The sequence below is a fragment of the Pinus tabuliformis genome, chromosome 1_2 (assembly GCF_031772625.1).
Source record: "Pinus tabuliformis cultivar Carrire ecotype Pingquan chromosome 1_2, CPIR1, whole genome shotgun sequence".
NCBI classification, from domain to species: Eukaryota; Viridiplantae; Streptophyta; class Pinopsida; order Pinales; family Pinaceae; genus Pinus; species Pinus tabuliformis.
This window is the reverse complement of record NC_142298.1, coordinates 1,352,300,698-1,352,372,786: the sequence shown is the minus strand read 5'-3', so window position 1 is coordinate 1,352,372,786 and position 72,089 is coordinate 1,352,300,698. Positions and strand designations below refer to the sequence as shown.

The window sequence follows — 72,089 nt, the reverse complement described above, 5'->3', positions numbered from 1 at the left end:
TCATCTTAATTGATTTCCATTATTATGATAGCTGAATGATCTTTATTACCAGTTATTGTTTGAAATCTCTTTAGATCGCATAATAGAAGAAATACACCCCGGGTTAGCATAGATTAGATGTGCTGTTTTCATTAGATTACAATAGCATAGAATTAGATTAAAGTAGCTTAGGTTAGAACTCTTAGATTAACATAATCCAACTCTGCACACACACACCCTTAGATTGGGAAACTGGTCCCATTATCCCCAGTTGGACCTGCTATACCAAACGGATAAGGAGCTGCCAACCAAGGTCCGGACCAGGTGGCTATCCCCCTTGTTGTCGACCTGATTTTCAGGGCCTCAACATATTTGGCGCTAGAAGGAGGGCCCAAACTATGAATGGCACTTAAATCAAAATCTAAATACCATTCTGAGAGTAAATCGCCCTTAACATCTCCCCCGAATTCTCCAGTATATTTAAATCCAGAGTCGGAAGTCACTCGAGCATCAATCGCTGCTGCACACCTTGATATTTCAGACCAATTTACCATAAAACCTCCCTAAGTCGAATCTCTGATTCACAAACTTCAGGGATTTTCCATTTCTCCTCAGAGGTCTGATAATCTCAAAGCAGTGTGACTTCGTAGTACAATCCTGCTCATCCCCTAACTAGATTGAAAAGTGAAAAATTTGGCATCCAGCCAACTGAGTTGCCTCTTCCCACCAGGAAAAGAGCGAGGAAATCACCACAAGAGTCTGACAGTGAGACTCTTTCGTCTACATCACCCATTTCAACTACTCCACTGCGAAGTCAACCACCCACACCTCCATTCCCAACCAGCATTCATTCGTCTACCATAATCCCTCTTCAATCATCCACGATCATAGTATCCTCATCTTCCCAATCACAGAGATCATCTCCTGCACTTTTCTCTACTAGCAGCTCAACGATGGCCCAATCTCCATGGAACAACCCTGGGGCAGTCTTGATGCCTGCACCCTTGAGCCCAATACCGGCCCATCCTAAGAAATGGCTGCCTAAATTCAATCCAGAGACAGGCATGCTAGCAGAAGAACACATAAACAATTTCATGCTTTCTATCAATCTCAACAGAGTTACTAATGAAGATGCTGTCGCTCGGCTTTTCCCCTACACACTGCAAGGAACAACCAGGTCATGGTATTTTTCATTACCTTCCGGGTCTATCACAAGTTGGGATATCTTCCACAATCAATTCCTTATCAAGTTTGGTGATGACAGATCAACAGCAACATTAATCAATGACCTATCCAATCTCAAGGCCCAATCTAAAGAACCTATCAAAGATTTCGATTTACGGTTCAATAAAATTCTCAACAAAATTCCTACTGCTTCCTAACCCAGCGAAGAAGTACGATGTGAATGGTATATTAATGCTTTACCATCAAACATACCAATCTTCGTGGATAGAGAAAATAAAACAACTTTAGTTGAAAACATGACAGAGGCGATAGCAGTAGAGAAACGCGTAATAGCATTGGAAAAGAGATCCGCGATAGAGGAACGAAAGTCTAAAAAAGTCACCTTCAAGGAAGATCCCAAGAAGAAACAAACAAAAGACGCTTTCGATTTGGAAGGATTGCAGAAAGTATTAAAGACCATGTCTAATAAGATGATTGACATAAAAAAAAAGTAGCAGAAACTTCTTTAAAAAAGCCCTACAAAACTTTTAAAAGAGGTCCTTCAATGGATACAAAACCACCCAATGCCATCTCCAATGCTGAAACTGAGGAAGAGGAAGAAGAAGTGCCACTGAAGGGAAAACAGATGACGAAGAAGTTGTGGAATTACAAGGAATGTGGGATTTCATCCTCCCACAAGAAGAGGATCAAGAAATATTTCCGGTTAGCACACGAAGCAAAAATCAGCTTGATCCTCCCCAAACTACCCCTAAGCAGAAGGGCGCAAGCCCTACAACAAAAGATAAAGTCGCAACAAAGAAAGCAACAACTAAAGCGACTCAGCCTAGCCCAGTCCGAGTAGATCAAACAACTCCATCAAAAACACTGATAGTGTCGGATGAAATGGAGTACAATATTGTTGATGGCATGAAAAAGACTAGGGCTAATATTACCCTTTATGAATTGAGCAAATTGAAGCATCAACAGAAGATAATGATGAAAGAATTACACGCTGTGTCTATTGTACCTTTTCCTGCCACTGTACTCTCTCAAGCTTCCCATAACATGGGAAGACCTCCAACTAACACGATCAATAAGATTGATCCAAATGATATCGCCTTAATTGGAGGAAGATCAAGATCTCACACTCCCCTGTTTCTTCTCACTTACGAGATTTTCAACAAAAATGTGCACAATTGTTTGGTAGATTCCGGTGCTTCTTCGAATATTTTACCCAGATCAATATGTGCTAAGGTAAATGTTCAACCACAAAAATCCGCAGTGCGTATAGTTCAGCTTGATCGATCTCAAGTCGAAGTGATTGGTGAAATTAATCAAGTAACCATAAGATTGTCATCTAACCCGAAGGTATGTCAGGTTATTGACATTCTAGTGGCCAATATCCCAGAATTCTATGGATTAATTCTTAGCAGGGATTGGTCCGAGAAACTCCATGGATACTTTGAAATCGACTGGTCGTACATGTGGTTACCCTATAACAGTAAACCGAATCAGATAAAGGTTGAATGAGAATTACACCGGAAGTACATAGTAACGGAATTAGAGGGAGAAAATGAAGCAGTATCATATAACATCAGCATCATAGGCAATTACTTGGTAGATTCTTTTCTCGGTAATTTCAATGCTCACCCATCACCTTACTTAGAAAATTCAGTTTTGTCCCAAGTCGAAATTTTTTCCCAAACTGATAGTTCAAAGTGTGTAAATTTTGTAGATGAACCTGTAAATACATCTTTGTTTTGGAAATTATATTTTGATGGCTCTAAATCTAACGAAGGAGCAGGAGCAGGATGCGTTCTGATTAGTCCAGAAGGAAACAAGACCATGCTTACATGCAGGCTCGAATTCAATTGCACAAACAACACAACAGAATATGAGGCCTTGGTGCAAGGCCTATACAAAGCAATTGGGTTAAACGTCAAGTATATTCAGGTCTTTGAGGACTCTGAGATTATCGTCAAACAGGTACGTAACACTATACATTGCCTATCAGGTCATTTAAAACACTATAAATCTTTAGTACAAGATCTGACTGAGCATTTCATAGCATTTAATATCTCTTCAATCCCGAGACTCCAAAACGCAAGTGCAGACCTTTTGGCTAACGTAGCCTCTAGGCTTATTCCCTCCGAAGATTTTAGTCCAGATAGATTCTCAATAGAATTAATCTTTAGACCATCCATCCCTGACAACATTACAAATTGGAGAGTATTCAATGATGATCCTGATATTGTAAATTTCCTCACTTCTGAAGGATCCTATGCCAATTAGATAATTGATGAAGACCATCACGATCGACAAACACAACAAAATAGCACTGATAATGCTATACCTAAATCGGTGGTTAAGTTAGAAGACTTGTACGATTTGAAAAATCGGTTTAAATGGTCTACCAATTCAAAGCTCTACAGTTCAACTCTGAACTACGAATTAGTAAACCTAGGAACCGATGATAAACCACAAAACATTAATCTAGGCATAGGCCTGGCCCCTGAAGAAAAACTAGCGTATATTCGTCTTTTGAGACAATATAAAAATGTTTTTGCCTGGAATTACGATGAGCTGAAGACATACGACACTTTTATCATTCAACACACTATTCCTATGATTGACAAAGAAAAACCTATCCAACAAAAACTGAGGAAGATCCAGCCCAATTTAGAAAATCAGATAAAGACTGAGCTAAATAAGTTATTAAAAGCCAGAATAATTTTCCCCGTCAGACATTCCAAATGGGTCTCCAATATGGTACCTGTTAGAAAGAAAAACGGAGATATCAAAATCTGTATCGATTTTCGGAATCTTAACAAAGCCTATCAAAAAGACAATTTTCCTCTTCCACCTATGGAACAGATATTACAGGCAGTAGCAGGCTCAGAACTAATGTCTTTCTTGGATGGATTTTCAGGATATAATCAAGTGCTGGTGCATCCCAATGATCAGTTGAAAACCACATTCAGAACTAAATGGGGCACATACGCATATCGGAAAATGCCATTTGGTTTGATTAATGCCGACGCTACATTTCAAAGAGCCATGGACATCGCATTTAAGGGTTTAGTCAACAAATCTGTAGTGATTTATTTGGACGATATAACAGTGTATTCCAAGAAGCGAAGCGACCATCTCAGAGATTTAAAGCAAATTTTTCAACGATGTTTAAGGTATGGGATTTCACTTAACCCGAAGAAATCTTTTTTCGCATTAAGTGAAGGAAAACTTATAGGATTCATAGTGTCAAAGTCTGGTATTCACATTGATCCTGACAGAATCAAAGAAATCTCAGAAATATCCCTACCTCATAATAAAAAGCCATGCAATATTTCCTTGGTCAAATCAATTTTGTAAGAAGATTTGTCGTAGATTTTTCACGAATTGTGTCTCCTTTGCAAACCATGATTAAAAAGAATTCAACTTTCAAATGGGGTCAAGATGAACATGAAGCATTCAACCTGATCAAACAAGCTATTATTAATGCTCCATCTTTAGCAACCCCGAATTTTTCAGAATCTTTTGTTTTATACACATTTTCCTCAGAAAAATCATATGCTGTGATTCTCAACCAAGCCAATCAAGAAAAAACGGAAGCTCCAATTGCGTTTTTTAGCTCGAATCTACAAGGTGCTGAACTCAATTATTCAGACGTAGACTCACAGGTCTATGCTGTTTTCAAAGCGGTTAAATATTTCAGACCTTTCTTACTCAAAACCTATATTAAGATCATAGTACCATTTCCAGCGGAAAGAAATCTTCTAGTACAGAAGGATATGGGCGAGAAAAGAGCGAATTGGATCACTGCTTTACAGGAATATGATCTTGAGATCAAACCAGCAAACATTGTAAGAGGTCAAGGCTTCTGCAAGATGTTAGCTGGAGCATCGCAAATCCCTGAAATGCCATCCGAAGAGGTACAAATGTATGAGGTAAGCCTGAACGATGCAGACTCATTGTATGCTGATATAATTTATTATCTTAAGAACGGGTATGCTCCATCACACCTGGATCACACTAAGAAAAGATCTCTGAGATTGAAAGCTAAGCAATATCAGCTCATTTAGAAAGAATTATGATTCTGTTCTTCTTAGATGTCTTGAAAAAACTGAAGCCGAAATTTTTTTGCAGGAACTCCACGATGGACCAGCAGGTGGACACTATGCTGGAGATGCTATTGCACATAAAATTTTATGTGCAGGATATTATTGGCCTACGCTGTTCAAAGATTCACACAGTTACGTGAGGAAATGTCAAGTCTGCCAAACTACTGCTGGAAAACAAAAGAAGCCGTCCCTGCCACTACAACCGGTAAACATCGAGCAACCATTCAGCCAGTGGGGCTTGGACATAATAGGTGAGATCGTTCCTCACTCTTCTAAGCAGCATAGGTACATCCTCACGACAACAGAGTATTTTACTAAATGGGTAGAGACAGTTCCTCTCAAGACAACTAATTCTGAAAATATTATCGAATTCATAGATCAATTTATAATCACTAGTTTTGGATTGCCAACGGCTTTAATATTTGATAATGCATCATACTTTTCTGGAAATGCAATGACTGAGTTCGCACTTAAAAGGGGATTCAAACTAAAATATTCGGCCAATTACTATCCGCAAGGTAATGGGTTAGCTGAGTCAACAAATAAAAACCTAATCAGGATTATTAAAAGAACAGCTGACCAGAACCAAAAGAATTGGCATAAAGCTTTGATAAACGCTTTATGCGCAGATAGAATAACAAAAAAATCTTCGATCGGCACTTCCCCCTTTAATTTAGTTTATGGGAAAGAAGCGGTTCTTCCAACCCACTTAGTCATTCCCTCTTTGTCTTTAATACAGTACATTGATGAAGTACCTACTTCCTCCATATAGCTAAGACAAATGGAAATAATCAAATTAGAAGAACAGTGAGAACAAGCTAAAAGAACCCATGCTCATCATCAAGCGCTAATAAAATCCTCTTTTGACTCAAACAAAATGACCAGAATTTTTTTTCAGATGGGAGATTTAGTTTTAAAATGGGATAAAGCTCATGAAGAAAAGGGCAAACATAGAAAATTTCAAAAGATGTGGCTTGGTCCTTTTCAGATTGTTGAAGTCATAGGTCCATCAACGTTTGTCTTACAAGATCTAGCAGGTAGAAGGGATTCTCTGCCTGTGAATGGTCAAATCCTTAAAATATATTTTCCATAGAAGATTATTCTTCTATTTTGTAGAATAGTTTCGTTTTTCTTTCTTTCTTTCATAATAAAACCGACTGTTAATGGTTACTATCGGTATTCGGGAAAAAGGCACCAATTCTCTTTCAGATTTTGAGCTTTTCGCTTGTATAAACATAATTTTTTTTGAAAATCTGATCTTTATTATTGACAGACACAGTTAAAAACTTTAGCCTAGATATGATATTAGTTTCAACTTCAAAAAATTCGATGAAAGCAACCTTTAGCGAAGGAATTGTTTTATATCAGCACAATGAAAGGTATCAATAACAAAATAAAGATTCTCTGTAAAACTGCTATTTGCAAACTCTATTGTTGTCGTCCGGAGGTTTCTTAAGGAAAACAATGATATCCTCCCTGTTAAAGAAAATCTCAGCATTCAGAGGGACAATCCAAGAAACACTATATCTCAAAGAATAAGAGGTCTCATCACGAGCCGGCTTATCATGATCACAGATATTATAACTTTGCTGACTTTGCCAAACACTGTCCATCAAAACAGGGCAATGACTCAAGATTATTGAAAATCAAAAGACAAGGGGTCTCATCACGAGCCAGCTTGTTCAACAAAAGTGTAAATCAAGTGAATGACTGTGTCATAATTTGGCTACCAAACCAAGACATTGTTCTTTAAGAATAAAAAAGGAAAAAGTGTCAAAATGGATTTTCCTTTGAGGGTTGTAGGTAACCTTAAACAGGATAAAGGATCATTGTTGGGTAACAGGTAACCCTGTCGAGGCTATGGATGCCTGCTGGCAGCAGAGGCTCTACTTACGGCAAACAAGCATATTTTAAGGCTAGCACACAGAGAAAACTTTATTTTTTTTTCTTTACATGACCAAGTAATGGCTGATGTAGATACAAGGACAAGACTGAGGAAGCAAACAATTAGAAAAGAAAGAAGTTGAAACAAAATATCATTGATAGAATAAGGCATAATGTACTATGTCTGTCCATAAAAAAGTTTAGGTTTATAAAATTTTTTCTGTTTTGGAAGTTTAAAGAATTCAATAGAAAAGTAGAGATAACTGGTTCTTCCAAGTGAATCGCCATTGTTGTGGCCACCAACAACCCCCCTACTTCTTTTCAGTATTAGCAATAACGCTAAAGAAGTGGGGACCCTTAGTAATAAAAAATCCAAAAAAGATTTTATAATTTTTTTTTGTATTATACTCCTCAAAGATACATCGCACGGAGAAGAGTCAAGCATTCCTTGATGAGCACATTAAAGCAACTGCGAAGAAGCGGCGCGAAATTCATCACATCGCATACATTGAGAAGCGCCCATAAATGACTAATCTTAAGAAAATCTCCGATGGCCGATATGCGATATCGCATATCACAACATCGCATAAGCAGCACACGAATAACTTGACAAATTGCAGCAATCTGCGATCTGCGATGCCGCGACACTGCGATAACTGCGATAACTGCGATCTGCGATCAATGCGATCAATGCGATCTGCGATCTGCGAGTCGCAGAAATCACCCATCGCAAATTTCCTCGGCTCAGCACCCAAGAAAAGCTGTCCCTAAACCAAAAATTGAGCACACGGCTTAAAGAAAATTAATGAATGTACGCCAAGGTATTCATGGAGGACAGTTTTGTGTTTTTTAAAGAGTTAGTTCACTGTGGGTGTCATAATTTTATACATTCGTAGAACTTGAAGCTTTCATGTCAAAATTTATTATCATTACTTTTTCCTTTGCATGAACTGCAGGAAACATCTAAGGAAAAAGGGGAAAGCGCCAATGCTCGGAGAACAGAGAAGAGATGTTCTCATACACGGATGTCGCATACAACAGAAACACAGATTTCAGAGTGTTACTGAACAGATACTGATATCAATAGGCGATTTGACACTCAAGGTCAAGAAACTCACAAAAGCAGCATGTTTACAAAATTCTGAAGCTCATGCCCGGTAAAGGAAAAAGCGCTAAAGACGGAAAACGCACCAAAAAGGCTCGGATCAAAGAACGGAGGCAGTTTTTGATGTGCGATTAGCGCCTAGCGCTAATCGCGCATCGCTAAGAAAATTGTCTAGAAAGCAAAGTCCCTAACTTGCTTAGTCATCCACGAGTCCGGAAAGCCTAAATGGCAAAAGCAGAGGCAGCTAAGAGGAGTCTGGTTTGTTACCAAGCATACACACAGTAAATTTTCTCAGCCAGGAGATAATTCTCAAAAATATCTTCCAGTTTACTAAAAAGAAGTGCCAGCGCTTGTCATTTCTATTTTCGTAGCTCAAACAAAAGCAGAAGACGAACAACCGACTCTTCCCAGGGAAATGTTGCATACTCACAGCACTAAGGAGCGAATGCAGAAAGAGTTAGAAATTAGATTCAATTTTTAGAAATAAGTTTACTTAGATAAAGGGTGGTCATTTTGAACCGTATCCGAAATTCATGTAATTAAGTTATTTAGTTAGCAGTATTTAAACCCTTCTCATGCATTTGGAGAAGAGTCCGGAAATTTGTCAAAAACTTGTCCTCAGAACATGCACTTCTGCACCCTCAGAGGAGGTTTTGATGAATGAACGGATCAAGGTTTATTAATTTTTTGCATTTGATGTCTGCTACTGATGTTGAACTTCTATACTCTTAGTAGATATCAGAACAAGGAGAGATAAATCATTATTACTTGAAGCTTATGAGTAGAACTAGTCATAAATGGTACTTTTATCTCTTGACCATTTCTGCTTATATTCTTAAAGTGATATATAGTTTTTAGTTGTTTATATGTTATTGCATGAATGTGTGAGTTACCATTTGGCACTTTTGTATGGTGGAGTCATTTATTTATGTTTGATATATGAATAACTTATTATGCGATATGCTGTTCACAACTGTTTTGTCGAACTTTTTATGCAAAGTGGTTCATCTTAATTGATTTCCATTCTTATGATAGCTGAATGATCTTTATTACCAGTTATTGTTTGAAATCTCTTTAGATCGCATAATAGAAGAAATACACCCCGGGTTAGCATAGATTAAATGTGCTGTTTTCATTAGATTACAATAGCATAGAATTAGATTAAAGTAGCTTAGGTCAGAACTCTTAGATCAGCATAATCCAACTCTGCACACACACACCCTTAGATTGGGAAACTGGTCCCATTATCCCTAGTCGGACCCGCTATACCAAACGGATAAGGAGCTGCCAACCAAGGTCTGGACCGGGTGGGTATCCCCCTTGTTGTCGACCCGATTTTCGAGGCCTCAACAGAGTCTAAGGGGTCATAATATAATTAGAGCCTACATACCAATAATAATGTAAGGGCACAACAATAACAATAGTGGGCTTCTATGGGGCACAATAATAACAATATGGGGACTACATGGGCACAATACTATAATAAGGGGGTTGCACTAATAACAATAATGGGTTACACTAGTAGTATAGGGACCTAACATGCCCCTCTCCTTCAAAAAGTGTTGTCCTCAACGCTTGAGTAGTTCTGGATGCTTCTGTATAAACTTCTCGTCCTCCCATGTGGAATTTTTAGCGGGTAAGTTCTTCCACTTGATAAGATACTCTGAAATTGATCCATTTCCTAGCTGTTAGGTTCTTGCTTATGTGATTGCTTTAGTTTCTAATATGATTTTTCCTTCCTCGTCAAGTTCCAACAATATTGTTGGAACTGGGAGCTTGTCACTTATAACCTTCTTTAAGCATGAAACATGGAAAACCAGGGGCACTCAGAAGATGCAGGAAGCTCCAATTTGTATGCCATAGTACCAATCTTTTGCAGTGCCTTGTAAGGACCATAGTACTTTGGTGATAATTTATTATCCTTCTTAGCATGCTTGAGGGACATTTGTTTGTATGGTTGTATCCGTTAAAATACCGAGTCACCTATATCAAAACTTCTTTCGCTGCGATGTTGATTTACCTATTGTTTCATTCAATTCTGCGCGAAAGTGAGGTTATCCTTTTTCTTCTTGATATGCCTTTCTATCTTGAGATTTTGAGGAGTGGTGATTCCTGCTAATGCATTAAAAGATATGGTCAGATTCATTTCTTCTTTCTCTGGGGTTGGTTCCTGGTGTATATCCTCTTCTTTTGATGTTTCTTGATTCTTTTCTTCCTCCTCTTCACAATCAATATAAAAAAATTTCTTCATAGCACACTTATTACCTTTAGTGTATTTGCTATCACAATTGTAACAAAGGTCATTTTCTCATTTTTCTTCCAATTGTTGTGGTGTCAACCTTGTAGGTTGTGGAAGGCTAGCAGCAACAACATTTCCATCTTTATAATTGTGAGTGGTAGGATTTCTTATTGCAATAATTTTTCTTTCAATTTTTCTTTCCAGCCTGAATGCCTTCTCCAATGAATCAGGTTCCCAAAGACAAAACTCATGTTTAATGTTATCCTTTAAAGTCCCTATGAAGACATCAATACTCTACTTCTTTGGAATATCATTTACCTTTATATTCAATTTTTGGAAGTCCTCAACGTGCTTTGCCATTGAACCCTTTCGTTTGAGATTATCAATTGGCTAAAGAAGGTGTTGCTCTTTGTATCCTCATAATGTGCTATCATTTCCTCCGTAAAAATTGACCAAGTGGGAAGTGGTTTATGATAACAAAGACCTTTATACCATAAAAATTAATTCAGTTCTGAATATAAAGATGCAATACATACCTTTTGTAACAGTTGCACATCATGTAGATCAAAATATTTTTCCATCTGTAGTATCCATGTTATGGGATCCTTTCCATCAAAATTCTTCATATCGATCTTTGGAATATGGTGGGTCTTCAATCCAATGTGAGATTCTATGAAATCATGATTTTTTTTTTTTCCCTCATCATGAGTTTCCTCTACTACCTTTTCTTTATTAGGAGGCCTTTCTTGTACCAGCTTTGTCCCACCTCCCTTCAAACCTTCCATGTATTTCTTCAAATATCCCATGTCTTCTTCAAATCTTCTTCCATGGCACATATAAAACTATTTATCTTAGCTTCGATCACATTCTTCAAATCATCCATCCAATTTTGCTTACTAGGTGTTCTATTTTCTTGATTCAAGTCATTATTTTTCTTGCTTTTAGGAGCTCGATATTTAAATGGATATTGTTGGGTGATTTAATTGTCTGTTAAATCCCTGTCATTTAAATGGTCAACCCAGGAGTTTCGTAAACTTAGAAGAAAACCAAAATATATGGGACCTTAGATGAAACAGGTGTAGGAAGTTTGTTTAGAATGGAAATTCATATTACAAATCTAAAATATCAGATCTATTTTATAAAAGAATTAAAATGTTTGATCAATGGAATTATTTTATTTTAGAAGATAGAGAAGAGTCTTTTGTTCAAGAGTCCTGATTTTCCTTCTACAATGTTTCTATAATAACATTGCCAAACATCTAAGAAAGCAAGAGAGAAAGCATATAAATGCAAGCAAGTAAATATTGTTTTCAGTTCAGTTCTTAGCTCCTGGAGAAGAGTCTCCTAACTGAGGAGACCCTGGTTGTCCTTCTCACATAAAAACTAGCTACCGAAAAGAAATCAATCTTCACATAAATGTGTTAGAGGAAAGCATATAAGAAAATAAATATTGTTTCAGTTTAGTCTAGCTCATGGAAAAGAGGCTCCTAACTGAGGAGATCCTGGTTGTCCTTCTCACATAATCTAGCTCATGGAGAAGAGGCTCCTAACTGAGGAGATCCCGATTTTCCTTCTCACATAAAAACTAGCTACTGAAAAGAGATCAACCTTCACACAACAAAACATGGCCATAACATGAATTCATACTGAAATTATCTACAAGTATTTACAACAAAGAAATAAGATGAACATCAGAATTAAAATTAGTATATTCACAACATTACTCTACAACAAAGTGTACTTATCTCAGTATGGGGATCCTTCCATTCCTCAATGAGCACACATGAACAACTATCACACCTTAAGAATCAAACAACACTCATAACTCATGATTTGGAGAAAATGATATTATTCATGTTGAATGAACAATGATAAATCTGATGCTAATGAATAACTCATAACTGTTCTCTCTCCTTTGAAGGATGATCCTCTTATTTATACATGAATTAGGGATATCTACTCAATAAATGTAGATCCCTTAAATATCTACTAGATCCATACTTGTCTCAACTTATCCATAAATACTAGATACAAATCCCATGACACATGAAAATCTCCATGATCTTTCTCCTTCCACCTCTTGAGTTGAAATTCGAATTTGATCTTGGGAGGCCACATAAGGGTGCCTTGGAAGCTTCCAAATGATCTACACATGTCATCAAACTCAAGCGAGTTTTAGGTATAAGCAAATACATGTTATTTCTCTAACTTTTAATCATAAATTCACTCTAAATACATAAAATTAATAACTTTGGAAAATGAAGATATGAACCCATATGGTATTGGAAATATAGAGTTATGTAATGATAATGTGATGAATTGAGGTGACAAAATGAGGATAAAGGTGAAAATGGAGTGAAAATGTATGTTAATTTGGCGGCCCAACATACCCCTCAACTTAAGTTATTGCATGTCCTCATGCAATCTATCACATTGATTCACTTAATCATGACTTATTCTTTTTGTATTGTCTTTCTTTTATATCGACTTTGTTGATATTGATTTTTTTAACTTCGCATAATTTTCTTTTTGACAACTTTGTTCCTTTTGCAAAGTCTTCTTTCTTAAAAAAATTTGATTGCAACATATTATTTTGGTTGGTTCTTGTGTGACAACCAAAATTTGATATTTACTGGTTCTTGTGTAACAATACTTTCGTTGTTTTTGTGTTGCATCAAAAGACTTTGAAAATATTTAATCAACCATTCATTTTTTGATTATTATTTGCAAACCATGTAACATTTGAATCATAATGCAATAGTAGTTGTTTGGAAAAAGTATGTTGGTTAGGATGACGTGTGCATGAAGGACATATATGACATATGAAAGGTGATAATGGAGTATGTATGTGAATATGAGGTATGAAAATGAAGATGGTGTAACATTTTCCAAAAAATATAATTTTAGTATTAAAGGAATTGTATGATAAAAAGCTAGAAAAGAACATACCTTTACTTACCTGAGTGGAAAAACTATGTATATGTAGAAAAGTGTAGTTTCTGCTGCGGAATCATGGAATGGAGAATAAAAGAATGTGATCTATGTCTTGGTTGCATACATGATGGATGAAGTCATGAATGTGGATCCTTTATTACTTCTACTGAATTTGTTCCAAAGTATAAAATACTGTTGAATCTGCTACTGAATCATATAGTCTTCATGTCGTCCCATATCGTGGCACAATTCTTTCCATGTGAATAAATGTGTCAATGTCGAACATGGAAAGAAGTCATTGAATTACCAACCATTGATGAATGTCGTTAACCAATGCGAGGCAAACTCACCATTAATGTTAATGAGTGCCAAGGTACCCAAGTACATCTTGCGAAGTGTGAATAGATGAGCTGATGTCGAGCCACTTGCAAGATCCAACAAACAAGGGACATTAATGTATTCCCATTTTTCGTGGGCGAGAAGACTTGCCATTAAGGCATGCAAGCCTCAAGGTACTAATAATGACTCTAGTCTTTGTCCCAGATAAGGTGCCGAGGTCAATGGGTCAAGACTTGTTGAAAGGTGGGCCTTAAGGAATTCCACATCAGTCAACGCAAGTTTGTACAGAATGATTGGTAGGACTATAGATACAAGATGTTATGGTCAAACAATTTTTATGGCAAGGAAAACAAGGAAATGTACAAAGATGGTTGATTTATTTGTGAGGGAAAAAGATGAGCTGAAAAGAAGGCAAAAATGTATGCGACTCAGAAAAGTAGACATGTACGAAGTCATGATGGATATGGCAATGAATCAATGGACTTTAACATAGATGACTGATGAGGCTTTGAAGGAGAAGTGTGGGTAACATATCATGATGAAAAATATTTCTCTGTAGCGACAAATGTCACGACATTTGTAATTAACTTCTTCAAGCTTTCAATAATGAATGTGATTTCGAGAGATCACATCTACATGGACTTGGATCATCGTGCACCTGTAAAAGCTCAGTACAAATCTTGCATGAAAACTGTTAGAGTTTTTTTTGAAGGACAAAAAATGCAGGTATAAATGCTAGCAACAAAATAAAATAAAATAAAATTTACCTGTTGCCTTTGCGCGCAAGTTCCTTTGAAGTAACTCCGAGAAAGTATAAATTGTTTTCAAGAGTTATGAACATCCATTTGCAATTTTTGTTTTAATTGTTTTGTTGTTTTCTTATTTGTTTTTAATTGTTTAGATTTTTTTTTTTAAATTGTTTTTTTTATTTGTTTTGTTTTTAATTGTTTCGATTTTTTTAATTGGTTTTTTTTAATGTTTTGATTTTTTAATATTTTTAATTGTTTTTTTGTTGTTATGTGTTTTTTTTTTTTTTTTAAAACTAAAATTTGTTTTGTATTGTTATAAAAAAAAATAATAATAATAAAATCACAAAAAATTGTTTGGTATTGTTTTGATTTTTTAAATTTCTCTTTTTTTTTTTTTCAAACAAGAAGTGCAAGAATATGGGAAAAGGGGAATAAAAAAATCTTTACAACTAAACGGCATCAAAAATAAAAATATTACAAATTAAATGGCATATAAAATAAAAATCTAAATAATATTTAAAAAATATTGAAAGCTAAATGATATATAAGAAAATAAATAAAATAAAATAAAAATATTGAAATCTAAATGGGTATATCCATATGCTTGGGATTTTATTCTCATTAAGATAAGTCCTCTGTCTTATCGACATAAAGGGTCAATCAATGACTTCCCGTATGCGGAAACAGTAGCAACCAACCGATCAAGAATTCATGTGTCTTTTAAGGTTCATCATACCACGCAGCGCGCCTGCCTCCGCCGCCATGAACACTAACATAATGGTTATCATCCATAGGCTCAACGTTTTAGAGTTGGTGATGCCTAGTTTTGCCATCTTCTTCACACCAATAAAACCATACACAGTTTGACACTCACTCACTGTGTATCTGTATCTGCAGATTATAATTTCGCTTCACTTAGCGAGTCCATTGTTTGAACTAAGCTATGTTTAATAGTGCATCACACATACTTGACATTCCAGAAAGAGAATTCAAGAATTTAAAATGTTGTTGGAAGGGACGCGAAGGCACCTCTCAAGGTTCCTGGTAAAATAGGATCAGACATAATGGAAAGATTTGGTGTATATACATCATCGAGATTTTTTTGGTTTTGTTTCTCCTGTTTGATGTGTTGGGAATTTTCTGCTAAATTCCAAACAAAATTTGAACAGAGAGACAATGCTCTGTTTTTAACCCAGAGAATAATACTCTGCTTTAGCACAGGGAAGCAAAATTGTTTGCTGGGAATGAAGAACAGAGTTTCACACACCAAAATAAACTTTGCATTCATTAAAAAAAAACAACTGCTATTACAGAAAAGACCTTCCTCTCACAGAGGGATTACACAAAAGATTGCTTCTGAGGTAGTTCATAACTTACTGTCTCTCCAAAAAAAAACACTGCTCTATTTCTTCTTACTTTGCGTTACTGTGCATTACACACTCTGTCTCTGCTTGCGAAATTACTCTGTCTCTGTCTGCATATATTTTACACTGCTGTGAAAAAAAATATTCTCTTACATTCGCTCTGCTACGAGTTCCCCTTCGTTCTCTCAACGAATAACAAAAAAAAAATGTATACACGCTGCTGCATGTATATTTCATTTCATGTTTTACAAAACAAAACAAAACAGGGCAATGGATTGCCTTCGCGCTTGCTGCGCTTCACTTCGTCTTTCACCAACGAACTACAAACATACTCACGCTACCGCGTATTGCTTGCACATTACATTACCTTCATCTTGCTTTACACTGCTGCGTTTCACATTTCAAGTTCAATTAACACAGAAAAAATTTATTCATGCTGCTGCGTGCTCCCTCCCTTTTTTTAACAACAACACATTACATTTCAGTCTCTGCACTACTGTGCATTTTTCCCTTTTGCGCTGCTGCGTCTGCGCGTTGCCCTCTTTCATTCAACATACAACATAACTTACATACTCTGTCTCTCAAGAATTTAACACTGCTGTGTTACATTTTATTTCCTACAAAACATTCACGCTGCTGCGATTTGTTTTCTCCCTTCATGCGCTGCTGCTTTTTTTTAGTTCACAGTGCTGCGCCCATTTTTCATTCCATACAAAAACAACAACAAACTTTGTTTTTACTTTTACCCTAAAACGAACAACTCCCGTGCATTAAAGAAAATTGAATGTTTTACCAACATTTATTGACCACAGGACATTTCATTAAATCCTTTAGCATGGCGATATATTTATTGTTTTAACCGTAGAGTACTGTTGGCTGCAACCTCACATGGAAGGTCCTCCTGATAACCAAGAAACATGTGCCCTGCTACCATAACCGTTGATCTGCCCTAAAAAATTGGACGGCTGCAATCAATATCGCACGACCCTTCTGACTGATCTTTATGCTCCAGGGAACGACTGTTTTGGAACAGTGGCTCCGGGCACGTGTCAGCAGCTGATTGTATCGCTGCCCTTCGGAGGAAAACCACCGCTCGGTGAAAAGTGGTGCGATAAAGTCTGGCTGGTTTTCTGAACTGTACGCAGTCCCTATTCAATTGTCGCTGTAGTTGAAATTACATTTCAACACTCCCCCTTAATTTCAACTGCTGGGTTATTAGTCATACCCAGACATTTCTTCAAAAATTCAAAACTTTTCTGCCTATTCGTATCAACTTTCCTTTCATCGCTTTTACTGCTGTGCTCAGGCACTCCAATCAATATTGAGCCACAAAACTGTGACTGATTACTGTTCTAGAGAATAAGACTACTGTCTTTGCAGTTGGCTATATTCATTGGGGCATGATCTGCACTTGTGCTTTCTGGAAAAATCAGTGGGTCATTTGCTCTTAGTGATAATGATCAAGAATTACAGGCTCCCCCTAACTGTATGCACCGTCCCCTTTTGGCAGAGTCTTCTCAAAAAAAGCTTAGATTGGCTGGGGAGCTCAAGGGACTTTCGGACTATATTTCCTTCCTTCTCCATACTTGTGTAACTTTCTTCTTTTGCATGGTTCTAGCTTGTGAAAGAGCCCATGTTAAGTTACAATCACGTGCCATATGACCAATGTTATGACACTTGAAGCATTCTACATTGTTCATGAATAAGATTTCATGATTTCTTCCTGTAAAATTGTTTCTTTGAGGTTGTCGGATACTATAATATCTATCTCTATGAGATGCTTTACAGTCTTTTGCCATATGACCAAAGTTTGAACAAGAATAAAAATAACAAAAAAATGAACTTTGGTACTTAGGAGATGGAGGTTTCCTTGATGTACTTCTGAAGCCTTTCTGCCTTGAGATCCTTTGATGATAACCATTGCCTCTTGCCTCTTTGACATCTTCTACATTTCTTTTTGGAGCTGGTTTTCTATTTGGTGCAAGATTTCTTCTTGGAATAGGATTTCTTCTATTGTAGCCTTGATTTTTCTCCTTTCCTTTGCTGGAACTAGGAGCATCACAATTTCTTTCTGGCTTCTTCACATCTCTTTTGATTAGAGCATTTTCATTCTTGTTTGAGGGTTCACCTGCATACCCTAGTCCTGATTTATTAGATGGACATCTGTGATAGCTGAGCATGTCATCCAAGGCTTGAGAGCTCTTCATGATTTTGTTCATCCCTTCAACCTTTTTTCTGAGGAGGACAATCTCTTCTTCCAATATTTCACACTCATTATTCTTATTTTCTAGTTGTTCCTCAGTTTCTTCCTTGCTACGAGTAGCTTCAGCTGCTACTATTTTAAGGGAGATGATATCTGACTTCATTTCTTCATTCTTTGCTTGATTGCTTTCCATTCTCTTCTCAGCTTCTTGTGCCTGTTTCCTGGCTTCTTGTAATTGAGACTTAAGGGAGGAGACCTCTACCTTGTACTGACCAATCTCTTCTTCAAGTTTGTTCACGCTCTTGTGCTTTTGTTCAAGTTGACTTGACAAGGTATTTTCCTGCTTCTTTGCTTTATTCAATTGATTTTTCATGGACATGACTTCTTCATGATGCTTCCTTTTGCTTTGATGAAATTCCTTCTTAAGCTTGGCAAGCTGTTCATCCCTTTCTTGTACTTGAAGCTTGATGAGGTCAACTTTCTTCCTTGTTTTATTTTGGTTACCAACTGGAGCTATCTTCTTAAGTGCCTCATTTTCCTTTTTCAAATTGTTAATCTCTTCCATGGCAGTCATAAGTTGAGCGAGGAGTTCTTCTACAAAGCCCTTTTCATTCTTTTCATCTTCTAGGTTTGCTTCAGCCTTGATGTCATCATTCTCATTTTCAGCTTCTATGATGGGTTCAGGATCTCCTTTTTGATTGATGGTCATGGTCAGTGCTCCTTTTGAGTGAAGGTCATGGAGTTTGTCCCACATATCCTTTGCTGATGAATGTTTTCCTAGATTCTTCTTTACAGAATCAGGTAGCCCATTCAAGATTGTCTTTATTGCTTTTGCATTGTACTCGGATTCTCTATCCATCCTGCTATCATCAATCACCGATTCCCAAATTTCAATCTCTTGAGACTGTAAGAAAGTCCTCATTTTTACTTCCCATATATAAAAGTTCCCATTGAGCCTTGGAGCCTCAAATAGAATGCTTTCAAATTGATTGCCTTCTATTTTAGTAGTAGAGGGAGACACATCCTTAGGAGGATTGGAGACTTTCTTCCTTGACCTCGCCATTTGACTGTGTATTAAAATAATTGACTATCTTCAACAGCAACACACAAAAAAAAAAACTTGAGAAATACCTTTGAATCTTTCTTGAGTGAGTCTTCACACTGCTGGAGAAGTTACTACAACAAGAAACCCTTCCTTCAGCTTCTTTGACACCTTCAAAGAGCCTGGACAAGCTCTGATACCACTGTTGGGAATTTTCTGCTAAATTCCAAACAAAATTTGAATAGAGAGACAATGCTCTGTTTTTAACCTAGAGAATAATACTCTGCTTTAGCACAGGGAAGAAAAAATTGTTTGCTGGGAATGAAGAACAGAGTTTCACACACCAAAATAAACTTTGCATTCATTAAGAAAAAAAAAAAAAACTGCTGTTACAGAAAAGACCTTCCTCTCACAGAGGGATTACACAAAACACTGCTTCTGAGGCAGTTCATAACTTTACCTTGTCTCTCCAAAAAAAAACACTGCTCTGTTCCTTCTTACTTTGCACTGTTGTGCATTACACACTTTGTCTCTGCTTGTGAAATTACTCTGTCTCTGTCTGCATATATTTTACATTACTGTGAAAAAAAATATTCTCTTACATTCGCTCTGCTACGAGTTCCCCTTCGTTCTCTCAACGATTAACCAAAAAAAACATATACACGCTGCTGCATGTATATTTCATTTCATGTTTTACAAAACAAAACAAAACAGTGCAATGGATTACCTTCGCGCTGCTGCGATTCACTTCGTCTTTCACCAACGAACTACAAACATACTCACGCTGCTGCGATTCACTTCGTCTTTCACCAACAAAATACAAACATACTCACGTTGCTGCATATTGCTTGCACATTACATTACCTTCATCCTGCTTTACACTGCTGCATTTCACATTTCAAGTTCAATCAATACAGAAAAAATTTCTTCACGCTGCTGTGTGCTCCCTCCCTTTTTTCAACAACAACACATTACATTTCAGTCTCTGCACTGCTGTGCATTTTTTCCTTTCGCGCTGCTGCGTCTGCCTGTTCCCCTCTTTCATTCAACATACAACATAACTTACATACTCTGTCTCTCAAGAATTTAACACTGCTGTGTTACATTTTATTTCCTACAAAACATTCACGCTGTTGCAATTTATTTTCTCCCTTCACGCGTTGCTGCTTTTTTTTAGTTCACAGTGCTGCGCCCCACTTTCATTCCATACAAAAACAACAACAAACTTTGTTTTTACTTTTACCCTAAAACGAACAACTCCTGTGCATTAAAGAAAATTGAATGTTTTACCAACATTTACTGACCACTGGTCATTTCATTAAATCCTTCAGCATGGCGATATATTTATTGTTTTAACCGTAGAGTACTGTTGGCTGCAACCTCGCACGGAAGGTCCTCCTGATAACCAAGAAACATGTGCCCTGCTACCATAACCGTTGATCTGCCCTAAAAAATTGGACGGCTGCAATCAATATCGCGCGACCCTTCTGATTGATCTTTATGCTCCAGGGAACGGCTGTTCTGGAACAGTGGCTCCGGGCACGTGTCAGCAGTTGATTGTATCGCTGCCCTCCGGAGGAAAACCACTGCTCGGTGAAAAGAAGTGCGACAAAGTCTGGCTGGTTTCCTGAACTGTATGCGGTCCCTGTTCAACTGTCACTGCAGTTGAAATTACATTTCAACATGATGCGCTGGAAGGTGGGGCTGGTCCTTTGGGTTTCTCTTTTTTCCATGTAGAATCTGGGCTATTCATCCGCTGCTACTCGACATGTAGGTTTGCGGATCGCGCCGCAACAACATGATTGATAATGAGCATGAACACAATGAGAATGAAAAATATGAAATTATAAACCCTTTTGCCCTCCATTTATGAATCTCTTTCCACTTATCTCTTCACCAACAAATGATCAGTGTCGCCAACACACAACATGATAGTTCTGCCACGATCCAACGTAAGGGCTCCACGGTGGCCGCTTCTCTTCACACTCATGTCAGCATCCTCCTTTGACCGATGCAATGCATTCTTCGACAAAACTATTCCTTTGACCGGTGCAATGCATTCTTCAACCTAACTAAGCATTGTTGCAATGCAAATTTTAGAAATTTATTATCTTTCCATTCTTCAATGCACTTTTGTTTGTGTATGGTCATGCAGTGATATCGTTGACTTTGGCAAACCATCTATCTTCACATAGCTCATCTGGCAGCTTCCAGACAACGCACATATATGCAAATTAAACCGCTTTGGAATGCGTCTCTATAGCTCTGCACCATTGCATATAATAGTAGTGATAAGACGAAACTTTAAATCGTGTGTAATTGTATACAACTGCCCGCATTTGCCTAGCAACTTGATCCTGAGCAGAATCTGATGGTCATGTCATTGATATTTGTTTAGCATAGGATCCAAGAAATTCAAAACAAAACACAATACCTCCCTTGTAATGGTAGACTACGGAATCGAGATCCTAGAAATCAGGTAAAATATGATTTGGGGATCACAGGTAATCCAAGAGGCTGACTTTACCGTGAAAATGAATAGTTTTCTCTGATTAAGTTGAATGGATGCCTAAAAAAAACCTAACGGCAGTTGAAACCGTTGTTTTTCCCCACTCACTCTGCTCATTATATGTTTATGAACGGACTGCAACCTTAACAATAATTCTATTCGTTAATAGCGTAAAGATAAATCTAGGAAGACGCCCAACCCGATGTATTTGAGCAATGGGAAACCTTTGAATCACCGGATGTGAGCTAATCACGTTTGAATTTGAATCTAATTCTACGCTTGACAGAATGGTGTTGGTGTTGGTGCACTCACTTCCCCGTAGCCTCGGCAATTTAACGAAGAGCTTGAGTCAGGTTGCGAGGTCGAAACAGGTGTGGTTGGTCATCAGTGGAAAGTCTCTCCATTCTATAGATGTGCATGGGGCATTGACGGTCTCGTGGTTTGTCTCCAACAAAGATTTCAATGAAGGGAAATAATTGACCAGGCTAGGAGGCAAAGGAGATAGGGGGCGGATTTGTTCTTGTAAAAGTGATAAAGTCTTTGAAGAGAAGGTAGGATTATTCTCAAGGATTTTTCATGTTGCCAGGGCTCATTAAAAGAAACTCACCCGTGATGAAAATTCACTAAAATCCGCCACACCAGCGATCTTTTCCACAATGGTCACCACTCCAAAAACAAAGTAGCAATACTTCCAGTGCGCCAGCTCAACCAATCTGCTGCCGCGCGTGCCAACTCACCAGCAACAATGTCCATGCCTCAGAAATGCATCATACTTTACCTCAGAAGATCTCTTTATTTATTTATGGTTCAATTTTTTTTTTTTAAATTTGATTTACTTTCTAATGTTTTTTTTAAACTAAATTAAAATTGATTTTTGTTTTTTTTTATTTTTTATTTTTTCTTAAACTAAAATGGTTTTATCTTATAAAAAAAACTAAGAAAAATAAATTAAACTTTATATTTAATTTTTTTAATTTTATGGTGTTATTAATTTTTTTAATTTTTAATTTTTAATTTATTTATTTAGTATTTTTATTTAAAACTAAAAGTTTAGAAAAATTAAATTTATTGTGTATTGTTTAAAAAAAATTAAAATTAAAATTTTTATTCCTATTTTTTATGTTGCAACAATTAAGAAATTAAATTTATTTCTAATGCTTTTATTTTTACAAATTGAATTTCATTTTTTTAATTTTTTTTTTTAAATTGCATTTTATTCTAATCTTTTTATTTTTATTTTTTATATTGTTTTAAAATCATTTTTTTTAAAAGAATTTAAATTTTATTCTAACCCTAAAACAACTTAGGAATTTTTTATTGATTTAGGATGATTTTTTTAGCAAATGGAGACAAGCATATTGCAATCCTGAAAACATTTATAAATGTTCTACTTTCTGATCCTCGAGATCGTGCAAAGACGTAGGAGGAGAGCATACTTATTCGAATTTAAAATATCGTCCTACCTATTCTATGCTAATTGAGAATTACAAACCATTACGTGTAATTAAATTTCCAATGTAACCATTCACGCAATAGTAGTAAAAATATATTCATTTTCAATTTTGCAAATTTAAAATGAAAATATACAAGGATGATCGAATCTAGTTTTTGTGAGTGTGATTTAATGAAATAAAAATGAAATCGATCTAACCTCGTACTTGTTTGAAACCATCAAAACCACCTTTCGATAAGACTTTCATAGGCGTGATTTCCACTCTGATTCAGATCATGCTGCAACTTCTCTTCGTCCTCCTCAATCTCTTGTTCAAATAATTGTTCATCGTCAGATATACATGATTCTTCGAATGTTAATTCATTGTTTTCTTCTGGAGGAGTAGTTAAACTTTTGGCTGCTGTCAAGATCTCTTCTTCGCAAGAAGAGGAGATCCTGACACTTGCTAGGATCTGAGCGAGTTGTTCCAAACTTATACTCATTGTTCTTCCATATATACATATGGATTTTTATTGTGTTTTTTTTTGTTTTTTGTGTTAGTGAATGGGGGTTTTTTGATTTGTGTTCTATTTCTATGTTTTTTTTTATATGAGAATAAATTTAAATGAAAATTTCTAAATGCAATTAACCCTAAATGGTCCTAAATAAAAATTCCTCCTAAACAATCTTCCTAACTAGTTTACATCTAAGTTTTCTTCCCCGGAAACGACGTCAAAATGTTGGGCAATTTAGTTGTCTATTAAATCCCTGTCATTTAATTTGTCGCCCAGGGGTTTCGTAAACTTAGAAGAAAACAAAAATATATGGGACCTCAGATGAAACAAGTAGGAAGTTTGTATAGAATGGAAATGCATGTTACAAATCTAAACTATCAGATCTATTTTATAAAAGCATAAAAACGTTTGATCAATGGAATTATTTTACTTTAGAAGATAGAGAAGAGTCTCTTATTCAAGAGTCCTGATTGTCCTTCTACAATTTTTCTATAATAACATTGCCAAACATCTAAGAAAGCAGGAAATAAAGCATATAAATGAAAGCAAGTAAATATTGTTTTTAGTTCAGTTCTTAGCTCATGGAGAAGAGTCTCCTAACTGAGGAGATCTTGGTTGCCCTTCTCAAAACTAGCTACTAAAAAGAAATCAATCTTCACATTAAAGTATTCTAGGAAAGCATATAAGAAAGTAAATATTGTTTCAGTTTAGTCTAGCTCATGGAGAAGAGGCTCCTAACTGAGGAGATCCTGGTTGTCCTTCTCACATAATCTAGCTCATGGAGAAGAGGCTCCTAACTGAGGAGATCCCGGTTGTCCTTCTCACATAAAAACTAGCTACTGAAAAGAGATCAAACTTCACACAACAAAACATGGCCATAACATGAATTCATACTGAAATTATCTACAAGTATTTACAACAAAGAAATAAGATGAACATCAGAATTAAAATTAGTATATTTAGAACATTACTCTACTACAAAGTGTAATTATCTCAGTATGGGGATCCTTCCATTCCTCAATGAGCACACATGAACAACTATCACATCTTAAGAATCAAACAACACTCATAACTCATGATTTGGAGAAATTGATATTATTCATGTTGAATGAACAATCATAAATCTGATGCTAATGAATAACTGATAACTGTTCTCTCTCCTTTGAAGGATGCTCCTCTTATCTATACATGAATTAGGGATATCTACTCAACAAATGTAGATCCCTTAAATATCTACTAGATCCATACTTGTCTCAACTTATCCCTAAATACTAGATACAAATCCCATGACACATGAAAATCTCCATGATATTTCTCCTTGGAATATGGTCAACCTCTTGAGTTGAAATTCGATTTTGATGTTGGGAGGCCACATAAGGGTGCCTTGGAAGCTTCCAAATGATCTACACATGTCATCAAACTCAAGTGAGTTTCAGGTATAAGCAAATACATGTTATTTCTCTAAATTTTAATCATAAATTCACTCTAAATACATAAAATTAATAACTTTGGAAAATGAAGATATGAACCCATATGGTATTGGAAATATAGAGTTATGTAATGATAATGTGATGAACTAAGGTGACAAAATGAGGATAAAGGTGAAAATGGAGTGAAAATGTATGTTAATTTGGTGGCCCAACAGATATAACTCTATAATTTCAGATCTTAAAGTTCCAAAATTATGTTCTGCGGTAACCCTCTAAGTCCTCTTTCCAACCCCACAAGTCTTTTCAAGATTGGATTCTCCAAGAAAGAGTTATGCCATATCTCCCACGACAACCTGATTATAGACTGGTTCAGTAGAACGAACTTGTACTAAGTTTCACGTGTCACTGTTTCGACCTTAGGACCTGAAACCGATACAAAGAAAGCTAAAGGTCGTCCTATTTCTGTATATTTTTACGAAATTTCAATCTGATGCTCAGAGAGAAAGTTATGACAATTTTCCCCAGGTCACCTGTTTGGGATGTAATTGGGGAGCCTGCACGAACAATAAATGTCTTAGACCATATCTTCGAAAATATAGTGAAACAAGATCTGAATTATGGACCTTAGCTTCACCAAGATTCGAGCTCAAATGGGTTTTAATTCAGAGTCCGAGCCTTAGTACAAAATGAATTATAGAGAAAATTACACGATGACCTGTTTGAGATGGAATTCTGGAGCTTGCAAAAATCCTAACTTCCTCAGATCATAAGTCGAAAAATATAGTGAGACGAGATCTGAAATTAGGACTTGGGGTTTAGAACGATTGTAGCTCAAATGGGTTTTTGTTTTAGCTTTTGAAAATTCATAGAAAAAATGTATAGAGAAATTTCCACGATGACCTGTTTGGAGCAGAAAAACCCTAGAATCCAAAGCTCCGATACAAAACGTTATGAAACTAGCTCACAAAAAGATAGAAAATAGGTCAACGACTTAAAAATCAGCCTCTTAGAGGGGGAAGCCTCCTTTACATTACACAAATGAAGAATTCTTGGATGATACAAATGATAAGATCTCCTTTCTATAGATAAGAGTCTAAGGGGTCATAATATAATCATAGCCGACATAACAATAATAATGTAAGGACAACAACAATAACAATAGTGGGCTTCTATGGGGCACAATAATAACAATATGGGGACTTGAGACATAGTTACCGGAGAATCCACAGTAAAAACCATTTTCCGTCAACGTTTCAAATCCCAACTGGGATCCATCATCAGGAATATCTTGAATGTTGACTACATGGGCACAACAATATAATAAGGGGTTTGCACTAATAGCAATAAGAGGTTACACTAGTAGTATAGGGACCTAACACATATTATTTTCCCTTTAACCGTGTGTGCAGGCTTGAACTCCAAATCATATTCCTAGAGCCCAGTCATCCAGTTGACTCTTCTCTTGCCCAATTCCTATTGAACGAATAGTGACCTGACAATAGGGTGACATAAACACTATGACACGGTTCTTTAGAATGTATGGCCTAAAATGTTTCACCGCTTTGTAGACTGCATATGCCTGCTTGTCTATGTCAGGGTAGTTGAGTTTACGCCTTGCAGTCCCATGATCATAAAGGATATGGGATGCTCATCATTGTTTCCATCTTTCTGCGTAAGAACAACGGCTAAGGACGAACCAAAGGCGATAGTATATAGGATGAAGTCCTTACTGAAATCAAGGCTATAGAGGGAAGGAGCTTCAGCAATAGCCTTCTTGATACGATCAAAAGCTTCCTTCTCTTCTCAGTTCCATTTGAACACTGAGTCCTTATTTATCATGTTCTACAAGGGCTTACTAATCTGGGTAAAATCTGAAATAAACTGGAGAAGGAAATTGATTTTACCAAGGAAATATTACATACCTTTTTTGTTGTTGGGAAAAGGAATTTGCGCTATAGCTTTCACGCGGTCAGGGTCTCGTCCTTGGTGATGATATTCCTGAGCATATTACCTTCTTAAAACGTGAATATGATCTTCTTGGGGTTAAGTGAAATCCCATACTTCTGGCACCACTCAAATATTTGTTTGAGGTGGTGTAGGTGGTTAGATATCTTCTTCAAAAATACCATGACGTCATCTAAATAAATGACCATGCTCCGACCCATCAATCCTCTAAAATTGATGTACATCACTCTTTGAAATGTCGCTATAGCATTTATAAGCCCAAAAGGCATACGTCCGAATACGAATGTCCCCTATTTCATTCTAAAAGTTGTGTTTAGATGGTCTGGCTTGACCACTAGCACTTGGTTGTAGCCGAGAAACCATCGAGCAGAGAAAAAATTTCCAACCCAGAAACCATTTGCAGAATTTGTTCCATGGATGTAACTTGGTAGTTGTCTTTGTTTGACGCTCGTTTGAGATTCCAGAAATCAAAACACAGATGTGTCTCATTGTTGTGAAGATAAATCCCCTTGGTGGACAAACATGATCTCTCTAGCCCAATGAGTGGGTCTAGAAACAAATTTAACAAACTAATGTAGACTTTCTTTGCTTATGTTTAAAAATGCATAGAGAGAGAAACCTACCTCGCTCTGATGCTAATTGCTTAATACTTTGGTGATGGCTTCGATTTCTTAACTCCTAGGCTCACTCCTTGCTTGGTCTTTATGTTTGAGTACCTTCAAGAGAGATCAAAGGACACTACAAGATACAAGAGCATACATACTATATATCAAACATAAACTACTTGATATATCAATGAGTATCAAGCTAAATGCATAAATGTTTAGACATTTATGGAAAGTGAACATTATATGTATATATTAATGAATAAAAAATGGAAGCATACAACCATTGCCTTGATTTTGGAGACCTCCTTTTGGTGGATGTCCAACTCAAAGCCAAGACTTTTCAAGCACTCCTTCTCTAAGTTATATGGGCATCATTTAGGCATAATCTCAACATAGGAATGAAGGCAATCAATGACCAACCATTTTGGGATGGAATGGATTTGATTTATAGGAAGGGAGAGGGAGTTAGAGATCAACAAAAGATGGAGGAAGGTCCACATCTCAAGGGGAAGGCCCTTAAAGATAACATCAATAGATCCAAATGGGAGAGCTCGACCACATATCTACCCAACAGCATCCATCTTGTTGTTTCTCAAAGTTTCCAGCATATGAAGCTTCTTCTCCATATTGAGAAAACCTTCCAGAAGAGGTTCAACAAGGGTTTTCATATCAAAACCCACGTTGGAAGTGCTAGGTCAAAGAACTACAGCCTTCTATCAGCACGGGCATTCTGTTAGGTCCCTATAATACTAGTGATTCCCCCATTATTATTGTCATTGTATCCCTTATTGTTATTGTTGTGCCCCTATTATTCCCATATTTTTATTATTGTGCCCATAGAAGCCCACTATTGTTATTTTTATGCCCTTAGATCTTTCTTGTTAGCACATAGCTCTTTCTTGTTAGCACATAAGAGTGGTTTACTTAGTCTTTGAACAATGAGGTTCACGTGTCTGGTGAGTGCTTAGTGTCGCTTGTGTCAAGTTTCTTTCACTGCAGAGAGAGAGGGTGAGAGTGAGTCTCAAGTAAAAAGGGAATAGTCCCAACTTTGTTAGAGACACAAAACACAATAGGACATGTGCATCTTCGAGTGGAGTAGTCCACATGGATGCAGAAATCACAAACACAAGGTGAACAGATAGCACATACAATACCGAGTGGAATAATCCACATGAGTGCGATGGTCGTTATAACAAGTTTACGAGAATGAGTCTTTTGAGTGCCCATCGGAATAGCCCACACAGGTGAGACAATGTTAACAACTTATACAACAAATTTTCAACCTCATATGTACTAAAACAACTGAAATAGTTCAATTTTCTTAATATAGGTTAAAGCAACATGCATTACAAGCATCCAAAGAATAGTCTTACAAACGAATACAATAGATCTGTGGAAATGTGTTGGCCTGTTAACAGGCTTCTGAATTAAGTGAAAGTTCCAAGGCACATCCGTACACCATTACATCACTAATCTCAATAGCGAGGCATTGGAGCTACTGCTCACTCCTCAAAGAAAATACTATAGACTCTTAAGGATATGTGGGAGGAGACAAGGTGAAAAGTCTGTTGCATGTACAAATGAGGTGTATATATTGCCAAGGGTGAAACTGACCCTTATGATTGTTTGAATTCCCTCATGACTGTTCGACTTACATGAATCTTTCACTTACAAGACTCTTTGACTTCATCCATGGGTTTCTTGGAGTTCCATGTTACATTGCATTGATTATATGTTAGGATATTCTGACACATAGGAAGTAGTTAAGTATAATTTGGTCTAGTATAGAGTTAGGTAAAGTGTGTTTCTTTACTATGTACTTTTGTAACTTACAATCCGACGGTCATGATATGTAGTGACCCGACGGTTCATTCTCTCCTTGGTATTACTGACACTTGATCCGTGGCTTAACACCAGATTGGTCCATGATCTCTATTTAAAGAGCATGGAGTGTCATTTGTAGGGTAACCATCCATGAGAGAAGCTTATGTAAATTTTCATTCTTTTATTAATAAATTGCTTGAAGTGGCCGCGTTGGCTCAGGCCGTGGACTGTTTCCCTCTTTGAGGGTTTTAACCACGTCAAAAATACTGGTGTATTGATCTGTGATCTGTTTGTGAGCGGTGTCCTTTGGTGTTCTGTCTGAGGAACTTACCCTGTAAATTCCTACATGGTATCAGAGCTTGGACCCAGGTTCGATTCCCCCAAGTTGCGTTTGAGGGGGGGTGTTGGAAGAATTACCGCACCTCTATGGAATCCGTAATTTCCACCCTAGGGATCCTAGTCACTGGTTTAGAACGTTTACCAACACCTGCAGGTTTTGGTGTAATGGCAAACCTCCACATGGTATCAGAGCATGTTTTGTATCTAAAGTAGTGATGTGGTCGAGGTGACTCATGACACAACTCGACATGACGATGTAGGTATGCACATGCTGGTTGTGTTGTCCATGTCGAGCTATTGTGTTTCTGAGTGATGAGTGTGCCCACGGTGTAGCATAGCTTCAACTCTGTATGGCAGAGTGCACAAATACTTCAATGGTCTTCGTGTTCGCTTGACAGTTCATGCATGTGAATATCTCTCCTTTGCTTTCTACTTGGTATTCTTCATGTGTTCGTCCAACTGAGAGAAAGTCTTCTAGCATGCACTCCTTGTTCAGCCCATTCGTCGTCATGCCATATCTCATTCATATAGCTATCTCTACAATCACTCATGACGAGACAACATCAAATCCATAAATCCCCTGGTCTACCATGATGCATTGTCTTTCGTTTCTGGGTGTAAGTGACTGGGAGAGGACAAGTTTCTAAAACAACATAGAGCACATGTCATCCCAGGATGCGAGGCTCCGGGGCACTTTCAAGAAAAATTGGGCAGAGGTCACTGGGAGGCTAGGATGAGCAGTCTAGAACAACAATGACATTCTGCGGGAATTGACTCAGTTGGGAAGCAGAACTGCAGAATTTTTCTTGGGAAGGCAGTGTGGGCAGCAGAGGACACTGACAGTGAAAACTGCGCAGATTTTCAGGGGAGGCTGGGAGCGAGCTGTAGGAGCTTGCATGCCAAAGTTGTGTAGAACTGGGAGGCATTCACGCTGAACATGTCTACACAGTTTTTAGGTTGAGCGGGGTGTTAGGAAGTTGGTTTACAATCCAGGAAAACTGCACAATTTCGAGCAGGAGCAGCAGGCCGGTTGACAGGGGGATTGGCTAATACAACTACACAATTTCAGAGATAGTGTAGCGACAGGTAGCTAGTACCTGTCCCTCATGTCTGCACAATTTCTTCAGTCAGCAGAGGTGGGCATGCTCATAGTTTTTGCACAATTTTTGGGAGGAGTGAAGCCCGGGGTTATTGCCCTGTCAACCTCACCGATTGACTAGCAGGAGGCTTGATGGATTGGCTTGTGGGCAACTCAGATTGAGATGGTTTCTTAGGCAACTTCTGTGTTGTTTTAGGTGACAGTTAGCCAGGGAGATTCCAAGATTGCGCAGTGCAGACTGCCTGGGAGGCAGCGTCAAGCTCTGTGGAATTCTGGGTAGCAGTACTTGGTTATTGAGGGTTGCGACTATGTCATGCAGCTCAGCGGAGGTCTAGCTGATGGAGGGTGGTCCGGTTCGGCAAAATGGTTAAGTGTGTGAGCAAGTGAGCTCGTGTATACATGGCCTTGCGAACACACACTCAGCATGACTTGAAGACAAGACATCTCGAACCAACAAGACAACATATGCTCAGTGCGACTGACTGTGGGACTATCTAATGGCAAAAGCAACAAGTGCGATACTTCAGATAGAACTTCAAACGACCATGATGACATTTGCATGACAATTCTTACATTATCATGTATGAGTGCGATAGATGTTTACACAAGGAACATGTCTCATTAACAAACTTCAACATCACCAGAACAAGGTCGCAAGCATTACATACCAATCAACATGCTGAATATGGCAGTTGATTAAACAAGAGAAAAGGAAGAAAGACATGTACAGGAAACACATGAAATGATTTTTTGGTGTTTTCACACAAGCATGCTACTGAAGGCATGATGATATGAAAATGAAAAGTAGTCTTACAAATTCAACTAAGAGATGTACTCTAAAAGGTTTTCTTTATTTACCATACTTACCCTCAAGCTGATCATCTATTTGACAGAGTTTGCATACATTCCTGACCTTTACCATCACTTAGTCTCTTGGTCATTCTCCTCGACTCCTTGGGGTTGATCTTAGCATGTCACAGTTTCCTGTAGTCACTTGGAGATGGATTAATGTAGTTTCAACGAGAAGTGAATCTTGTTGGGATGAGGCCATGAGAGGCCCATCGATGCAAATTCTGAATGCAAGGCCGACAAGACAACTTGGACAACATAGCGTAGTTTTAAGGCACAAGAAATTGCTGTGGGATGGGGTCCCTGGGAGGACATCTCTGTACAATTTCTGAATACAAGGTAGTCTGACTACTCTGTGCATTTCTTGAGAGAAGTGCTGGTTGCCGAATTGCTCTGCACATTTCTAGAGTAGTGCTGGTTGGGGTCTCTACAGGCTGCAGGGTCTCAACGCGAAAGGGAGGAAACTTGATGGTTTCTGGAAGAAAATTGCAAAATTCGGGAAGACGAATGAGGCTAGGTTGCTTGGGATATGACTAAGTGTGAGATCAATGACACATACGTAAAAAATGATAGGACTCGACTGGGGTCGCACATAGAGACTTAGTTACACAACATAGACCATCTAGAATGCAACATACATACTTTTCTTGATGTAAAAACCTTTGTGACAAGGGTGCGTGAAGTGAGTGTGAAACATGTCTATGTGATGACAGTAACTCAGACGCACACAATTCCCTTGAAGAAAAACAACATTCCCTTTGCATGAAAACAATAATCTCTATGCCCAAGATGACAACCTAGCCTCTTTTTGCACCCAATTTGGTAAAAAACTAGAGAAGTTATGACCTCTCCTAGTTTCTCCACTATTCGCTCCACAAAATGCCCAAAATATGGTACTGAACCTCCAAAGTTTGCCTAGATTTCCGCTAATGGGCCACAAAATCTAACAAAATCTGGGCGGATTTGTTAGACAGTTAATTTGGCCACCAAGGCCTAAAATGTGGAAATTTAGGGTCATATTGGGGGGCCATGCACCTAGGGGCTTGCCCCCGACACTGGCCCCTTTCCTCTGGCAGTCACAAAACCTTAGTGATTAACGAAAGTCAGGTTCACATGGGGCAGTTACCCTGACAGTCAAGCAGTTGCGGTTTTTCCCTGACAATTAGACATAAATGTTGGCGGCTTGAGAATGGTGTTCACATGGGGTGGTTAAGTCTATGCCCACCTCCCAAACTATGCGCATTAATCTTTAAATAACATGCACATACATAATGGTTAAGTGACAATGGTGTGGTGTAATGGTAATTGGTTGCGTTGTGCGTTGGGAGGTCGCAGGTTCGACCTCTGCTACCTCTGCTCAGACTATGGCAATGTTTTTGGTGGCCTCTCGGGGTGCGACGTGGCGGCCTCCGGTTGGGCCATGTGTCAGTCCGTGGTTGGCCATCATTCCAACCTATGAAAAACCACAAAATTCTAACTAGTCAGGATGTGCCACTTGGCACAATTTCATTAGTCGAGAAGTGCTTCAAGGCCAAGTCAACATCCACATTACTTGCCCAGTGAGCGCCATGTCAGTAGTATGGACTGCTGAATGGGCTGTCATTTTTTTTTGAAAATTTGCCTATTTGAGAAAGTGGACAAAAATCATTTCTAGAATCATATGAAGTCTATTTCGCGGCTGGATTGAGGATGACGAGTACTACGTGGTCGTCGAGGTTCCAAAACAATCCGACAACTTTGAAATTTGAGCTAGTTTTGAGCACCTGATCATAGAAGCTTTACATTTAGCATATCAAGCAAACAAGGGTAGATCAAGAAAGGACTCTCTGTCACAATATTCATCTAAACACGACATACTATGTTTTGCAATAAAACCAACGCTAAATACATAGGATAGATCTAGATATTTAGTGCACAATATCTTCACCAGGTCAAAATGAACCTCTTCAAACATTTTGCAACAAACAAATTAGAATACGACAAGGAACTCCATTGTACCATCAAAGCTAAACTAGACAATCAGTGAATCATATCTATAGATTTCACAATACATCACTGTGTGTAACCCATAAAAACAATTAACCACACATGATACATGAGAAACAAATCAATAGAGTATTCTTATCGATTCTCCTTCATATCTCTCATTGAATAATCAGATCTAGGCCTTCTCCTTGCGTCCTAGTGTACCCTTGCACCAAAACAAATGTTAGGTCCCTATATTACTAGTGTAACCCCTTAATGTTATTAGTGCAAACCCTTTATTGTATTGTTGTGCCCATATAGTCTCCATATTGTTATTATTATGCCCCATAGAAGCCCACTATTGTTATTGTTGTGCCCCTACAATATTATTGTCATGTAGGCTCTAATTGTATTGGGACCTCTTAGACTCCTATATATAGAATGGGGGTATTGTCATTTGTATCATCCAAGAATTGTTCATTTATGTAATGTAAAGGAGGTTTTCCCCTCGAAGAGACTATTTTTTAAGTTATTGATCTATCTTTTCTACCTTTTTTTGAGTTGGTTTCATAACATTTGGTATCAGAGCTTTGGATTCTAGGGTTTCGCTACTCCAAATAGGTCATCGTGGCATTTTCGATATAAATTTTTCTTTACGAAGTTTCAAAAGCTAAAAGAAAACCTCATTCCCACCGAAATTGTTCTGCACCTCGGGTCCGCATTTCAGTCTTGTCTCGCTATATTTTTGGAGATATGATCTCAGGAAATTAGTGTTTTTTCAAGCTCCAGAATTCCATAGCAAACAGGTCATCATGGAATTTTCGCTATAATGTTTTCTCTACGAGGGTTCAGACTCTGATATTAAAACCCATTTGAGCCAAAATCTTGATGAAGTTGGGGTCCGAATTTCAGATCTTGTTTCGCGATATTTGCGGAGATATGGTCAAAGTCATTTACAGTTTGTGCAGACTCCCGAATTACATTCCAAACATGTGACCTTGGGAAAATCGTCATAATGTTCTCTCTAAGCATTAGATTGAAATTTCTTAAGAAGTTACAGAAATAGAACAAATTATAATTTTTTGTTTATTTTTTTAAGGTCCAAAGGTCGACAAAGTGACACATGGCAGGTCGTACAAGTTCGCTCTATTGAACCAACCTATAATCAGGTCATCGTAGAAGATTTGGCATAAATCTTTATTAAAGAATCCAATATCTATCAAACTAGTGGGGATAGAAAGAGGACTCAGAGGGCTACCACAGGCCCAAACTTCAAAACTTGAGGATCTGAAATTATAGAGTTACAGTCATTTAAATATCAAGCTCTTAAAAGCAAGAAAAATAATGACTCGAATCGAGAAAATAGAAACACCCAGTAAGCAAAATTGGATGGATGATTTGAAGAATGTGATTGAAGCTAAGATAAATAGTTTTAGATGTGCCATGGAAGCTAATATCGATGGTATGGAAACAAATTCAAAGAAAGGCATGGAATATTTGAAGAAATACAGGGATATTTTGAAGGAAGGTGGGACAAAGTTGTTACAAGAAAGGCCTCCTAATGACGAAAAGGTAGTAGAGGAAACTCATGATGAGAAAAAAATAAATAGTAATCACAATTTCATAAAATCTAACGTTAGATTGAAGACCCACTATATTCCAAAGATCGATATGAGGAAGTTTGATGGAAAATATCCCATAACATGGATACTATAAATGGAGAAATATTTTGATCTACATGATGTGCAACTGTTACAAAAGGAACGTTTACATCTTAATATTTATAACCGAATCAATTTTTATGGTATAAAGGGCTTTGTTCTCGTAAACCACTTGTCGCTTGGTCAATTTTCACAGAGGAAATGATAGCACATTATGAGGATATAAAGAGCAACACCTTTAACCAATTGATAAATCTCCAAAAAAATGGTTCAATGGCACAACACATTGACGACTTCCAAAAATTGAATATAAGGGTAAATGATATTCCAGAGAAGCAGATGATTGATGTCTTCATAGGGACTTTAAAGGATAACATTCAACATGAAGTTCATCTTTGGGAACCTGATTCATTAGAGAAGGCATTCAAGTTGGCAAGAAAAATGGAAAGCAAAATTACGACAACAAGGAAGCCTACCACTCACAACTATAAAGATGGAAGTATTGTTTCTCCTAGCCTTTCATCACCATCTACAAGGTTGACACCAAAACAATTGGAAGAAAAAAGAGAAAAATGGCTTTGTTACAATTATGATAGAAAATACATTAAAGGTCATACGTGTGTTGAGAAGAAATCAATTTACATAGATGGGGAAGATGAGCAATAAAATGGACAAGAAATGTCAAAAGAAGAAGATATACACCACCAACCAATCCCAGAGAAAGAAGAAATGAATCTGACCCTATGTTGTAATGCATTGACAAGAATTACCACTCTTCAAACTCTCAAGATAGAAGGACATATCAAGAAGAAAAAGGTAATAGTGTTCGATTTGGGTAGTACCCATAATATTATTGATTGTAAGATAGCTAAGGAATTGAATTGCTTCCTATATTGAGCACCAAAGTGTCAAGTAATGGTTGCAAATGGAGGAAACATAAATTTCTCAGGAAAAAGTGCCATAATATCAAACTATCCATGGGAGAATATGTCTTGAATAGTCAATATTTTCCATTCCAATGGGTGGTACAGAGGTACTAAGAGTCTAGTGACTACAATCTTTGGGTGCGGTATCTTTTAATTTTCAAGAACTTTTCTTGAAATTTTTTCTTGTTGAGAGACGCTCAGGTGGGTTATCCCTAAGAGAAAATATATCTAAATATTCAAATTGGTTCGGTATGTAAAAAACATTAACATTAATTTAATAATGTAATTAACAGTTATAACTTATATTCCGGTGGCTAATTCGCAACTATATTCCGATGGATATGATGAATATGAAGGTGCGTATTCACCTAACGTATGTGATTCAAATGTTGAGATATCTCATTCATAACACTATTGACATTGTTTCCGCCCTCAACTCGTTTCATATTAGAGAGAGCAGAGAGACTCAACTCATAAACACTGAACACAGAAAACTTCACGACTTGCTTCCATTCATTGCTTAAACTGGTATTTATACATGATGAAGAAGGTTCTGGATATCAATTCAGGCGGTGGCTTCCTGAAGAAGTTTGCCCCTTTGTCAACAATTTCTAGAAACTGCATTAAAATCACTGTTGAATGTTGGTTCTGGGTAGTTGGAATTACTTCCAGTTTCTTCCAACACTCCCCCTTAATTCCAACTATATAACAAACATCTGATATGCCTGCTAGTCTAAGTCTCAGCTAGGCTTACAACATAATTTGTATTTTCTACAATGCGCAACTTACTTCTACACATTTCAAATTTAGCCTTTCCAAGAGGCTTGGTGAATATGTTAGCCACATTTTCATTTGTATTACAATATGATAGGTCAATTTCTTTTGATTGCAATTTTTCTCTTATAAAATGATGTTGTGTCTCAATGTGTTTTGTTCTTGCATGATATATAGGATTGTTTGCCAATTTGATGGTGATTTGATTGTCACATCTGATTACTGTAGGTTCTTATTGTGTTTCTCCAACATCTTCAAGTATCCTCTTGAGCCATATTGCTTCACAGGTAGCACTACATAATGCTTTATATTTAGCTTCAGTGGATGGCAATGAAACAATTGGTTGTTTCTTACTGCTCCATGATATTGGTCCTGAACCAATATTGTACACGTATCTAGTAGTAGATTTCCTATCATCTAGATTTCTAGCCCAGTCAGAATCAGAATAACCTGCCTATTCAACATCAAATTCATCAGTATACATAATACCAAAATTAAGTGTTCCTTTCAGATATCGAAGGACTTTATTTGCTGCTTTCCAATGGCTTTCACAAGGCTTAGCCATGAACTGACTAAGTATGCTGACAAAATATGCTATATCTGGCTTGGTAGTGGTGAGATAGTTTAGACTTCCCACCAGTTGACGGTACATAGTGCCATTCACCTCTTTGGTTCCATCATCACTGCACAATTTGACATTCTTTTCTAAAGGAGTAGATGTTGCTTTGCATTCAATCATATTGAATCTTTTAAGGATTTCCCTTGTATATTTGCTTTGTGTGATTAGTGTCTTACTAGGTTCCCTCGAAACTTCAAGACCTAAACAATAACGCAATTCACCAAGATCCTTCATCTCAAATACATGTGACAACTGATTTTTAATTTCTTCAATCAACTTGCATGCATTTCCTGTTATGATAAGATCATCAACATATACAGATATTAATGCAACATTCTTGTCTCCATCTTCCTTGATGTATAAGTTAGGATCATTCTTGCTTCTCATAAAACCTTTCTCATAAAAGAAAGAATCAATTTTCACATACCATGATCTTGGCGCTTGTTTCAAGCCATATAAAGCTTTCTTTAACCTGCAAAGCAAATGCTCCTGTCCTTGTTTTACAAACCCTTCAAGCTGAACTAAATAAACTTCTTCTTTTAACTCACCATTCAAAATGCAGATTTGACATCTAACTGATGCATTTTCCAATTATATTTTGTAGCTAATGCAATCATAATTCTAATTGTGTTCAACTTAGATATAGGTGCAAACGTATATTCATAATCAATTCCCTCATTTTGTGAATATCCTTTTGCAACCAATCTAGCTTTATGTTTATCAATATTTCCATCAGCATTAAATTTAGATTTATAAAGCCATTTGCATCCTATGGGAACTTTGTTTTTAGGCAATTTTGTTAATTCCCATGTGTCATTCTTCATTATAGAGTTATATTCTTCATTCATTGCATCTCTCCATTCTTCATATTCTTTAGCTTCCTCATAGCTTGAAGGTTCTACAACATTCATAACATGAGACATTAATGCATAATCTTTATACTTTACAGGTACCTGACTTTGACGTGATGACCTTCTTGGAGTTTTACTACTTTCATCTTTCTTTCGGCTTTGCAGAGTCTCCTCTCCTCTCTTTGGAGTGTCATGACTGCTTGATGCTACTTGCTCTTGAACTTGTACCTGTTCCTGTGCTTGTTCCTGTTCTTGTTCAACACTTGTATCTATTTTGACATAATCATCAATATCATGCCATACACTAGTATTATTTATTTTATCACCTTCATTTGTATTCTCATGAAACACCACATCCATACTTGCAAGAAGTCTATGAGTACTGGGATCAAACAACTTGTATTCTTTCTGATTATCACAATAACCAATAAATATGCACTTAATTGACTTTGCATCAAGTTTTCTTCTTTCATCTTTTGGAATATGAGCAAATGCCTTGCAACCAAAAACTCTTAAATGACTCACTTTTGGTTTGTACCCATAAAATGATTCAAAAGGTGTTTTAAGATCTAAACTTTTGGTTGGACTTATATTTTTCAAATAAACACCAGTATTAATGGCTTCGGCCCAAAAAACATTAGAGATATTTTTACCTTGAAGCATACTACGTGCACATTCAACTAGTTATGTTTTTCCTCTCAGCAACTCCATTTTGCTGAGCTATATGTGGCACTGTGAATTGTTGTAGAATCCCATTGATTTTACAATATTGATTAAATTCTCTTGATTTGAATTCTCCCCCTTGATCAAATCTCATAATTTTGATGTAATTACCAGTTTGTTTTTCTATCATATTCTTAAATTCTTTAAAATACTCAAAAACATCACTCTTCTTTCTTATGAAATAAACCCATGTATACCTAGATCTATCATCCACAAAAATAAGAAAATACCATGCTCCACCAATATATCTAGTTTGCATATGTCCACATACATCAGTATGAATTAATTCAAGCATTTCCCTTTGCCTTTTTTCTTTATGTATAGGAAATTCCTCCCTATGTTGCTTTCCAAGTACACATGCTTCACATTCAACATGATCATTCTTCAAGATAGGAAGACCTTCAACCATTGTGTTCTTTTGAAGTAGCATTAAATCTTTGTGATTTAGATGTCCATACCTTTGATTCCATAAATCTACTGTTGATATTGTTGTAGATGCCAACGCTTGATGACTTTTCCCGGTCACATCCAACTTATACAAGCCTCCAACTCTGGTTCCTGTGGCAATAACCTTGTACTTATCTTGAATGTCTTTCACTATACATTGTGATTTAACAAATTCCACCTTCAAATCTTGGTTAGTAATAGTAGAAAGAGAGATTAAATTCTTTTTGATATCAGGAACATACATCACATTATGGATCTGTTTCTCTTGTCCATTAGGAAAATTCACATCTATTACTCCATAACCTTGAACTTTAAGTGATCTGTTATCTCCTAGACAAACATATGTTCCATCAATGTTTTCATGATATTCATCAAACCACTCCTTATTACAAGACATATGGAGTGACGCACCAGAATCAATGAACCAAGCATTCTTATCATCATTTTCCACAGACAATGTAGCATCAGAAACAAACAATTTAAGATTTTTAAATCCATCACTGATTGAGGTATCTTTGTCCACAAAATTTCCATTATGCCTTCTGTTTCTTTGCCTAGACTCATTATATTTCCTTTTATAACAATCTTTAGAATGATGCCTAGGTTTGCCACAATAATAACACTCATCATTTCTCTTATGGATTGGAAATTTAGATTGTGTCATACCTTTTTGTTTTGCTTGAAACTTGCCTCCTTTGTTCTTGTCCCATGGCTTGCCTCTGTATGGATATTTTCCCTTAGCCACCAATGCCAAATCTGAACTGCTAGAGCCCAAATTAAAGCTCTTCATCCTCTCCTCCTCTTGTAGAAGAATTCCTGTCAATTCATCAAATGTAGGGGGTTTCTCTCTAGCTGCAAGACTTGAAACAAAAATTTGATAATCTTGCACTAAGCCATTTAATATGATGGTGACTAAGTCAGTACTAGACACCTTTTCACCAATATCTCCTAACTTATCACTTAAATATTTGACACGAGATATGAAATTTCTTATATTTTCATTTGCTTCCATTTTTAGAGATAAAAGCTTAGTCTTCAAAAACAAGATTCGGTTTGTATTTGTTGTTTCATACAAACCCTTCAGCGTATCCCATGTTTCTTTTGATGTCTTGCAATCTCTGATGTGAGGAATAATGTTGTCCTTTACAAACATATGCAACAACACCTTTGCTTTTGTCTCCCTTTTCTCCCAATCTGGAATAGAACCTGCAACAATGGGTTTGGGCTCATCCCTACTCACAATGGACCACAAATTATTTCCTTCTAAAATAGTCATTAACTTGAATTTCCAATTCACATAATTTTCTCCATCAAGTTTGGTGGATTCATTCATATGAGTATCAAGTAATAAATTTGCCATGATGAAATTTTTTTTATCCAATCACCAAAATGCCACCAAATCTAAATCCAAATGCACCAATTCTCACTAAATCTCAGAAACATTTTCACCACTCCTTTTCACTATTAAAAATTTCCAATTTTTTTAGTCACAAAAGCAATTAAATTGGATGGTTGGAATTTCAACTGATACACAGAACTCAAATCAGAGTCTTGATCTAGTTACAGTCTTATAAAAAATAGATTCTTTAATCTTAGTCCAGTTACGGTTATATAAAAATGCAGCAACACAATCTTCAAAGAAAACAACATAACTGTTCTGTCCAATTTTTGAGCAGCACCCAATACAGTATATTTCTCTGCGCCACAATAAAAACAAGCAAGAAAGAATTAAACACAAATTACTGTTATGAATAGCAGCAACGCCAACAGCTCACACAATCAGCAGTGTCTCTCATAAGCAGCCAACGCGGTCATCAGCACCGCTATCCCTTGCCGTTCTCTGCCACGGCCGCCACACTCACAAATACAGAATACTCATCTTACTCAGAAAGAGAGCGGAGACTCAAACATAACAATGACTCACTGCCTCTTCAAATTAGAGAGAGCGGAGACTCAAAGATTGAACACTACACACAGAACTTGGAACTCAACTGCTTCTTCACATTGCTCAACACCACAGAGCTCTAACTCACACCACCGAGCCTCACACGACGCTCACCACGATTCCGCTGCACGACACTGATACCATATTAGAGAGAGCAGAGAGACTCAACTTATAAACACTAAACACAGAAAACTTCACGACTTGCTTCCATTCATTGCTTAAACTGGTATTTATACAGGATGAAGAAGGTTCTGGATATCAATTCGGGCGATGGCTTCCTGAAGAAGTTTACCCCTTTGTCAACAATTTCTAGAAACTGCATTAAAATCACTGTTGAATGTTGGTTCTGGGTAGTTGGAATTACTTCCAGTTTCTTCCAACAATTCAAATGTTGAGATATCTCATTCATAACATGTCGACATCGTTTCCACCCTCATTTCTAAATTTATTTTCATCTGCATCAATCACAACTATTACCATGATTATTATTTGCAAAACTGCATCATCACGACTATTACCATGATTATTATTTGCAAAACTGCATCATGAACATTAATGTTCTACTAATTATAATATGGATATATATAAAAATATGTCCATTTTTTATGTACATATAAAAATATGTCCATATTTAATGCTAAAACGCATAACACATATGCATTAAGTATATAATTATTATTATTAGGAGTATCTTATTATAGAATTCAAAACTTTAATCTATTAAGGGGTTAAGCAAAGTCGCTTTATATTTTTTTTAATTATCGTTTCAATTTAGTAGAAAAATGAGAAAATAAAAAGAAATAAAATATAAATGGAATTAGTCACAATGCTCGCAGATAAATTCGAATCGTTAGAAAATAAAATATTAAGATTCAAAAATAAGCTAAAAATAATTAAATTAAAGATATCATATAAGAAATAGCTGAACAAAATTGAACTTTGAAAGATAAGATGAAAAAGCTAAAAGAAAAACTAATTAACGATCTGGCCCTAAATTTAGTTTTCAAATAATCACTAACTTATTTGTTTTCTTACCTCGTAATACTATAACAATTATATAAACACATAATTCTAAATTATTTCTAACACATTAAGATACACATTATTCCAGTTGAAGTGCTGCTATATTATCTAGACACTTTCCCATTATTTAACACAATTTGCATATACTGTTTGCAATACCTGTTTCCACATTCAATGTAAAGAGAAAGCTTGCTATTTAAATTTATGAATCAACCTTGAGAAAAAATGAAGATTACGTTGATGTTTTTCTCAGCAATATAATTTATATGTAAATGACTTTTTTTAATTATATTTAAAAGAAATGATTAAATAAAATTTAAACGGTTTACATAAAATATTTAATAATTTCTTAATATAAAATTTAAAAAATTAAAATGAAAAATAGAGAAATATAATTGTTAAAATTAATGAGTTCATGAAAATTAACAGAATCATTTTCCTAAATTACATTTAAAACATTCAAATAAAAACTACATTAAACACATAGTACTTTTATAACCATTAGATAAACATATAGTTCTAGCTTATTTCTACATTAACAAATTAAAATATATAGACACAGTAATTTTATAACCATTAGATAAACACATAGCTCTAGCTTATTACTAGCAATTATAATTCCGTAACAATTAGAGAAACATGTAGTTCTTAACTTATTTCTAACATATATAGTAATTTTATAACAACCAGAAAAACACAGTTTTAATTTATTTGTAACACGTCAAAATAAACATGACTCTAATTGACATGCTGCTGCTTCGCTTTCTTCCTCGGAGCCGTTGATAATTTGTCTCACCAATTTTCTTGCTTCACCTTCAGTAAGTCCCTTTGCTTCATTGTTGCCATGGTTGAATATGTTTGCAATTTGTCTTCCCTTTGTTGTAAGCACTTCTCCCTCTTTGTTCATCACGGCCATGGAAAGACACATCCAATGCACATAATCTAAAAGTATCTTCAGTCCCTGCAATTTCTCGTCATTTTCATCCCTCCCCTTCATTTCCTTGCGCAAATCACAAACTCGCATCCAAAATCTCATAGCAGCCCAGTGTTCTAGAGTTAGCAAATGCTGTACCTTTGGCTTCTTGGAACCTTCAACCATGGGAGAATACGGTATTTTAATGCTATCCGTAACAATTAGCATCTCTTTTTTATTCTCCTGGTAATGGGGGACATAGATGAAGTGAATGTCATCCATTACGTCTTTCATTGCATCCTTATGCAACGTGTAAAAGTTTGGGTTCTCACTTTGTTAGTGCAGGGATGCTTGCCGTCGCATAATAAACAAATGATTTTCCTTTGACGCATCACCTCCCTCAGCTACAAGATAGATAACGAAATTGATAATCATTAATTTATGTTTATGCACCATCCTTCAAAATCTATGGAATAAAAAATCACTAAACGTAAAGAATCACGAACCTCATCAAGTTTGTCACGCGGAAAGAGTCGTTAGTGCGGACACAACCGACCTTCCTAGAAAGCCTAAGACTCTCTAATGACAAACAAGACAAATAAGAGCAATCCTTCCCTAAATATGCTTTTACAATATGAGAAATCAAGTGTTTAGATCCTACCTATAATCCAACGCTGTTGTAGTAGTCCAGCTTCGTTGATCCAGATGAGCTCCTCCTTCCCTTCAAAACCTGCATTCACCAACAATCAAACGATTAAATAGCACCTGAATATCACATAAAATAAAACATATTTAACATATAGACCAAGGAGTACATGAAACAACTCATTAATAACAAATTGTTGAGAAGAATGGACTAATTTGTATTAAAAGGTAACAAAAGGAACCATTACAACCTGAGCCTTGGTGTTGTGCAAGCTCCTCCCAGGGTCCACAAGAGTTCTCCCTTACTCTGATCAGCTCACCCACCTCCCAATGGAAACAAGTAAAGATGGTAATCTCTTCTCACAAGCTTCTACAAGGAAGTCCTAATTCCAGCAGCATCTACCCTTAGGAATGTTCAGCTTTTAACCTCCCCTCCCTTTGGCCCAATGCCTGTATTTATAGTGCTCTAGAGGAAGTTATTCAGGTCCACCATCAATGGGATAAGCCCCTCTTTGGATGGGGTAGCTCCCCTATTGATGGGATAAGTTCCTCTTTGGTAGGGATACATGAACCATCTGGAGGTGCTTCATACATGTCAAACATGCTTCTAGAAGACTCTAGAAATGAACACAAGTAACTTTTTTGGAGTGAAACTTGCGCCTTTTGACCTTTACAGGAGTACGCACGCATCCCTTTACATACAGAGCGTACAAGTACGCAGGTATTGTGAACTTGGATTGCGTACCCGCAGGTAAGGCTAAGAGAAACTGCGTACCAGAGATAATTGACTTTAAATGACTTTTCTCTCTTTCTTGAAGTTTGACATGGAGAGCAGAGGCATGAGACTTGCCAAGGAGGATAGTATGACAGTGGATGGAGCCATACTAACTGCAAATAGTCATGGTGACATTTTTTAGTGTAACAGATTGCCCCCTAAAGTGCGAAGCCTGTAGTAGATTAGGGTTTTTACGATCTAGGAAGGGTGAAGTACTTTATCATTTCAAGGAGTATCTTGTGGAGGACCCGGTCAGAACCTGCAAATTTTCAACACAAAATACATATATAAGATGATATCATCGCTAAGGTAGGCATTCCCATAATCAGATTGAAAATTTTAACTAACAATCTAACTACTGCTCTGATACAAGAATGATTTTGCAGTACATCACAATCATAGACTTTTGTAGACACAGTATGGACGCAGCCATCTGTTTATGATTAGTCTACTGTATAATGAATACAAAACTCCTCGCGGCCTGGATGGTGGAAACTAGATCCAGGGTCTTCATTTCTACTTCCCGAATTGGTACGATTCTATCCATGCGAATAAATGAGTTGATGTCGAGCATGGTAGAAACCACTTGATTACCAGTCAATGATGTAAACTGTTAACAAGTGTGAGAGAGACCACCAGTGATTTCAATGGTTCTCAAAGTACCCAGTACAATCCATGAAATGTGAATGAATGAGTTGATGTCGAACACATCACGGAATCCTTCGATCGAAAGTCAATGATGTAAACTGTCGTCAAAGGCGAGAAACCTGCCATTGATGCATGCAGACTTCAAGGTACTGACGATTTCTAAGTCATCTTTCTAGATAATGTGCTGATGTCGATAGAAAGCGACTCGTTGCAGGCAAGCCCACAACACGAAATCATTGTTCAAGTTGAAGAAATGTTGCTGTAAGGACTGACTCAGGGATGGTCAAATGGATGACAAGTATTTTGCACATGAATGATTTATTTGCAGAGACCTCTTGAACACATAACGACACGATAGATGGTTTGGTGATGATTGACCCAAAGTTAATACCCGGAAACGGTTGAATACTTTCAAAGTGGTTTGATCAACTTTTAAGGCAAAGGATTTCCCAACCCAGGTGAATGAAAAGTGTCGTGTTCAAGAGCGGTGATAAGGTTCTTCTGTAACAAAGGATGAAAAATTGGATCATTCTTCTCTCTTTTCCCCCACCATTTCTGGCAAGTACCTCTTTATTTTTTACAAGCTTGAGAAGGATAACATATGCTTGATTATAAGCTCATCCTTCGGATGAGTCCAACTTAGTTTAGATTCGGACCCTAAGAAGGAGTGGTCCGTTCCTGTTTGTAATCGAACAGGTCCTTTACTGTGAAATTTTAACGAGTCCAGTATAGGAGAAACTCGGCGTTTTTCATTTTTAGAGAGTCTGAAAAAACTAAAGAAGACTCCAAGGTGAACTTTTTCGTAAATTTGTGTCTCCCAAGCCCGAAAAAGTATAAAATAATACCTGAGAGAACCGCTTGATCTCGCGACCAAGGAGTACTTTCATGATTAGTGTCTCTGACCTGAAAAGTAAAAAGCGATCAAGGACACGTCGTTTTATTTCCGTATCGAGTTTGAAACGACAAAAACCCGACAATCTTTTCCTGTTTTTACGGTCAGAAAAGAGCTATAAGGGGACCATCTTTTAGTTCCGTTTTAACGAGTGTAAAAGAAACGCTCGGCAATCTTTTCATATTTCAGGAGTCAGAAAAGAGCTTAAAAGATGACTCTGATGTTTTGGTTCGTGAAAAATGATGATTTTACTCTAAAGTCCTTTTGTCCTGCACAAAAATGACACATTACTCATACCTGTTTAAGATGGGTAAAAATACATTGAAAAATGTCCCTTCATGGTGAAAAATAAACAAACTTAGCATTCATTCATCCAAAAAAACCTATAAAAAGACTTTTACCATGTCATTTTTACCATTTTACTGCTGAGGTTGAGAAAAGGGCTTTTGACAAGAAAACTTCCCGTGGACTTTGCGAAGAATCCGACCGTCAGAATCGAGCGCCGTCTCTTTCAGGTATTTCACAACATCCTCCTCTTTAATTTCATCTGTTTAGAATATCATTTCAAGTTTTAGTTTGATTTTTTGGAGGGTTTAGGGTTTTAAAATGCATTTCTCGGGGGACGCAGGTGCCCCATGGGCGACCTGCGTACCCCGACTTTTTCGTATATGGGAAAAAGGTCGGGGTACGCAGCCCGCCTTCAGGACAACTGCGTACCGCCGCTCTGTCTTCTGAACGCGGGGTGCGTACCCCGTGAAATGCGGATTTTGAAACCCCAAACCCCAATTTTAACCAATCAAAATTTGTTTAATAAATTCTAATCATTGTTTTTGGTGTGTAGGTCACTCACCATGCTAGATTGGCGTGAAAGAGAGCACGAAGACGTTGATTTGGCCGCAATAGGTCATCAACCTTCTATTGATGTGTTAAAGGCATGCGTTCTCTACAAGTACTGGGCTATACCTGGCATGAGGGCCCAGGTGCCATTCTTAGAGTGGCTGGTTGAAAGGTGGAATATTCAGGATCAATGTTTTTACATCGGAGAAAACCAGCTCGAGATAGAGTCCTCCGACATATACTTTCTCACTGGCTTGCCTAACAGGGGCGAGCAACTCTCTCTATTCGGGACTAGGCCGGGTGGCCAATCCCTTGCTAGTCTCCGGCTAGAGTGGTGCAACAATCAAAACCAGGAGAAGGGGATAGAAATCAAATATATATCCCGAACTGAACTCATGGTAATTGCCTTTACAGTTACCAGACTTTGCGGCACTGCCGCTTTGCACATAGCCACTGGTTCCCAAATGCGGATGGCTATAGATTGCTTCCAAGGCACCATTTTCAACTGGTGCGATGTTGTGTTGGCCAATATGAAGGGCCAACTAACTAGGGCAAAGAGAGGACAACTGAAGACCTTTGGATATGGGCCTTTAGTTGTGAGCTTTGCCCTAGAGAGAGTTCTAATGCTGAACCCCCAGCATCTTACAGTTCCAGTTGGGGCTCCTCGGGAGCCTAAGTTGACGAGATGGGTCGCGGTAATGGCCCGGCATCCTGACGAGGGAGCAGCAGTTGTTCGATTTCCTGATGGTTACTTTTACTGGCTGGAGGGCCAGGTCTTTGCGATTCAGGATTTTCCGTATGCCGGAATGGATTTTCGCAATGATCCGGACATGGTTCTTCCACAGGGAGAACAATGGGACGACAGAGGTATTTCATTTTTTCACAAGTTTTTAAATTATGTATTTTTTTTTTTTGTTTTTTATATATCGCCTCAAAACTGACAGCACAAATTTTCAAAATGCAGATGTAGGTCCACGACGTCCAGCCAACCTCCGGGCTTTTGAGAGGAGAGTACCAGCTGTACCAGCACCAGCCCCACAGGATGCGGCCGTAGAGACCTTAGTCGAGCTGCAACAGGATCTAGAGCATCTGACGGCGGATATACCAGAGACCACTATAGATGACATTCCTATCCGACTTCAGCGCTACGTGGTCGCCGTCCCAGGACCTTTCAGGAGGTTCCTATGTAGGGTAGCACGGGCAGTGGTCTCGTATAGAGAGCACCACCAGTGATTGGCTAGTCACTTTTGTAGACACATATGGCATTTTTGGTTTTTTGTACTTATCATTTTTGCCGATCATAAGGTGTTTTTCAACCTATGATCAAAGACGATGTATATTTTTGACACACTCCTATCTATATATATCATTATTATCGGCTTATTTTGTTAAACATGTGTGATGAAATGTTTATAAATTTACATTTATGATTGTTACAAATGTCTATTTAACATTTGAGACGCCATTGCATCTGCTAATGTATTTAAAGACCTTGGAATATGCTGATAGTCAATGTAATCAAATTCACGTTCCAAGAGACGCACCCTCAAAAACAATCTTAATAACACTGGATTTCTAATGGCATAGACTCTATTAAGCTGCAATACAACGAGTTCAGAATCTAACCTCACTATCAAACTCCGAATCCCAAATGAAATAGATTCAGATAATAATTCAATCACTGCACTGTATTCTGCAATGTTATTTGTTGTTTGACCGAGGCTCACCCCATGCATAGAAACTAACTCGTCAGAGGGCGAATAGATAACCCAAGCTGCGGAAGAGATATTCCGTGTATTACGACAAGCACCATCAGCAAATCCAATGTATGTTTGGAGAGGCGTCGACATCTGCAATATCAAGAGTAAAACCAAGATAAGCCAGAATAACGACAAAAGCACACTCTTTAAACTAAGCACACAGCCTAAACTAAGCAAACATACCAGCTAAAAAGAAAATTAACCTAACTAGAACTAACTAAATCTCCATACCCACCATTTAAGCATAATACCTCTTTAGGTAAAGTCCATTTCTGGGCTTACCCAAAGAGTCCCCATCAAAATCTACCAGCTCATAGGCCCCTTTTGCCAGCTTTCGCTTGACAATGTAGGGCCCATGCCACATGGGAACGAATTTTCCAGCACCTAATTTATCGTTATCTTGATCATATAATAGCACTAGGTCTCCTTCCGAAAAATTACGAGGGGTCACGTTACGATCATACTGAGCTTTCATCCTTTTTGCATGAGTCTCGATTGCCAAAGCAGCATCACGTCGAGTCTCATCTAATTTAGCTAAGTATAACAGACGCTTCTCCTCTTCAGAAGTAGCTGGGAGTAATTCGATAGCCATTTGAAGTGATGGGATTTCGCATTCAATGGGCAACACTGCTTCCAAACCATAAACTAGCTGGAAAGGAGTGAACCCTGTTGATGTTTTTACTGAGGTTCGATACGCCCAAAGCGTTGAGAATAACATGTTGTGCCAATTCGACCGATGAATACCAATGATTCGTCGGATCATGATAACTAGAACTTTGTTGATAGATTCAACCAAACCGTTTGCTTGGGGATAATAAGGAGTAGAACTATCATGGCGTAAACCAAGCTGGCTTGTAAGTTCTGTCATCATAATGTTTCGAAAATGGCGCTCATGGTCAGTGATGATCGCTTGTGGGACACCAAACCTAGCAATAATATGATTGAATACGAAAATCGCTGCTATTTTGCCGCTTGCCTCGAATGTAGGCATCGCCTCGGCCCATTTAGTAAAATAATCAACCGCAAGGATGATATACGCATGCCCCCCGGCCGAGTGAGGGTTACAAGTACTAAAATCGATACCCCATTTAGCAAAAGGACCAACGACAATTATAGGGTGGAGAGGAGCAGGTGGTGCGCGCATCTTGCGATCAAACACTTGACAGTTGTGGCATTTTCGGACCGCAATGATACAATCTTTAAACATGGACGGCCAGAAATAGCCAGCACGCAACACCTTCTGAGCTGTGGCATACCCAGACATATGACCGCCACATGCTCCAGAATGACAGTCATTCAAAACCATTTCTGCCTCTTCATGAGTTAAGCAATGACGAAAAACCAAATCCGCCCCACGACGATAAAGAGTATCTCCAATAATTCTGTATTGTTGGGACTGGAATCGAATTTTCCGGCGTTCCGACTTTGAAGCTTCGGGCCGAAAGGATTGGGTTTGGAGATAGACGATTATATCCCCATACCACGGATCTAAAGTGCTGATAAGAAACAGAGATTCGTCCGCAATGGGTTCTTCTGCCACAGTTTCCGTGTCAGCACGCGGGAAGTCATACATCAATTCCGCAAAAACTAAGGATTTCTTAGACTTGGACTTCTCGAACTCCAAATCGAACTCCTGCAGGATAACAATCCATTTGGAGTACTTGTCCCCTAGCAATTGTTTTGTCAAAATGTAGATCATAGGGTTGCAATCCGAAATCACTGTAGTTTTACAGAGGAGAATGTAATGACGAAAACGCTGGACAGCCTGAACAGCTGCCAGGGCCAATTTCTCCACATGCGAATATTTTAGCTCAGTGGGATTTAACGTCCTACTAAGATAATATATCACATGTTCCATTCCGAATTCATCTTCCTGAACTAAGACCATTCCAATAGTGGAGTGGGAGGCGGCGAGATACAAAAAGTAATCCTGGTTGTAGTTGGGAGGATGCAGCAACGGTGCATGGGTCAACGCGTGCTTAAGTGCATCAAAAGATTTCTGAGCTATCTCATCCCAAGAAAATTGAGCGTTTTGTTTCAACAACCGGGTAAAACCCTTTGTAACCTCGGCGTAGTTAGGAATGAATCGACGTAAAAAGTTTGCTTTCCCTTGCAAACTTTGGAGTTGGCGCAAACTCGAAGGAGGAGGCAATTTGATGATAGCTTCGACCTTCGAGGGATCGACGCGGATACCAGCTTTTGAAACAACAAATCCTAGCAATCGTCCCACTTCTATGCAGAAGACACATTTGTGTGGGTTCAACCGAATTCGATAATGCCGACACCTCATAAAAATAGCGCGTAAGTGGACAAGGTGATCAGCTCGATGTAAAGAATGAGCAGGCAAATCATCGAGATACAGTTGCACAATGTGCTTGATGTCGTGAAACGCGTAAGACATTGTCCGTTGGAAAGTGGCTCCGGCATTCTTAAGTCCGAAAGGTAATTTGCAGTAAGCAAATGTCCCCCAAGGACAAATGAAAGCCGTTTTAGTTGATCGGCAGGTAGAATATTGATTTGGTTGTAACCGGAAAAACCGTCCATAAAGGAAAATTTCACTTTGATCGATATAGGGGGTCTTTTGGACAAGCACGATTTATATCCTATAGTCGATACATATTCTTATTGTTCCTTGTTTCTTGTTAACCGGAACAAGAAATGGCTTGTATCTGACGCAAACGCGTGCTTAAGTGCATCAAAAGATTTCTGAGCTATCTCATCCCAAGAAAATTGAGCGTTTTGTTTCAACAACCGGGTAAAACCCTTTGTAACCTCGGCGTAGTTAGGAATGAATCGACGTAAAAAGTTTGCTTTCCCTTGCAAACTTTGGAGTTGGCGCAAACTCGAAGGAGGAGGCAATTTGATGATAGCTTCGACCTTCGAGGGATCGACGCGGATACCAGCTTTTGAAACAACAAATCCTAGCAATCGTCCCACTTCTATGCAGAAGACACATTTGTGTGGGTTCAACCGAATTCGATAATGCCGACACCTCATAAAAATAGCGCGTAAGTGGACAAGGTGATCAGCTCGATGTAAAGAATGAGCAGGCAAATCATCGAGATACAGTTGCACAATGTGCTTGATGTCGTGAAACGCGTAAGACATTGTCCGTTGGAAAGTGGCTCCGGCATTCTTAAGTCCGAAAGGTAATTTGCAGTAAGCAAATGTCCCCCAAGGACAAATGAAAGCCGTTTTTAGTTGATCGGCAGGTAGAATATTGATTTGGTTGTAACCGGAAAAACCGTCCATAAAGGAAAATATTTCACTGCCGGCACAATCATCAATTATTTGATCGATATAGGGTGTGGGATAGTTGTCTTTTGGACAAGCACGATTTATATCCCTATAGTCGATACATATTCTTATTGTTCCTTGTTTCTTGTTAACCGGAACAATATTCGATACCCAATCCGTTAATGGGAATCGGATAAATGAAACCTGCTTTCAACAGCTTCTCGACTTCTGCTTTAATCGCAGCCGCTTTCCTAGGGTGTATCTGACGCAAACGTTGCCGAACGGGTTTAGCGTCCGGGTAAGTCTTGATTTCATGAACAACAATAGAGGGATCAATTCCTGGCATTTCCTCATAGGACCAGGCAAACACGTCGCGGAATTCTTGAAATAGGACCTTGTATGTTTGAATTTCGTTATCTGTACACGAGGCACCTATATGAATGTTTTCAATAACTCCGGTTTTGACTGAAATGTCGATGGCAATAGTTTGGGAAATATTTCCCAAATTCAACTCTGAATCAGGATGTTTCATGGGATTCTGAGCGTCCTTGACATATTCAGCTGTGAAAATTGATGAAAAATCATTTCCAAAGTCATCAGCCTCAGGTAAAAATGAAGATCTATGATGAAGATCTTCCCATGGTAGATCGTCTACACTTAGGATTTCACGAAGTTGTTCGTCAGATGACACAATTTTGGGAAACGTTATCCGTTCTAAGGTTGATGTGAAAAGTGATTCCTCACGGACCACATTCATTTGGTCGAATTGGGTTGAACTGGAGTCGGAAAAAGACTGCACGGCCTCATAAGCAATTTCTTATGGACTCAAAGGCATTGCATTACCGAAGGAGTCTATTTCAGATTCAGATGGGACAATCCAAGGATCATCGTAAATAATAGTGTCTGAAGTAATCATATGAATGGATGCGAATGAAGGGTCTGCATTGATCGAAGGAAAGGGAAAAGTTCCCAGTAAACCGGAATCTTTAACCAATCCTACACCAACATCCCTGTAAGGGATAGTCATTTTACCGACATGCTGGATACTCTTTGAAGAGGCTGGGTCGGATGAAAAGTAAGCCAGCTGGTCTATCGTCACGATATTACCATTATGTGGAAACTTTATAACTCTGAAGACCGATGACACGACTGCTGTCATAGCGTAAGACCAACTGCAACCCAAAAGAAGGTTGTAGTCTAGAGGGGCATCAACCACCTCCACATCCAGACTAACGGTTCTTCCTTCAACCCCTATAGGCAAATCCTGTAGAATGCCAAACGGATGGAACCCACGGCCATCAAAGGCTTTAAGAATCGTCGGGGATTGGTTCAGTGAAGGAGAACCAAGCGATCTCCAACACTGAATCGACATAATACACGTAGAAGCTCCTTCATCAATTACAGTCCGATGAATAGGCCTGTTTTTGACTATCACTAGAATCTGGAAAGCCATTTGATGAGGGAGACGCGGTGTACTATTTTCTAGATCAAAGATTATCAGGTTCGGGTCCTGAATATCAACAGCTCCTATAGCCGACAAGAGTAATTTTCGTTGTGCTGGGCATGATTGCAGCACTTCCAAAGCCGACATTGCTGAGGGTGAAACAACTAAATCCTCAACAATGTTATAATTCTGAGCTGCTCTCGCATGTGGATTGAAAGCAGACTTCCGAAGTATACCCTTGGCGGGCAGTTTAATTACCAAGTCCGGGTTAGGTTTCTCGATCTGTAGTGGATCGGAACCGGGAGCTGAGGTTGATGGATAAGAATGAGAAGATTCTGCTTCTTTACCATCAACAGTATTCTTACTACCATAATCTTGCGATCGAGTCGCAATCCGTACATGAGACATCATCAATATGGGTTCTTCACTAGCACTCGAGGAAGAACCTATCATTTTACTCTCCTGCTTCGGAAATGGATCTTTCAAAACAACAGGAGTTGGGGAACCCTTAACGATTTTCACAACCTCTGTCCGATGAGGGCAATCTCTTGTGAAATGATCTTCTTCACAAATTAAACAAGGATAGCGAGGTTTGCGCTTTTCGTCGTTAGATTCCGACTTCTCTTTTTTCTCCTTTGGAGCCTTGTCTGCTTTATCCTTCTTCTTGCCTTTCTTCTTACCACCATTTTTTGATTTAGCTGTAGATGACTCTACATCGTGAATATCGGCAGTAATTTCAGGAGAAGATTCTCCTGTCGGGGAGTCCGGTAAGGTTATTATTGGAGAAGAATTCTTTGAGGATTTATTCTTACTTTTAGTATTCACCGTACCAATCATGCCATCAGCAGCATGAGACCCTGAAGGAGCAGCAGCAATTTGATTCGACTTAGGAAGATCTGGGATCTTCTCGTGCAACGTACCCGACTGAGTGTAAACTAAGTCAAGGTACTGGGCTTGAGCAATGACTTGCTCCTCAGTAACTACGCCGGCCTTAGCTACATCTTCAGTAATCTTCGGTAATAATGATTTTACAAACCATTCAGCTAAGATTTGGTCCGGGATAAAAACTTTCACTAAACGTCTTCGACGTCTCCATTCATGAATATGATCGGAAATGTAAGTGGAGGTCGACTGTTTTAATGAAGTTAATAGCTCCGTGCCGTTATCGTATCTGACCGGCAACTGAAAATGAGTTAGGAACGAGGTAGCTAACTGGCTAAAATTGTAAAAAGAGGCCCGTGGTAACTCAATGTAACACTTGGCTGCGAGACCAATGAGCGTACGCTGGAAAAGACGTAAGCGGATCGAATCATCCGAGAGAGAACTGGAAGCACACCAGAGGTGGTAAGTCATCACGTGATTGGATGGATCCTCTCCAGACTTACCTTCGAACTTGGGTATATCACTGGGCAACTTATTTGGTATTGGCGGCCAGAACGGAAGATATTGAATTGGATCGTTCGTTAGGCGCGTCAAGTCTGGTAAATCCAAAGTTGCGATAAACGGTAACTGCCGGTTAGGATCTCTAAAACTCTGGGTCACAAGACCAGTCCCAGGAGGAGGATATCCAGGATAACTAGGAACAGGAATCGCATTAGGGATATTATATCCTCCTGGAAAACAAGGATTAACCGGACCGTACTGGGGTTGTTGATAAGTGTACCCAGGATACGGTTGATACTGGTAAACCGGTTGTTGGACAGCGGGACCGAATTGGTACTGTCCCTGGTACTGTTGATGGGTAAATTGAGGTTGACTTGTTACAACAGTACTTAAACCAGGCTGCCCTACAGGCATCTGGACCGTAGTTTGAATCGTAGATCCGGACAACGGTAAAGATGTTTGAGGAGTGGTTGCAGAGACAGTAGAAATCGGAGCTGTCGATACTCCAGAAGTAGGTGCGGTAGATGTTGCGGTAGTTGCAGCAGCCGTTTGAGATGGAGTACTAGGTGCAATTGGCGACTGAGTAACTACCGAAGTTACAGAAGTTTGAACATTTGACTGGACAGGTTGCGGTTGCTGGGGTGAAACAGAAACTACGGGTTGTCCAGTTTGAGGCACCAACTGTATACTTGGCTGCAACACCTGTTGACCCTCTGATGGATCCCACACTATCATTCCGGGGTATTGACCCGTAACAGGTTGAGGATACTGAGATCCATAACCGGATTGAGGATAGGATTGATAACTGAAAGGTATAGTTCCCATACCTTGAACATATGACTGACCTTGAGGTGGTTGATAACTTTGACTTGAGTATTGACCTTGAGGTTGATAACCTTGGGGTAAATACTGATACTGGGGTTGACCTTGACCTTGAGGTTGATACCCTTGAGGTTGATACCCTTGGGGTTGATACCCTTGAGGTAAATATTGATACTGAGGTTGACCCTGGGGTACATATTGAGGCTGGGGTTGACCTTGAGGCATGTATTGTACCATGGGTACATATTGACCTTGAAGCTACCCCCCAGACACAATTTTTGTACCTTGGGGTTGCCCCCCAGGCGTTAATTGAGGCTGCCCCGCAGGCGGTAATTGACCACCTTGAGGTTGAGAAACGGGAACTGAACCTGACATCATGTAAATGTCCCCTACACCCAACGGTTTATTACCATTGTTTCCAGCTAATAACCCATGATCAATGGGTTGAGGAGATGCCCCCGCAAAGGTACCAGAAAGTGACTGATACCCGATGGGAACAGAAGGACCGCCGTGTAAAAAAGATTCAGGAGATTGAGTGAACACGGATGACTGACCAGACATATTTACAGGAGTATAAATACCTCCAGGTGGAAAAGGAGTACGAGGTGGAGAAAAACCTACCCCTAAGTTGTCTAAATAATTGGTTAACGAAAGGTACCAAGTAGTACTTCTAGGAGGACTGTAAAAGATAGATTCACGCTCCCTTAGATCAATAGTAGGTTGATCTTCAAGGGTAGACACGCCTAATTCTTCCTCTGGAGCAAGTTCTTCAATAGCTATCAAACCAGTAGGAAGATTTTCGGTGATGACTCTTTCTACCCTAGGTGAATCTGGTACACTAGAAGTTGGAGTAACAGGGTCAGATATTTCAGGTTCTTCGCCTATATCACTAGTAGATGAAAAACTACCAGCAAGCTCAGAAACTTCAACTGCTTCAGGATTATAACCTGTTTCTAGACTTTGGTAATCTTGATGGACTACCAACGAAGACTCTCCTTCTTCTGGTGAACCTACTCTACTGCCGCTAGGAGGAGTTACACGGACCTTTAAACCTTCGTAATGACTTGGGACCTCTTGAGGAGATTCACCCCGAAGTCTACGGGATTTTCTCAACAATTCGGCCACAGAAACAACCTCAGGAGACTTGCCCCGAAGTCTACGTGACTGTCTCGGTAATTCCGCCACAGTTAAAAACTTTTAACTACTGCACACGCAAACAAAGTAAAATCTCAAAGCAAACCACCTAAAGTCTCTAAAGAACCAAACAAATTTGAATCATACGCCTAAAGAATCTAGGGCGTCAAACCAAGCACAAAATGTAGCCTTCCAGACCGAAAACGATAGTTGGAGATGAAACGCAACATCGCCGGATTCAGTACAGAAGTGGCGGGTGGAATAGTTACCCCGGCAACCTGCTTAATGAATAGACCAACACAAGTTCCTCCACTTTAACCGTCTCGAGTGAAGTGAACCCCCCGGAAAATCCAAGTGAGTCTAGCCGACGTCTGCTCCAGGTACAGTGGGATCTTCCCTCCACCGTCACCTCGGTAGAACCCTAAAGATAATGGTCACTAAGGTTACCAACCGCAACAAATGCACCTGGGGGAACAGTCTACACTCCGACAGCACGCAAGGGCAGAGTATCAAGCTCAATCCCCTTGCCGGTTCCTTGACAATAATCCAAGGTTTACCGACAAGTGACCCCTGGCTCCTTGACAATGGTTAATTCGAGGTTTACCGTTTGTAATACGTGCGTGTCTGGCGTCGTTCCCAACGAGGGAGGATTGATCCCCTCACTGGTTCGGACACGAGCTCGTGCTTCTCCTTTAAGAAGAGCTTTCCCAGAGTACAAATGAGACAATTGGATTTATTCTATCACAAGATAAGCTACTTGTTTGGTTTTGTTGTCTTGGAGAGTTAATTACTCTCCTACTCCAAGACACTAGCCTGATCTAAATTGGTGTTTCAGAGCCCTAGTAAATAAAAGTTACTAAGTTGATTTTACTTTAAGCGTTAATTTTATGGTTTTTCTTAATGACAAAAAGGTGATGGAGATGAAACTGGTGGTGTGTAGACTCGACTCGCAACCACTACAAAGATGCACCTAAGATGATTTACACTACCTTTCCTTTTCAATGAATCTCCTAACTAAGAGAGTTGGAAAATGCAAATTTGATAGAAAACAACTTTCTTAGTAAAGACAATCAAAGAAACAATTCTCTTTATCTTTTCAAAACACACAACTCATGACCACTAATTACTCTACGAAATTTCCTTTTTCTCCCAAAAGTCTACAAATGCTACCAAAGCAAACTTTTTCCAAAAGAATTTTTGTGTTTTTTCTACGTTAATAAAGCATGTAAAACTATTTTACCAAACTGAATTTAACAAATCTAATACAATCAAATCAAATTCATTTAAAAGCAAATCAAAAGCAAATTTACCTAAAAGTAAAAAAATAATGAGGACAAAAGCCTACAAGGATGATTCCCGGATGTTTTACTTAGTCAAAATGCAACAGGATCAGTTCATGCAGAATCATAAACTAACCAAAAAACAAAATCGAAATCTTTTTGTTTTTTTTTTCTCAAGAATGGAATTCAAGGTTTTAACAAACAAACTTTTCGAGATTTGCAAAGAGAAGACACAAAGGTAGGTCTCTCACTAGGGTGACTTCTATGACAGGTTCGACTCCTAAGAGGACTGATCAAAACCAGGGAGATCCAAAGTTTGACAACCTCTAACGCCAAAGTCACTACAGGACTAGTTAAAAATCAAACCCTAAGACAAAATCCCTATGAATTCCACCAAAACCCTCGACACTAACGGGACAAGTTCAGGTGAAGATCTTTGACAGTAAACTGATGGATCTGGGCAGTAAAAACAAAATCTAAAGAGCAAACAAGCAAAAATTGAAATTTTCTCAAAATTGACAGGGGTACGCAGGTCATCTGTTCACACAGGCGCGGGTACGCACTGTGCACAAAGACGCAGTGCGTACAAGTACGCACTGTGTTAAACCCAGAGACTGCGTACTGCTGGCAAGGCTAAGAAAAATAAAAAACTAAATTGACTCTAAGCTAACCCACCCAAATACACAGCTAGACAACCAAAAATCAGAAAACAAGCAATTTTTCTCAGACCAAAATATCAAATCAAAAAGAACTCAAACACATTCATGGAGTCCCCAGTGGAGTCGCCATTTTGTCACGCGGAAAGAGTCGTTAGTGCGGACACAACCGACCTTCCTAGAAAGCCTAAGACTCTCTAATGACAAACAAGACAAATAAGAGCAATCCTTCCCTAAATATGCTTTTACAATATGAGAAATCAAGTGTTTAGATCCTACCTATAATCCAACACTGTTGTAGTAGTCCAGCTTCGTTGATCCGGATGAGCTCCTCCTTCCCTTCGAAACCTGCATTCACCAACAATCAAACGATTAAATAGCACCTGAATATCACATAAAATAAAACATATTTAACATATAGACCAAGGAGTACATGAAACAACTCATTAATAACAAATTGTTGAGAAGAATGGACTAATTTGTATTAAAAGGTAACAAAAGGAACCATTACAACCTGAGCCTTGGTGTTGTGCAAGCTCCTCCCAGGGTCCACAAGAGTTCTCCCTTACTCTGATCAGCTCACCCACCTCCCAATGGAAACAAGTAAAGATGGTAATCTCTCCTCACAAGCTTCTACAAGGAAGTCCTAATTCCAGCAGCATCTACCCTTAGGAATGTTCAGCTTTTAACCTCCCCTCCCTTTGGCCCAATGCCTGTATTTATAGTGCTCTAGAGGAAGTTATTCAGGTCCACCATCAATGGGATAAGCGCCTCTTTGGATGAGGTAGCTCCCTTATTGATGGGATAAGTTCCTCTTTGGTAGGGATACATGAACCATCTGGAGGTGCTTCATACACGTCAAACATGCTTCTAGAAGACTCTAGAAATGACCACAAGTAACTTTTTTGGAGTGAAACTTGCGCCTTTTGACCTTTACAGGAGTACGCACCCATCCCTTTACATACAGAGCGTACAAGTACGCAGGTATTGTGAACTTGGATTGCGTACCCGCAGGTAAGGCTAAGAGAAACTGCGTACCAGAGATAATTGACTTTAAATGACTTTTCGCTCTTTCTTGAAGTTTGACATGGAGAGCAGAGGCATGAGACTTGCCAAGGAGGATAGTATGACAGTGGATGGAGCCATACTAACTGCAAATAGTCATGGTGACATTTTTTAGTGTAACAAAGTTCACCCATTAAAGGCTTGAAAAGGAACTCCAAACTTGAGGTTGACATCCTCTTTTGTTCATTCCATTCTTCATATTTTAATTCTTTAATTTTTTCATCTGGAAAAGGATATGCTCTTGGGCCCCACCTCTCCAGCATGCTCGATACATGCACAGATTTAACTTCCCTGTTGACTATTTTCACGAATCTACTTGAATACCATGATTCGGATAATTCGCCATCCTTCTCTTCCCATTTGCACGATTTAATGAGAAAGTACTTCTCTGTTTTGCTGATAGTCCATGAATTTTGGAGGACTAACCAGGAAATGTCTCTGGAAAACTGTTCCATTTTTATATTTAGTTGCCCAACTGGAACTGATATAATTTCAATATTATATATGTCTTTCTCTGTATTATACATTTTCTTCAAAGATTGAAGACGGATGTCGTAACTGGCATCTGCTGGCATGATTTCTAATAGAATTGTTTCTTCTCTCAATTCGTCGAGTTTAACCTACAATAGTCACACAAACGAAAAGTACATTAGTCAATAGAGTGGCGCTGAGAATTGTTCGTTCACTATATGCATTTTTAGAGATGGTCACATGGTTTTGAAAAATAATGATGCAGGCTGAGCCTGCAAACCCCATAATCTTTAAACCCTGTCTATGCATATAACCATGCATTGCAATCACTGCCATACTAAGATTCCAATCTGAGCAATTTCATACATTTCCCAATAGCAGAAGTTATCTTTCTATTTATGGTTATGAAACCATTTCACAATCTCTGTATATGAAAGTTTACTCCTTCATGGCAAATTCATAACTTTGAAATCTTCAATCAAACCCAATGAAATAAATCATTCACTATTTAAACTTCAAATCTGTCTACGAACAATCACCCACACATATACCTTGAATTCATGCTCAAGGAATTCATTCCTGCCATGATTCTTCAACCCATCCAAACATTTCAGTGCTCCCACAAATAAAATCTGTAGCTATGACTGGACTCAAGAATGCACTCTTACTCAATGTGGCACACATATCGATCTTATACACCACACATCAATGGGATTTGTTTGATTTTAATGCGAGAATACCAGAGTTCCATTCTATATTCAACCAGAATTCATTTCCTCTGATCCAACTAATAATTTCAACTTCACCAATAGCTCAATTAACAGATCAACTCTGAATTCATTGTTTATGTGCACCTTTGTCCTTTTAAACAAGATGGACGTTATTTAATCAATCACAATTATAATACCATTCATCCTTTACGTAATTGACATCAACCACACACATTACTGGTTGATTACTAGATTAATAACACTCAGAAATATGGCACGACATTAACATTAGTGTGTTTGCCCACAACTATCAAATAGATATACGCCTCTTTCTTTTCAACATATCCATTACAAAGTAATACCATTGCATCACACACAATTCGAATTTGATTATTTCTGTTATACTACCATTTTTTCAACATTCCAACGCTCTAATTTGAAACTAAACACATCAATACAATTGTTAATTGAAGACTGTGCCTACCTGCGTTAATTTGCCCATGTCTGGCACTTCAACATTTGCAATGATTGCCAATTGGTTTGTTTCAATGCCGTGCTTCTGGTTTGTAACCATCATTCCGTCTTTAACTTTCAGTTGCTGGACCGTGCCTAAGGCATATCATTTCACTATTTTATTCACAATCATAACATGAATTCAAATAAGCAATGTATCAAATAAATTCTGCGCGCTCTTTCTAGATCTTCTGCGCCTGAGATTTATCACAAAACTATTCAGATTAACATAAGAATTCAACCCAGATTTGTTTCTGCTGAATTGAACTCAAACCTGCGCTGTCAATATATGTTAAATCACCATCTCTTATGAATGCTAGCAATGGAACAACAATTTTATTTGCACTGTGTGAAATAGATGATCGATTCACTGAAATATCATAAACTCGACTTCAGTCGACTATAATACCACATAGTCTGCAAGTAATCGAACCAAATAGAAACTTCAAGGCTCAGATTCGATTTCAACGCATTAAACAAATAGCAATTTATGCTATTGAATGCACTTAGACTGACAGAATTTTACCATAGAGATTCACACAATCGGCAGATTCAAAATACTCCTTTTATGCAGAGTGTTAACGCCTTTCATGCATAACGATTTTCCAAATTACTGGTACTCTTCTCTTTACAATTCAATCAAACTACAGGTCGATATTCATAGATATGGATTTAACATTTCCATATTAAATTTAACTCTTCCAACTTACATTTACAAATTCTTTCATGTTGGCACTATATACAATCGACCGATACATTCATCCATACATATACTTCCATCAATAATTTATATACAAATCTGAAACATTGTTTTCATATAAACAAAAGGAGACTACTTACAAACTTATCTTTGGCCTGATATTCGACACTGATGGCCCTTTACAAACTGCCCGAAGGCATCCAATCAGAATGCCCTCTCACTTTCTACTCACACTAACTCACAATCTCCATCTGTTTTTCTCTCAAAACCCCCTCCTATTTATACAATTTTAAAAGTAATATAATTTAATGCTTTATCCCTTCAATTCCTCAACAAATCCCAAAATCTTGCAACATCCTTGAAAGATAGATTCTTATCCCTAAAACTTAGAAACTAATTCCAACTTAGGCTCCCTCATTAATTCTAAATAATCTAGAAACTAATTTCTCTCACATTTACAATTTTTCACAAATAATTAATTAATCACTCAAAATAATATTAATATTTACATGAAATTTTAATATTTCTTCAAAACATGAAACCCCCTAGCTTAATAATTAATTAATGACTCATAATAATATTAATATTTACATGAAATTTTAATATTTCTTCAAAACATGAAACCCCCTAGCTTAGGTAAAATACAAGGTGTTTTTCGGAGATGATGCTTCTGCATCAAACTCCCCATGTAAGAAAATTCATGACCACCTGGTCATAAGTCTGGATATTTCCTCCTGGATCCCAAATTTTATTTTGTAATTTTTCTTTGCTTGTCAATTGCTTTACTGCTGTTGTTAACTGTTGTTGTCCTCCAGGCTTCCATATTTTGTGCTGTAGTGCTCCACTTGCTCTGCTCTTGCAATCTTTCGCTGTCTTTCTCTTGTTGTCTTTCCTTTTCTTTTTTGCTGCTGCTAGTCTCTTCCAGGATTCTTTTGTCATCAGTCTTCTGATACTTTCAATCTCTCGGTCCAAAAAATCTCCCAGCTGTTGGTTTCTTGCTGCCTGCTGAGCTAAGACGGCTTGCTCAGTTTTTACTTTCTCTATCTGTACTATCACTTGTTGACTTCTTGCTTCTATGCTTGATTCTGTTCTGACTGCCACCCGATCATCCATACCCTCTTGTCTTCTGGAACAGAAAACTTCTTCTTCCTTCATTTGACTGCTCTGAGTCAAATGTTCTGCAACAATACCTGCATTCACAAAACATTTGTTAGAATAAAAATCAGAAGGCATTAGTGCCTTGTCCTCCTTTGCCAGCACTTCAGTATGCTGTTCTGAATTCTCCTCCACTATCAGCACATCAGTATGCTGATTCTCTTTGCCCAAAGAATCCTCTGAAGAATTCTCAAGACTGTCAACCAGTCTTTCTCTCACATCATCTGCTTCCATAATATCTTTCTGCACTCATTCACTGTACTGAACTTTTTCTTCTGCCATCTCCCTGTCATACTCCGAATTTTTCAACAAGCAATGCAATTTCTCTGTGACATTGCTGAAGAATAACATCATCATCACTTACAGTCCCTGCATTCATACACAACTTGTCAGTTTGAAAACTACAAGTCTCAACAACTTTAATTGTTAGTTCATATACCAGCTCTTCCAGTTGATCCTCTTCTTCATTCACATGAACTTCCTCTTGTACTGTAACAGCAAAAGCATCACTGCTTTTTTCTTTAAAGTACTTATCTCCCAAGAGATTCTTTTCCATGCTTATGACAGTTTCACAAGATTGCGCATCCTCTTCAACAAAACTTGTAATCACATCACAACTGTCAGCTATAAAAACACAAGAGTTCACATTATCCAGCTGATCTGGATCTGCCCAGTAATTCAAGAAATCATCAATGATCTCCTCCTCTATTTGATCAATGGAAACCTCCTCTTCCAACTCAGCTGCTCTGAGTTGCGTACACTTCAGTTGTACATCCATCATCTGCTCGAGCTTCTTCAGCTCTTCTATTAACTGCATGTTTATCTGTCGATCTCTTTTCTGTTGTAGCTTCTGCCACTTCACTTTCTTTCCCTTCAGTGGAAATATCCATACTCTATTTTGGTTTTCCTGCTCTTGCAGCCATTCTTCTAGTATCTGCAATTGTACCTTTATTACTGCAATCTCTCTTTCTCGAACTTCTGTAGTCATCTCATCTCTGTGGCATTCCTCTGAACCTCTTCTCTGATCCTCCATGATCATCTTCTCCATGAGTTTCTCACTCACCATGAGTTGTACTAGCCTTTACGACAACAATCTCTTCTGCTGTCACTTACCTCACCAATTTCTCCTCACTCAGTCTTTTGGTAAGTACTTGGTTCAATGCCTCTGGAACCTTTTGAGCGCTTTCCTCTACTCTCTCTCTGGGCTATCTCTTCAACTCACCTTCTTCTTCAGGACACTGCAATTGTCCTCCTTATTCAGCCTTTAGCTGAATGCCAAGTTCAATGCCATTGTCTTCTTTGCAACCATAAACCTCAATCATAAATTTCAAATCAGAAAATCATCTCACCTGCCTGATCTCGTCTTTCATTCGCCTATGCAATTTCCTTCACTGTAATCCTGTTCACTTGCAATTATGTATGCTGCATATCAGATTTAAAATCTGATCTTCATCATTCATCACACATTCAAAATACATTTTAGTTCAGCAAACCTTCTTGTCCTCATTTAGAAAATAAACATTCAACAGAGCCAAGCTCTGATACCAAAATTGACGCAGGCTGAGCCTGCAAACCCCAGAATCTTTAAACCCTGTCTATGCATATAACCATGCATTGTAATCACTGCCATACTAAGATACCAATCTGAGCAATTTCGTACATTTCCCAATAGCATAAGTTATCTTTCTATTTATGGTTATGAAACCATTTCACAATCTCTGTATATGAAAGTTTACTCCTTCATGGCAAATTCATAACTTTGAAATCTTCAATCAAACCCAATGAAATAAATCATTCACTATTTAAACTTCAAATATGTCTACGAACAATCACCCACACACATACCTTGAATTCATGCTCAAGGAATTCATTCCTGCCATGATTCCTCAACGCAGCCAAACATTTCAGTGCTCCCACAAATAAAATCTGTAACTATGACTAGACTCAAGAATGCGCTCTTACTCAATGTGGCACACATATCGATCTTATACACCACACATCAATGGGATTTGTTTGATTTTAATGCGAGAATACCAGAGTTCCATTCTATATTCAACCAGAATTCATTTCCTCTGATCCAACTAATAATTTCAACTTCACCAATAGCTCAATTAACAAATCAACTCTGAATTCATTGTTTCTGTGCACCTTTGTCCTTTTAAACAAGATGGACGTTATTTAATCAATCAAAATTATAATACCATTCATCCTTTACGCAATTGACATCAACCACACACATTACTGGTTGATTACTGGATTAATAACACTCAGAAATATGGCACGACATTAACATTAATGTGTTTGCCCACAACTATCAAATAGATATACGCCTCTTTCTTTTCAACATATCCATTACAAAGTAATACCATTGCATCACACACAATTCGAATTTGATTATTTCTGTTATACTACCATTTCTTCAACATTCCAGCGCTCTAATTCGAAACTCAACGCATCAATACAATTGTTAATTGAAGACTGTGCCTACCTGCGTTAATTTGCCCATGTCTGGCGCTTCAACATTTGCAATGATTGCCAATTGGTTTGTTTCAATGTCGTGCTTCTGGTTTGTAACCATCATTCCGCCTTTAACTTTCAATTGCTGGACCGTGCCTATGGCATATCATTTCACTATTTTATTCACAATCATAACATGAATTCAAATAAACAATGTATCAAATAAATTCTGCGCCCTCTTGCTAGATCTTCTGTGCCTGAGATTTATCACAAAACTATTCAGATTAACATAAGAATTCAACCCAGATTTGTTTCTGCTGAATTGAACTCAAACTTGCGCTGTCAATATATGTTAAATCACCATCTCTTTTGAATGCTAGCAATGGAACAACAATTTTACTTGCACTGTGTGAAATAGATGATCGATTCACCGAAATATCATAAACTCGACTTCAGTCGACTATAATACCACATAGTCTGCAAGTAATCGACCCAAACAGAAACTTCAAGGCCCAGATTCGATTTCAACGCATTAAACAAATAGCAATTTCTGCTATTGAACGCACTTAGACTGACAGAATTTTACCATAGAGATTCACACAATCGGCAGATTCAAAATACTCCTTTTATGCAGAGCGTTAACGCCTTTCATGCATAACGATTTTCCAAATTACTGGTACTCTTCTCTTTACAATTCAATCAAACTACAGGTCGATATTCATAGATATGGATTTAACATTGCCATATTAAATTTAACTCTTCCAACTTACATTTACAAATTCTTTCATGTTGGCACTATATTCAATCGACCGATACATTCATCCATACATATACTTCCATCAATAATTTATATACAAATCTGAAACATTGTTTTCATATAAACAAAAGGAGACTACTTACAAACTTATCTTTGGCCTGATATTCGACACTGATGGCCCTTTACAAACTGCCCGAAGGCATCCAATCAGAAAACCCTCTCACTCTCTACTCACACTAACTCACAATCTCCATCTGTTTTTCTCTCAAAACCCCCTCCTATTTATACAATTTTAAAAGTAATCTAATTTAATGCTTTATCCCTTCAATTCCTCAACAAATCCCTAAATCTCTCAACATCCCTAAAAGATAGATTCTCATCCCTAAAACTTAGAAACTAATTCCAACTTAGGCTCCCTCATTAATTCTAAATAATCTAGAAACTAATTTCTCTCACATTTACAATTTCTCACAAATAATTAATTAATCACTCAAAATAATATTAATATTTACATGAAATTTTAATATTTCTTCAAAACATGAAACCCCCTAGCTTAGGTAAAATACAAGGTGTTTTTCGGAGATGATGCTCCTGCATCAAATAATTAGACAAAAGTGGGAACTACAAATACCTCCTGTGAATTCCTGGCTAAAGAATTATCCTCCCCACCATTTACAAACAATTCTCTTAACAACTGTATGTTACTCCCTTGTTTTTTGTCTGCAAGTTGCTTCAACCAAATGTATCTTCCACATTTCTCTAACACAAACTTTTCCAATTGACAATCAGACAAAAGTATCCAACAAGATAGGTATTTACCGCCATTCTCCTCCGCTCTGCCAACCCTCTGCCTCTTATTTCTAACCTTGGTGCTTATCGAAAAGAATTTGCTCATTTTTTGATGCCATAAGTTTTTACCATTCACTTGTAAAGTGAAGAAGGCTCTTTCAAGTAGTAGACGAGCACCCGTATTATCAAAAGCACGGCCCGAGATTCTGTCAGCGGTAATCTTAGGTAGCTTATTAAAATGTTTACCAATATATATTATTTCAAAATTTATCTGGATGTCATCTACGGTATCTTCAATTAAAGGCCACAGAAAATCCTGATTGAAATCAAAACGACCATCAAATATGACAAGTAAGATGGTGTCTGGAGAGATGTTAGACAGCTGGAATGGCTCTCCTTGTCTGTTTTGGAGAAGGCGGTCAAATTCTGATGACAATGCTTCCCATTCACTTTTCTTCTGCTCCATGGACAAGTCCTATACAAAACTATAATGTTAGCGGAAAGGAAAATTCATACCTTTCCTTGGATTTTTTAACTTACAATAATAATGCATACCAGGCACAACATTAATATTATGCATACCATAATGCATCACATGCACAATAATTATATGATGCACATTTCAATGCTCGTAAAAGAAACATAATGTTTGCCTGTTTAGAAATATGGATGGATCATAGGTGTTCACATCACCTGCCCTATATCCACTGTAAAAGACCACGGTTTGCATTCTTCTTGTATTTCTCTCCATTTCTCCTTGAGCCTGCTGCTATTTTTGATATAGACCATCTGCAATGTTTTTGTTTCCACCTGGCTGTTCATAGATTCCCCTTCCAACTTCTCACAATTACTTAGATTGAGATGTTGCAATGAACAAAGGAAATGGAAATTTGGAGGGAGCTTCTTCAATTTCTTACAGCTATCCAAAGATAGAGTTGTCAATGATAAGAGGTCACCGAAGTTTTCACATAACTCCACAAGCTCAATGCAGCCAGATAAATCCAAGTGCATCAGATATTTGAGTTTGGAGAAACCTACTGGAAGGTTCTGTAACTTAGTGGATGATTTGAGTTTTAGCACTCTTAAACTTAGAACTTTTGATTGACCAAATTGATATGGAAGATTCCTTAAATTAGTACACCTGGTCAATTTAAGATATGTCATCGAGGGGGGGCAAAACTCATTTGGTAGGTATTTTAATTTTGAACACCATGAAGCATCTATTGAGAGCAAGGGCTTCATGTATTGAATGCTCTCTGGAATACTATCTAGTTTCTTACAATGTGATACATCAAGTTTTTCAAGGGATGTTATCTTTCCTAAGCCATTAGGGAGGTGCTTTAGGGCTGTGCAATAGGATAAATTCAATACTGTCAATGACAAAAGTTCCTCAAAACTGTGAGGAAGATCCTCCAGACTATCACAATGATTGATGCAGAGTATTTCGAAAGAATTTAATGATGTAAAGTTATCGGGCAGATACTTCAAATCCTTACAGTGATCCATTTTCAAAACTCTTAAAGATCTAAGCATTGAAATTGAATATGGAAGCTCCTTAATGGATTTACAATTTGAAAGAGTCAGTTCTCACAAACCCTTTACTAGATGACCCAATACGCTGGGTAGTTCTTTCAAATCTTTAAAGTTGAACACTTTCAATATTCGCAACTCTTGTGGACGCAAAAGCCCTGTAGGAAAGAATTCCAAGTTGTTGTTGAAATTGTAATTTCACCTGCCGCATTCATTACTCCAGAAAACCACTTGTTTCCATCGCACCGCCTTTCTCGCAATGGTGGTTTTCCTCCAAACGGCAGCGATAAAACCCAGCGCTGACACATGCACAGAAGTTTTGCCAAAGTGGCTTTCCTCGGGGAGTAACGTTCGTTTGGTTTGAGCAAGTGATATTTGTCCGATTGAATTCAACGTTGTCCATTGTTGATTGAAACCAAAGCTGCGTTCAGGCCTGTAGCAAATGAATATTGCGTGAAGTGAAAGTCTTTGACCGCCAGTAAAACAATAAGTAAAATTAATTGAGGTTCGTAAATATAGGTAAAAGGCTTTAGTTCATTTTGTACGGGAGTATGGCACGATTAGAAGAAAGGTATGGGCATGTTTTTTTTATTGTTAAAAATATATGCAGTGTAATGCGTAATATGTAAAATGTTTTTTTTTGGATTGTTCGTGGAGAGAACAAGGTAAGAGAAGCACGCATCAGTGTGAATGAAGAAATCTTTCACACAGCAGTGAAAAAGGGTAATGTAAGTTTTTTGTTGGTGAATATGTAATGAAAATATTTGCAGCAGTGTAGGAGTGAAAACGAAAGAAAATTCACAGCAGCGAATGTAATGTAATGTTTTTATTGTTGAACATATGTAATAGGAATGCGCAACAATGCTAGTGTGAATTTTTTTTGTAGTTGCATATGAAATGCAATAGAATTAGCAAGCGAATGTAAGAGATTTTTTACAGCAGTAAATGTAAGTTTTATTTTTACACACAATCGTGTAAAAATTTGCAGCTGAAATAGAGTAATTTTTTTTGAGATAGTGAAGGTTTTTGGAACTGAAGTGTTCCTGGTTTAATCCCTCTGTTAAGAGGAAGATCCTTTTTGTAACATTTTTTTTAATGAATACAAAGTTTGTTTTGTGGGTGTAAGAAACTCTGTCTGCTCAGCAAACAATTTTTTGCTTCCTTGTGTTAAAGATCCTGTGTAAAAACAGAGTATCATTCTCTGTTCATTATTTTGTTTTGAAATTTAGCAGAAAATTCCCAACAGTGGTATCAGAGCTTGTCCAGGCTCTTTGAAGGTGTCAAAGAAGCTGAAGGAAGGGTTTCTTGCTGTAGCAGCTTCTCCAACAGAGTGAAGACTCAGTAAAAAATCCAAGGTATTTCTCAAGATTTTTTTTGTGTTGCTGCTGAAGAAACAGTCAGTTATTTTAAATACACAGTCAGGTATTTGAAGCATAGTTAAGAGTGCAAGAATGGCTGGCTCCATCACTAGCACTAGCATGGGTATCTTTAATACTCAGCTCCCACAGTTTAATGGAAAAGACTATGACTATTGGGAAATAACCATGAAAGCTCTGCTTACTTCCCAAGACTTATGGGAATTTGTTGAGGATGGATTTGAAGAACCAACAGATGATTAAGAGTTTAATAGATTAACTCAGGCAGAGAAAGATCTGTTGAACAACTATAAGAAGAAGGACTCAAAAGCCCTCGTATTTTTGTATCAAGCAGTGCATGAGAGTGTTTTTCCAAGGATTGCAGCAGCCAAGACATCTAAAGAAGCATGACAAACTCTCAAGACAACCTATCAAGGCATGGAGAAAATGAAGACAGCAAAACTACAGTTGCTGAGGAGAGATTTTGAGAATCTTTGCATAAAGGAGTCAGAAAATATTGACTCATTGTTCACACAAGTAATTGGCCTGGTCACACAGATAAGGTCTCATGGAGAGATTCTTGAAGAAAGGAGGATTGTGGAGAAACTGTTGAGGGTCCTACCCTCAAAGTTCGATGTAATTGTCACCACCATAGAAGAGACAAAGGATCTCACAAGCTTCAGATTTGATGAACTACATGCATCACTGATAACACATGAGCAGAGATTGAATCTCTAGAGCATGCCTTCAAGGCCTAGATGTCCTTTGGAAGAGGAAGAGGTCAAGGCAGAGGAAACAAGAGAGGAAGAGGTAGAAGTCAAAACAGAGGTGGAAGAAACAGTCCAACAAATGCTCAAGGAAGAGGAAGCAATCCAAATCAGAACCAAGGCCAAGGCAGCAGCCAACAAAGTTGACAACATCATGCTCAAGGACAAAGGTATGAAAAATCCAATATCCAATGTTATTACTGTAAAAAATATGGGCATTATGCAAATGAATGTAGGAAGAAACAACATGATATGAGTAATAGAACTAGTGCAAATTTCACTAGAGAAAATATCAGCTAAAACAATTTGTTTTTAGCCTATAATATTGCTGAAGAAAAGAGTGAAGATGTATGGTTTCTAGACTCCAGTTGCAGCAACCATATGACAGGAAACATAACCCTGTTTTCTATGCTAGATCAGAGTGTGAAGTCACAAGTCACACTAGGGACTGATAATAAAGTTTCTGTTATGGGAAAATGAGAAGTAAAAGTTTTAACAAAGAAATGAGAAAAGAAAACCATAGGAGATGTTTATTATGTTCCTGGAATGAAATGTAACCTCTTAAGTATTGGACAGCTTGTTCAAAATGGTTACAATGTTTTCTTTGTGAATGATGTATGCACCATCATGGATAGAGCACCCAACAAACAATGTATTGCTGAAGTGAAGATGACAAGGAATATGATGTTCCTTCTCAGAATGAAGGCAGATTTAAAAAATAAAGAAGTAATAGCAGCAGTGACTCAAGAGGCTTACCAAAGCGAACCAAA

General features: G+C 37.9%; 1 protein-coding gene across 1 annotated transcript; it reads right to left on the bottom strand.

The window, feature by feature from the left end:
- Positions 1-43,937: 43,937 nt before the first annotated feature.
- Positions 43,938-68,133, bottom strand: LOC149211247 (uncharacterized). The gene is made up of 3 exons (XM_089399227.1): positions 67,510-68,133; positions 60,542-60,735; positions 43,938-43,941 (listed from the first exon to the last, which is right to left on the bottom strand). Exons 1-3 carry the CDS (start codon positions 68,131-68,133, stop codon positions 43,938-43,940), a joined length of 822 nt encoding a protein of 273 aa, XP_089255353.1.
- Positions 68,134-72,089: the final 3,956 nt, after the last annotated feature.

What these genes read in the sequence shown, in the direction of transcription:
- LOC149211247 (XM_089399227.1), bottom strand. Translation starts at nt 68,133, where the DNA reads ATGGAGCAGAAGAAAAGTGAATGGGAAGCATTGTCATCAGAATTTGAC. An exon ending in TAGCCAGGAATTCACAGGAG is followed by an intron (nt 60,736 to 67,509) that starts GTATTTGTAGTT and finishes TGACTATTGTAG; the next exon opens with GTTAAACTCGACGAATTGAG.